Consider the following 72,089-nt stretch of genomic DNA (forward strand, 5'->3'; position numbering starts at 1 on the left):
CCTTATTGAATCTCCAAGTGCTCTTACACACAGTTGTTATAGGACTACCTGTTGTTGCCTTTGACCAAAGATTTACCCTCCCTTGGCCCCCCTGTCCTAGGTCTGCGACGACCCCATGAGCCAGACATGGAGCTATCATCTGCATAATTTCTATGCACACTCATGTTTATCTTCAAAAATTCACCACTCCAGGATGCCACATACCCCTAGTTCCGAAATATCACACACTCCCAACTCTAGAATACCGGTGACCCACAACTCCAATATACCACCGACCTCCAACTCCAAAGTGCCCACGAGGTTCTACTCCAGAACCTCCTACCAGATTAGCAAACGATCAACCCTTAGACTAGCAACCTTCAGACTGGTAGTCACACTCAGACAAGCATCCCTTTGTAATTCGACAATCAAGTTCTCTATGTTACAGTTAACTCCTCCAGATGCCCCCCTGAAGTTCAATGTTATGACCCAAAACCATCAACTGATACTCAAAGACCCCATCTTTAGTTGCCAGGCCTTCACAAAGGCCACCTAAGAAAAGATAAACCTTAAACCATAGAAACATATCAAACTATTATTCCCAAAATAGAAGGTGCAGGTCTATGTGATGATGCAATACTGGGGAATGGTACTAATGGAGCTGTGATGCCAATGATCCTCCTTAATTTCCCAACTATCAACCATTATTTCCCAGCTCTTCTCCTGGTCCTTCATCCTCACCCAATCCTTCCTCCCATGAGTGACAAGAGAAATTATGAGCAGCGGAAATAAATTATTCTTTGAATTTCCCATTAACATGCCTTCGCCTATGATGGAGCGCCGACATTTGCAATAGAATCTAAGTTGTGGGGGCTAGATACTCACACTTTGCGATCCACTAGCACAAGTGTAGTACCAATATGACAAACGCAGACACGTCGTTGCAACAGACAAAGAAATCCTTTGCCACGAGGCACAAGGATAGGCCAGGTCAAGCATGGGATGATGCGACATGGACCAAGGAGCAGGAGGTTGAAGAAACGGGGGAGGGGACCATAATGAAGAGGAGAAGAGGAGGGTGGAGACAAATGAGAGGTGAAAAATTATTACATGAAGAAGGATGGCTGAGGATAGGGAGGGGAGGGATTAAGAGAGAAGAGGGGAGGGGGAGGAAGGGGGGGGGGGGAAGAAAAAAGAGAGGGAATGAAGCGAGAGGGTGGGGGAGAAAAAAGATAGGGAATGAAGTGAGGGGGGGGAGAGGATAACTTAAAGGAGGCTAGCCTTGTATAATCCAGGTTGATAGTACTTTCTAACCTCTTGGCGAGGCCAATAATTCCATCCTCAAACCAATAATTGAAGCCCATGGATAAGATTAGGGAATGCATATCATTTCCTCAACCTCGTTCACTATACATTTTTCTTCACTCATATGGCAAGCCTAATATGTTGGCTTATTGGCCTCCTGATTATTCCCTCTTAGGATATGAAAAAAGGACACGAAGTCAAAGGAGGGGATCAACCCTTGAGATCTCTTTATAATTTTATTTAGGTTCATGTTTTTTGTTGATGAAATATAGTTCATATGCCTTATGATCAACACTGAGTCACCTAAGACCTAGATCTTTCTAATTCCATTTTCTTGAGCCAAAGTTAGATCGAGAAACAAACCATAAGATTCATATTGATTGTTTGTCTTCCTTCCAAGTCCCCAAGCATATCTATCTTCGATGATTCCTTCGGGATTAATGGGAATCCCTGCCCCTTCTACCACTCTAGTCAGTGGTGTGCTTTTTAAATGCACCAAAATAATCATTATAACGTGAACATGAAACTGAAGAATCACTTACATTGTTTACCTCAGTTTTCAATTCTGGAGCGGGTGATGATGGCTTCACTAAGCCTTCTTTTCTCTTCAAATTTTCTAAGGACTCTTCTATGGCTTGTAACTGAAGTTACAATCCTTGTTACTCCTCCTTTTCTTCTTATAGAAGTCTTCTCAGTTCAACATTCTCTACTTGAATTCTCTAGTGATGAGAAGAAGATGAAGAAGAACATTCACTTGAATATGAAGATGGAGGTTCTCCTTCATTTAACAAAGCATTTTCCTTTTCTTTCTCTTCCTTCTCATTTTCCTTATTTGCCAATTTCTTATCATAGTCTACAAACAATATATCTACCATGTTTGTCATCAGGTAGAAATCCTTGTAGAGATATTTGTCTTTCTCCATTTTCCTTCCTCGTGTTGTACATCCAATCTCTGGTTATCATTCACACTCGAAATTGACATTAGTAAGAAGACTGCTCTAATAAAAAACCTAATCCGAAATATCTGATTTACCAGCCTTGTCCAAGATCTTTTCTTTAGTTGATTTTAGTATAATTGCATGAAAGAGAATGTAAAAACCATATGTGCAAATACTTAAAAAACAAGAAACTTAAAGGAGACCATAAAGACAATGCACACAAAAGTTTGATAATGGAATTCGTCCAGTGTGGACTACATCTTCAGACCCTAAAGGGCAAGTACATAGAAAAATGCATCATTATACCTCCAATTCTAGGAGTGACTCAAAACTCAACTGCCCAAAACATAACAATCACAACACCAGAAGGTATGTCTCGTCCTCTTGAGACTTCTAACTGTAAACATGACCTACTTCTGAAAGGTGCATTGCTATCTCGAACTTCATTTCCAATAATTAATGAAGAAACAATTTTATGCCATGGCCCCTGAAAATCCACTACTCAGATGAAAAAATTGACTACACCATTGTGATCTTTGCGAAATTTTGGTTAAAATGAGTATAAATTTGGCCACATTCCGACCATGTCAATTCTAGCCCCTAAGGGAATCTTTTAGATTCCTCACAGCATCAAAATGGAATATTCCCCCAGAATATTCTACCTCTGGAACCCCACCGTCAAGGTTTTGCATATAGAGTTCCCTTGGCTTTGGGTTTTGTTATACTATTAACATTCCACAACCTTCCACATTCTGCGCTCCTCCCCATCCATTGCAAGTGACATGTTTTATATAAAAAACCTTTAGCGGAATAAACAAAGCCCCGCCCCGTGGGTGGTTGGCTAGCGGAAGAAGTTTAGTTCATGGGCGGTTCGGCTAATCGGGGGTTCAAAACCCATCGACCCCATCCAACACATGTTTTAATGCATAAAAAAAAAATGGTTCGTTGACGTAATCATTACAACCGATATATAACATGTTGTTAACAATACATTACAATTTGTTTTATATATAACCATATATATTACCCATCGTTATAACATGTCATTGTTAATATATAAAGAACCTCTGATCATATCCATGACCATATTTTTATGGTTCATTATAATTTTGTGCATGGGCGGTTAGGCTAATCAGGGGTTCAAAACCCATCGACCCCATCCAACACATGTTTTAATGAATAATAAAAAATTGGTTCGTTGACATAATCATTACAACCAATATATAACATATGTTGTTAACAATTCATTACAATTTGTTTTATATATAAGCATATATATTACCCATCGTTATAACATGTCATTGTTAATATATAAAGAACCTCCGATCATATCCATGACCATATTTGTATGGTTCATTATAATTTTGTTTTATATGCCTCACGTAGGTAATACATTAACTCTATATATATATATATATTTCAATATTGTTTGTTTGTCTTTTGTAGGACCAAAGGAGTCAATGATTGGTCACCATATGTCAATGACTAATAGGACAATAGTTGGCTTCCATGTGGCATGTTGTAGCTCCCCCCCCCTTACTTGCTTTCCCTGTCAACTTCAAACTACGATAAGTTGGTCATACAGACACGGATTTGAGTGTCATTTATGCCACTGGAATCATAGCGACGAACACTTCAATTTGTTTTCAATGTTGTTGATATTCAAGGACTTTTAAATTTGAACCGTTAGAGATCCACTTGGATCATTCCTCCCCATTGAAGGACTTTTGGTCCTCTAAAAGTATAAACAATACTGCGATCTCGATCTGCATAACAAATGTCTCTGGAAGGCCACACCTTAGTCTCCTTCACCTGTGTACTTCAGAGGCAAAAGTGATGAAACCGACTCCTATATCCATATGAAAACATGTAGTTTCTAATACATGTACAACTTGCAAGATTCCAAACATGACCATACTTGCCAAGAGTTTATAACACACTTACGGTCAAGTCTATATTAAAAAAACAATACCCTTTGCTATCCAACTAAAAGGCCAAAATATCACTATGTTTCACTCATGAGTGATGTTATACGCTTCGTCACTTTTACAAACATTAAAAACAAATATTTGATTTACAATGGTGGTCATGCCAAACTACTTAGAAAAGATACCCCTTTCTTACCTAACTAGGTGAATAGGCTTTCTTCCCGTAGTTGGCTTCCTTGTTGAACTGCTTCATTGGTTAGTTCCTTCACAGGTGCTTTCTTAAGCTCCATGTCCTTCTTTGGTGTAGCTCTACATGGAGCTTCTAACGTGTGACTCTTTGATGTCCACCCTTGTTGTAATCGTTGTAATGCTTCTTCTTCCTTCAAACTTTATTTACCTTCTTTTTCCCTAATTTGGAGAGGGATCCCTATGTCATGTCTCCTTCCAGGTCGACATAACTTTCCCCGAATGATTGTCTCTGGTGCAATTCTGGTGAGGAGAGCTTGCTTTAGCTGTTCCTTTGGAATTCTCACTATCAATGAAATGTTGTTATGTGCCTGTAGCATCTTGCACTGACCCAAACATGTCACTTGAAGACTCTCCTATTTCTTCCTTTCTAACATAGCCCAATTGTTGGGGCCTTCGTTTTGATTTTGCAAGGGTTTTGATTATTTTGGCGGGTTAAAGAATGAGGAGGAAATGGGTGACAACAACGGTTAGATTGCGGGAAGAATAGTTGGACCGCAAAGCAAGAACAGGGAGTTGCGGAGGGGTTGCGGCAAGGTGGCAGTGGAAGACAAAGGCAGTCGAGCAGATAGGAAGGAGGAAGGGTAGTTGAGGGGAAGAACGGTCAAGCGGGAACTAGCATTCTAAGCTGTAGGGAATAATATAAAAGGATAAGGCCCGTAAGGAAGAGGGGTTTGTCAGTTAGTATGTTGCGGTTGGTATTGTGGAGAAGATAGTCGGTTGCGGCAGACTGGTACCAGAATGCATAGGCTTAGCTGAGCAGGATCTTCGAGCTAGAGAATGAGCCCGTGAGTCTGTAAATGGGTATTCCTTGTAATTATCTACGACAAATTCTGAGATAACTTGTAATGTTTTATTGTTGAATTAATATAAAGGAAAGGTAAAATTGGTTGTGTATCATAATGTGTATGAGTGCATATGATGTGGTAACCCTTTTAAAATTTTGAAATGTCCCATAAGATTCATGTGTGTAGTAGTTTCTGTATATTTGATGGTATATTGTTATCTTGACTATGTATGAAATGTTGTATATTTCCTATCAGTTGGTGCTTCCTTGACTCCATGATGAACCCTTCTTATTTCTAGTCGCGACACGCCTCAATTGAGACTCCTTACCCCTTGGGTAAGGTAAAAATGGCGTCATTTTCCTAGACTACAACGAACCACTGTTGGCTCTCCACACTTGAACCTAGGGTCTTTTCCCCTGATGACTCTTTCATTCCAACAAATAGTTCCGCTGTCGAGACCTGAAGTTACAAGAACTGGTTTGGAACATGGTGTCGAGGATATTTAAGAAATATATTAGGGATTGGTGGAATCACAAAATAGATCAATTTATAGCAGAGACAAGATATACATGGGAATCAACCGATCGGCAAGGTGAGTGAAAGGATTTTATATGCTAACGGTATCAATGACCAATATGAGATATTCTGGTGCAAGTTCCCAGAAGACTTGTACAATTGGTTAAGAAGGTTGAAAGGGCAGAATCGGTCAGGGGGGTTGACATGAGTTCGCCACAATTGGACTTCCTCAGATATCATATTAATTCAACAGTAAAACATTACAAGATATCTTGGCATTCGCCACAGGTAATTACAAGGAGTACCAATTTACAGACTCACGGGCTCATTCTATAGCTCAAAGATCTTGCTCAGCTAAGCCTCTGCACTCTGGTACCAATCTATTGCAACCAGCTATCTTCTCCACAACACCAACCTCAACATACTAACTGACCATCCCCTCTTCCTTATGGGCCTTCTCCTTTTATATTCTTCCCTACCACTTGGACTGCTAGTTCTCACTCGACTGTTCTTCCCCTCGGCTACCCCTCCTCCTTCTTGTCCACTTGGCTACCTTTGCCTTCCACTGCCACTTTGCCGCAACTCCTCCGCAACTGCATGTTCCTGCTTTTCAGTCCAATTGTCCTTCCCACAAGCTAACGTTGTAGTCGCCCATTTCCTCCCTGTTCATTGGCCCGCCAAAATAATCAAAACCTTTGCAAAATCAAAACAAAGGTCCCAACACCAATCCTGCATATTGGGGTAGTTCCGCCACTTGGATGTGATTCACAATGCCTTGGCCATTAACTCTTAAGCCCTTGCCTTAATATCTAATCTTTTTTGTTAGCTTCAAACCAATTCCTGTAGTATGTTTTTCAAATCCACCAAAATCATCAACATAATGTGAAAATTAAATTGAAGAATCACTAACATTGTTTACCTCAGTTTCCAATTCCGAAGCGAATGATGATGGATTTACTAAGCCTTCTCTTCTCTTCAAATTTTCCAAGGCCTCTTTTGGGTCTCGTAGTTGAAGTTGCAATCCTTGCTTCTCCTCTTCTGCTTCTTTTAGAAGTCTTCTCAGCCCAACATACTCTTATTGAATGCTCTAGTGATGAGAACAAGATGAAGATGAAGAACATTCACTTGAATATTGAGATGGAGGTTCTCCTTTATTTACTGAAGCATTTTCCTCAGTTTTCTCTTCCTTCTTCTTTTCAATTTATTCTCATGATCTGTAAACAATATATCTACCACGTCTTCCATCTGGTAGAAATGCTTTTAGATATCTTTGCCTTTCTCCATTTTCCATCCTCATGTTGCGCATCCAATATTTGGTTATCATTCACAGTTGTAATTCACATCAACAAGAAGACTGCTCTAATACCAAACCTGATCCAAAATATCTAATTTACTGACCTTACCCAAGATATTTTATTCGGTTGATGTTAAAAAAATTGCATGAAAGAGCATGTAAAAACCATATTTTAAAATACCTAAAGAAGAAGCAACATAAAGGAGACCATGAATACATTGCACACAAAATTTTGATAACATATTTAATCTAGTGTGGACTACCTCTCCAGATCCTTATTCAATAGTGGCGGGGGGGTGGGTTCGCTTCATTCATCTCAACAGAAATAAAGGAAAGTACATAGAAAAATACATCATTATACCTCAAATCCTTGGAGTGGCTCGAACTTTGACTACCCAAAACACAACAATCACAACACCAAAAGGTTTGTCTTGTCCTCCTAAGACTTTCAACTATAAACATGACCTACTTCTGAAAGCTGAATTGTTGTCTTGATCTTTGTGCACAACAGTTAATGAAGAAAGTGAGTTTCTGCCATGACCCCTGAAATCCACTACTTAGATGCAAAAATTGACTGCACCATTGTGATCATTGCAAATTCTAGTTAAAATGAGTTTAAAGTGGTCACATTCCGACAATGTCAATTTTGGTCCCTTAAGGAATCTTTTAGATTCCTCACAACATCAAAATGGAATATTCCCACAAAATATTCCGCCTTTGGAACCTCATCATCAAGGATTCACACACAAGTTTCCCTTAGCTCTAATTTTTGTTGTTCTGTCAACATTCCAGATCTTTCACATTTTGTGTTCCTCCTTGTCCATTGCAAATGACATGGCTTATATAACAAACATTTGGCGGAATAAACAAAGCCCCACCCATTGGGTGGTTGGTTGGAAGACTAAGTTTATGTCATGGGTGGTTGGGTTGATTGGGGATTCAAAACTCGCCTACCCCATCCAACACATGTTTTAATACATAAACAATTTGGTTTGTTCACATAAGTTTTGTGACCGAGATATAACGTCCATCATTAACAATACATTACAATTTTATATATATGGTATTAAATAACACAATTTGGTTTGTTCACATAAGTTTTGTGACCGAGATATAACGTCCATCATTAACAATACATTACAATTTTATATATATGGTATTAAATAACCATATATATTACCCACAATTATAACATGTCATTGTTAATATATAACGAACCTCCAATCGGACTCATGACCATATTTACATGGTTCATTATAATTTTGTTTTATACGCATATATATATGGTTTTTGTTATATATATTGGGGGTTTTAATATATATATACACACACACACACACATTATTGGCCTACCAGTCACTGACATATGTCAACCACTCATTGGCTCCTTTGGTCCTACAAAAGACAAAGAATATATATATATATATATATATATATATATATATATAGTCTTTTGTAGGACCAAAGAAGCCAATGAATGGTTTCCATATGTCAATGATTGGTATGCCAATATTTGGTTCCCATGTAAGTTGTGGGTTCCATGTGCAATGTCGTAGGCCCCCCTTTTCATGCTTGTCTTGTTAACTTCAAACTACGATAAGCTGGTCATACAAACTCAGACTTGAGTGTCGTTTGCATCATTGGAATCGAAAAGCTGAACACTTCAACTCGGTGTCAATGTTATTGAGATTCGAGGAATTCGAAATTCGAGCCTTTAGGGATTTACTTGGATCATATGTATCTTGGTATCTTGGGTATAAAATACACTTGACCTTTTTTATTTTACATACCCACTTATCACTCACACATCTCTCTCTTACACACATTGTGATATATACTTTATTTTCATGGTTATTAGTCTTGAATTTCTATGTGATTTGATGAAGATAAAATAACTATAATATATATTCACAAGTGATTACCATAGTTCAAAAAGAAAGTACTTGTATCAATTGTTCTGAAAAATCAACACTAAGCAACAACATTGCATATTACGCTTGTTTATTTTATTATGTAGAGTAAATGATTACCTAAAATTAATAACAATGCAAGTAAAATTAACTTGAATGATAATTTCAAAGAAGACAAAGTTGAGAGTGAGCACATAAATTATGAAGTAATTTTATTTTTAGAAAAAAAATTAGATATGGTACAATTTATAGAGTTGTAATAATAAAATCAAACCAAAATGGAATGCAATCATCAATTTTCTGAATGTTAGAAAATCCAAAGAATGGATTCTTGGACATGTAACAATGACACCCTATTTGGGATGTTTATGAAACCATATGCAAACAAGGCCTTAGACTCAACTTGGGCATTTCAAACACTACATGCAAGCTCTAGTATAGCAATCCAGGTGGATAACCTTATGCCTCAAGTTGGGCAAAAGGAATCTTTAGTAATCAGTCCCACTAGAAAAATCGATGAGTAATATGTATAACTATGACTAATTAGTTTCTAAACCTTTATAGTAAAGGAAATCATTAATATGGAATATCGATACCTTGAATCAAGAGATTATCTCATCCAATAAGGCACTTCAAGAGAAAGCTACATGTTGTCGCAAACAACAACATTAAGATTTGTTGAATATAGAGTTAGATTGAATGAATTAATTTCTTGAAAGTTTTTAGCAAATCTTTGTGCTTTACTAAGTCACCACTTTTGCAATGAGAAACATCAACATAAGTATCATACATATTATATCAATCCAACCAATTGAAAACTAACATGGAATCAGGGAGAAAGTAGAAGATCCTCACCCATTCAAGGATTTGAATGTGACCCTTCTTATATATGCTATATTAGAAAGAATGTTTTTCCAATTATGAAAAGCATCAGAGTTATATTGACATTTCCCTTCACTAGTTTCTTTTCTTGAATCCCTATCTAAAGCTCCAACATATTCTACATCTTTAATAATATGGTGGGCTATAGAAGGCTATACAATATAGGAAGAATTGTGGCCCTTAATTTTTCCATGAAGATGAGTCCATCAAGGCACTAACTAAATTGTGCACAATTCATAGAAAAATGGCAATGTGGATGGAGGTTGCTTGAATAACGCCCTCTCAAATTGTGTATAGAGGCTACATGAATAGTGTTTTCTATTTAAGAAGAAATGTTATGTCCCTCCAGATTTGGCTTGTCAAGAAAGACTCTCAATCCATGGGCAAGAAGGCATTTGCACAAATCACTAGTGAAGTTATTTTTAACATAATGATTTATGAATAAAATATAGTGGGAATAAAGTGGAGGAGGCATTGTTGTTAAACATGACCATGGTATTCGTATAATTGAATAATGAGACAATTTTATAAATAGAAATAAAAGAATAATAAAAATTAAATTAGTGAGTATTCTAATGAAGCATACACCTTTTTAAGATGAATTTGAAACATTTATTTTAACACATGATTTAAGAGGTTTAGGAATAAGAATTCAAGATTTAATGATACAAACATGTTTTAGTCACATAGAGAACAAATCCACCCACCACTTATTAGAAACTTACTCAATGACTAATGTAAAGGAAACTTACTCAATAGTACATTTACCGATAACAAACATGTTTTCCCTAACATAAGTAATAAATTCACCCACCACTTTTTAGAATATTGCTTAATGGCTAAGGCAGAGAAAACCTATGTTGTGGTACCATGTAATAAAATATTCTAAAATTACTTAATAAATAAGGGAGAGAAAACTTATGTTATGATACTATGTGATAAGATATTCCAAATTACTACGTGCAATTAATTCTTTAAAATTATTTATGTAATATGGTTGTGTTTGTATAAAAATTAATTTTTTAATAATTTATTGTAAAATTAATATAATTATGTCATTCAAGTTTTGAATTTATTTTTTATTTAAAAAATAAAAAATGTAATTTATTATTAAATTAAAAAATTAATAATTAAAAATGCAGCTTTGCTCTTTTCATCTTCAAATTCAAAGAGTGGGTGCTCTTTTCATCTTCAAATTTAAAGGGTCGGGAAAATTTATTAATGATTAAAATTTAAATGGATTAAAAAAATAAAGTTACCGTGTCTATGTTTTTTTCCACATTTTTTTCATTGAATTACCTTAAAATAAATTAAAATTTTAAAATATATAAAAATAAAATAAAACTCTTAAATATATAAAAATAAAATTCCATGTCAAAATTACTTTCGGTTAGAAATTATAATTTTTTAACCATTTTTTTAAATTTAAAATAAAATTTAATAAAATTCAAAATATAATAAAATTAAACAATAGTTTTCTAATGATATGTTACTTTTTTTGTAAATCAATATTCTATTCATATGGAGTAAAAGATGTACAACCAACAGAGCAAAAAGCACGTGGTCTCACCTAGATCGGGTTTGTTGACCAATGTTTGCAACAAGTGACAAAAATACAGCAAGGAGGCTAAGGACAACGTGCACAAACGAGAGGGCCAAAGGCACCAAAAAACAAACAATACATAAAAAACACATAAAAACATACTAGTCATCCCACGTAATGGAAGTTGGGTTGTCCAGGGTTGTTCTTGGAGGAGGTGGGGGACGGAAGTTGCACTGGACGTGCCCTTCGAAGTGCGTCAGCCAAGTCTCCAGCTTTTCCACTTTTTTGGCAAGGTGGTTTTGGCATTGCTAGACCAACGCCACTTGCTCCCTAACCTGGCACTGAAAGTAGTGCATCCTATCCAGCATGGCCATCAACTCAACATGCTCCTCTCAACCAACCTGTTCTGCTGCGTCCACCCGATCCATTAAAGTTTGAATGATTTCTCGACAATTTTCCAAACAACGATGTTGAAGTTCCTGTGGGCCGGGAGCTGCACGCTACCCAGATCCCCGGTTAGTTGTTCCTCTTCCTCGTCTGCCACCCTGACGCTAAGTTTGTTGTGCCCACACACCACTACCACCATTGGAGCCCCGCTTACCTCCACCACGACCACTGCACGGTCCCACATCAGCACGCCGGGAGCGACCCACTGTCTTGCGACTGCAGCGTGCACCAACCGACATTATTGCCAATTCATCCGAGCCCACAGAGCCTAGCACGACCGAAAGGGAGGAGCGCCCACGTCATGCAGATTATTTCATGTGGCTCAAGTCACGAGGGCCAACAACAAAAAATTTCAAATTCCAGCCCGTTAGACTTTGCCTCGGCCACCACCCCGAGAGCTAGGACTCCCAATGCTCTTAAAATTCCTTAGAAGGCCACCCACTGCACCCCAGCCATTGCCTTGCCACCTGATGGGAACCCCGACACAAGGTTGAGTGGTAGGAGAAGGAAAAGTCGGGGAGAACACGCCCCAGGCCGATGCTACCCAAGAAGCTCCGCACAACCCACACCAAGATGTCGACGACCTTGTGTATTCCACGAGGATGACTCTAGTGTCACCACCGCCCACCAAACCACCAGTCCCACCAAATTCCAGGCCAGGCTTCAGAAATGGGGAATTCCACCCAGAGACACTGCCACTCTCAACTATACCTCATGCGATACCACCTTCGGGCTCCGCTCTCAACCCAGCCAACATCTTAAAAACCATAGAAAACTAAAATAACAATTTCCCTCGTTTACCAACGTCCACACAATGCAGGCACCATAAAGCCTGAGATATCTTGGGAAAAAAATTGTACTGAATTCACCATACCAAGAGGAATACTGAATACCACCCTCTGGCGTTGGAGATCCTCCATCGTCGCTTACGCTTACGCGCATGATACCACCCAAGATCCCAACACCAGACCAAGACACAAATGCAAATGCCAACCTTCCTCGCCATCCCGCTCCTTAAACTTACACCACCCCCATTCTCTAAGACGAAAAGAAATCTCGCACGATTGCAATACTCTGTGAGTACACCTCTCATTGTGTTGGTTGAAATGAGGGGAGTGGGAGGCCAATTGTAAGGCCTACGCGACTCGGGCAGGCGTGCACGACGAGCGGGCGGTTAACGCGACGAGCGAGCGGTTAACGCGACGAGCGGGCGCTCCGTGCACGATGAGCGGGCGAACGATATGCGACAGTGTGCGGTCTCCTTGTGACGAAAGACACTTAGGCCGAAATATGGCTAAGTATTGGACCCAAGTATTAATGCACATAAACATATATTATATGACAAGATTAAAAAAACCATATAATATGAAGACCGACATAATAATAATACATATGGACATGCGATGGCACATATGTATGTGAGGAGCCATGGATAATATAAAATAATGGAGCACATACATTAAAACCATACGAAGTTTATACATAAAATATAATATTATGTGAAGGACATACATTATATTATGTAAAGGGCTTCACATGTCGGCTTTGATTTATAACCAAAGTGTAAAGCCTATATATGATGGAGGATGGAGCTCATAAGATCCATCGAACTCCACTTGGATACCTTCACATAAGGACAAGGAAAAAGTGCGAAGTCTTGAGGATATGCGCATACCTCATGCACATAAGAGTTAAGAAGATCTCGCATGTTTTAGGTTGATTTATGTGAAGGGTTGTCACGGTTGAGGAGGTTTTTGTACTCGGTTTTATGCAAGTTTTTGTAAAGAGGTTGAGTGGCTCGGGTGAGCACACTCTCTTGGACAAGGATGCATGAAACGTTGTAAAAGGCAGGTGGCCTGTCTTTTGTAAGAATATTGGTTAAGTGTGAAGCTTGGCACACTTGTTGTAAAATCTAGTATTCTTGATATAAATAACATTGTTGGGCAGACTATTCGGGGAGTTGCCCCTCCCTTCATATTGTGTATTGTTCTCGGTTTATTGTTGATGATTGATGAATGAGAATGTTCTTTGATGAAGTATAAAAGATAACATTTATTCGGTTATAAGAACACAAGTTAACTAAGTTTATGTTGAAGTAGGCGTAGTCCATAAACGTGAGTATTGTTAAAAAGAAAGCGTTCGGTGGTGCCGCACCTCGCCGGCATGGTTGAAAGACTACCGTAGGCTTGGGGGCGTGACAGTTGGTATCAGAGCTCGGTCGGCGCTGGTGAAGCAAGTGTGAGAACACTTGGAAGATTAATAGTAAGGCATGGCAAGCTTGGAAGAAGGAAGAAGGAAGCTCTTGGTTACCTTGGACGAGTTGAAGAAGTTGAAGGAAGAGAGGCCCCGAATCCGTGAAGAGCTTAAATCCTTGAGAAAGAATATCGAAGGACTTCTCCAACTTAGTTGGGCAATGAAGCAAGTTGTATTTGATGCCAACAAGGAAGAGGAAGTCCGACATGGTGATCTTGGTCTTCAAGAGCTCTTTGATAAAAGAGCCCGGTTGAGGAAGGAAAGTGACCAAGTGGAAGCCGAAATCAAGGGGAAACTTCTCAGTAAAGAGGTTGTTGTAATTGAACAAGAAGAGATTGACTACATTGACAGGTTGGGAACTCACTACCGAGAACATCCAGAGGACTTTCGGAAGTTTAGTTCTATGAACTTGGTCAATGGACACTTGGTTGGTGCACTTGAACTGAACATAGAGGAAGATGTTGCAGACATGACTACGATAGAGGATGAACTTGAAAGTGATCAAGTTGAACCAGGATCATGCAGTTTGCCAACATGGTTGAATGAGGAGGAGCCTCATGATGATGAACAAGGATTGTCAACTATTGCAGGGCTTGTTGGGGCTACTTGTGACCTTATGGTTGAAGGTGCAAAGGCCCTTGACAAGGGTGGAACTTGATGATCGTTGTGGAGGATTGGGTCATGCTTTAGCCTCTTTGGCTAAGTGCCCGGCATGACTCATGGACAGATTGGAGGGCACACACTTGTGATGTTTTGGGTGGACTTCTCATGGCCGAGACCAAGAGCAAGTCTTGGTGGACACTTTGGTGGAGGAGCTATGGTGAAGGGACTCATGACATGAGGATGAGATGGTTGGGTGACCGAGTTCACTAAACCGAAGATAGCAGCTTGAGTGAGGATGACCGATTGTTGTGGTAGGTCTACTTGGTTGGACTACCTGGACAACATAGTCATGGACATCAGGTTGGAGACTTGAAAGACATGGAGACTTGAGGATGGCACATTGCAGATGATGAAGAGGGCTTCATGAACCTGAATGGGGCACATCGAGAGTTGATTACTTGGATGGAGTTGTGAGCAGCTATGGAGCATTCCTACTACATGAGGAGCTGAGGCATATTGTATGCTTGCTGTGGGGAGCTAAGGCATATTGTATGCTTGTTGAGGTGTGGTTGGGGGATGGCTTATGGAGCTCATGATGACATGAGATTGTTGTGACTTTTAGGGACTTCATGGACGGTGGACTTAGAAGATCTGATGCATTGAGGAACTGAAGTCAGATGACTTTGATGCAGTATGGAATGCATACTTTCAAAGTACCTGTATGAGCATGGCTTGGAGGAGTGACTTGATGTGGAGGATCGATAAGGCACTTTGGAGTGATGGAGTTACAATGATTATGCTTTGGCATGGATGGTGAGCTTGGTGGCAGTGGTCACTAGGCCGAGACATAGTGGAGAAAGAGTCTCTACATATGTTGCAAGGATGTCTGCCTTGTGTAGAAAGGTCGACATCCTGAATGATGATGATCTTGGTGGAGAGCTACCGAGATGGTGTGTTGTCGAGGACGACAATGATTTCAGGTGGAGGAGAATGTAAGGTCTACGTGACTCGGGCAGGCGTGCACGACGAGCGGGCGGTTAACGCGACGAGCGGGCGCTCCGTGCACGACGAGCGGGCGAACGATATGCGACGGTGTGCGGTCTCCTTGTGACGAAAGAATGTGACGAAAGACACTTAGGCCGAAATATGGCTAAGTATTGGACGCAAGTATTAATGCACATAAACATATATTATATGACAAGATTAAAAAAACCATATAATATGAAGACCGACATAATAATAATACATATGGACATGCGATGGCACATATGTATGTGAGGAGCCATGGATAATATAAAATAATGGAGCACATACATTAAAACCATACGAAGTTTATACATAAAATATAATATTATGTGAAGGACATACATTATATTATGTAAAGGGCTTCACATGTCGGCTTTGATTTATAACCAAAGTGTAAAGCGTATATATGATGGAGGATGGAGCTCATAAGATCCATCGAACTCCACTTGGATACCTTCGCATAAGGACAAGGAAAAAGTGCGAAGTCTTGAGGATATGCGCATACCTCATGCGCATAAGAGTTAAGAAGATCTCGCATGTTTTAGGTTGGATTATGTGAAGGGTTGTCACGGTTGAGGAGGTTTTTGTACTCGGTTTTATGCAGGTTTTTGTAAAGAGGTTGAGTGGCTCGGGTGAGCACTCTCTCTTGGACAAGGGTGCATGAAATGTTGTAAAAGGCAGGTGGCCTGTCTTTTGTAAGAATATTGGTTAAGTGTGAAGCTTGGCACACTTGTTGTAAAATCTAGTATTCTTGATATAAATAACATTGTTGGGCAGACTGTTCGGGGAGTTGCCCCTCCCTTCATATTGTGTATTGTTCTCGGTTTATTGTTGATGATTGATGAATGAGAATGTTCTTTGATGAAGTATAAAAGATAACATTTATTCGGTTATAAGAACACAAGTTAACTAAGTTTATGTTGAAGTAGGCGTAGTCCATAAACGTGAGTATTGTTAAAAAGAAAGCGTTCGGTGGTGCCGCACCTCGCCGGCACGGTTGAAAGACTACCGTAGGCTTGGGGGCGTGACACCAATCCTCCATTGGCAAGCCATCTGTTGTCATTCATGGGACTCGATTGCCATGTACTTCGAGGTTCTCACCCCATCAGAGAACTAGTCATATGTTAGAATAGAAATGTTTTTTTTTAATTATTATATTAATATAAATTGTCCAAAAATTTAAGTGAACTCTCCATAATCTAAAACATTTTAAGATTTAAATTTATATACCAAAAAAACTCATTTTAAATAACAAAAAATTATAATTTAACCAAAAATGATTTTACTACATTTTAATTAAACCATTCAAAATCCTCTAATTAATAAATAACCACAAAAATTAATACCTAAATATCTCCGACTATTTAACATAACACCAACCTTCAAAGTGATATGAAACCACATTTTCTTTAGCACGTGACCAGTCTACACTGTCATAACAGATACAGAGGATACGAATCTCTTTTTTGTCAAACCTCCACTTATTTAACATTATGCGACATCTGTGATGTGATCGTGAACCCCATTTCCTTTCACACATGACCAATCTACACTGTCGTAAAGTCCCGTGGCCGTGGAAATTTTCGTCGGCGTCTTCTGGTGCTCCATTTTAGTGATAATGTTAATTTCGTTTTTTGTTTTCTGAATACCTGAAGAGGTACGACAGCCCACAGAATTTTTTTCCAAAGTGTAAAGATTTAAATTGCGAATTAGTCAATAGACTAATGAGTCTGTTTTGAAATTCTAACTTTATTAGAACCCAAAATCAATAGAATGGTCTTTAGTAAGATTTACCCTTTTGCAGTGCGGCCCAGAGTATACTTTTTGTCTGTTTTGGAATTGCCCAACCATTTTTGCAGTGCATTGAATATGGAATCAGAGTGTAACCTTCCATCTCTGCCATTGGCCATTCTGACTATAAATTCAACCTGCTTCTTAAAAGGATTAAAATATAATGTTGTATTGATATTAAGGAAAATATAAACCATCCAAATACTATTTCACATTCAGAAATAAGTGTTTCTAACTATTTTATGTTTTGGTTCCTTTTTACACATTCAAATAAGATTTGAGTGATAATACAAAGGCCAACAATCTCTTCTTTTGTACAAAATTGAACACTCATATACAGATGAATCGAATTATTTAAAGGAATAAATTAATTATTACTGTTCATATAAACTGGCCGGTTTACTCTTCAGTAATTCCTCATCTCTTAAGAGTCTAGCGGTCCTTTCTTAATGCACTGTCCTGCAAATAAAGAAATAATCGGGTCAATTCATACTGACAGAGGTCTGCAGAAATATCAAATGATTATAGAATGTTATACTCAACTTACTTACAATCTGTTTTCAAGATTTTAATGATATTATATACTGTTTTTTATAATCAAAGAGATTGTCCAAAGTGAAACTACCTTTCTGTAATAATTACATATCATAACAACATTTCCCAGACCCTATAAGTAAAAATATCTTTCAATACAATTAATTATATTTATAAGTATAATTAATAAAGATATTTGATAAATTATAACAAATTATATAAAAATAATATTACAATACAATCCATAACAATCTGCATGAAATATAATCAGTATTGGACTTGGCAATTAAAAGTTGCTTCTTTCAGATGGATTCCATGTAAAAATGTTTCAGGGAAATCCCCTACCAATAAATCATTGTTAAATTAGTTATCTTTGCCATCTTTGTTTTCAACATTAAATCCTTGCTTGAGTCGTATCTGCAACTGCTCCAACACTCCATTAACCCACTTTAATTTGGGACACCCTGCAATATACAGCTTCTTCAATGACATTATGTCTTCCACACCAAAAAGCTCTTGTATCTCATGACATTTACGAACACGTAGTTCTCTGAGCTTTGTGAGCTTCCCCAGGCCTTCTATGCTCTTTATCTCGTCACAGCCTACAACCCACAACTGCTTTAAAGATACCAAGGGTTCAAACTCGGCAGGTCTTTCACTTTATCACATTGGATCATTTCCAGAAACTCAAGCTTTCCCAAACCAGTAAAACAGCTTATTTGCCTCAATTCTGAACAAGACTGCAAAGTCAGAGTTTGAAGATTAGGGCAAATGCCCACCGGAAAGCCTGCCTCCAATATTTTTGTCCCTGACATCCATAGCTCCCGAAGGCCAAACATGCAATTGTCATCGGTGGATGACAATTTATCCAACTGTCTTTCCCCTGTTCCTCCTTCGACCCTTCTGAATGGAAGTTCCAGCAACGGACATTTATCTACACTTCAAATCTTCAGAGACTTCATCATAGCAAAATCTTGTGGCAAGTATTCTATCCCACATTTCCATAATTTCAACTTTTTCAACGGACTCGACGGTCCAAATGATTCTGGCAGGCGTGTCAGTTTCCGTGAACCGGTGACTGACAAATCATTCAAGCTCTTAAGATAACCGAGGCAAGGTGGCAGCTCTTCCAACAAATTCTCTGTGAACAAATCTCCTCCTATTGTCATAACTCTCAAGTTGCAGAGTTCGCCCATACCTCCGGGCAATTCTTTTAAGTCTGTTCCCTCCAGTAATAATTCTCCCAAGTGTCGTTGTCGTGCAACTTGGGATGGCAATTCTTTCACCTTCTTACATGATGAAAGATCCAAGAATTCCAGAGTGGTAATGTTTCCAAGTGCTCTATTGGAAATGGTCAAATTGGAGCAATTGCAGAACGATAGATGTTTGAGTCGACTTAAATGCCCAAAACTATCCGGAAGCTTTTGCAAGCTGGAAGCACTTGTCAAATCGATGTGCTCGAGAGTTGTAAGCTTTCCGAAGGAATCAGGCAGCGACATCATTTTCTCACACCCTTTTAACTCCAGGTATTTCAAGGAGCGAAGGTAACAAAATTCTTCAGGCAAACTTTCCAGTGGGATGCCGTGGAAATGTGGACGACAGATGATAATCTTTTCCAGATGCTTCAGCTGCCCTATGGACTTGGGAAAGGCTGAAAGAGGAGCGATGATATTTAACTCACGCAACTTCAGAGGCGCCTGCAATGTTCAGATTTGAGCGATCAAAAAGATGTAATTGACAATTTTCGCTTACAGATGGAATTTGTAATGAAATTAAGAAAGATCAATAAACATACCTGAGATTGACGTTTCCACAATATCTCCAATTGCCCCCCGGCTATTTCTAAAACTTTCAAATTCTCCATCGGGATCCAGGAAGGCAGACAAGAATATGGACACTTATACCATCGGAGCCATATGAGATTTGGTGACCGTGCCCTCCTCATTATGTTTTCTAAATAACCAGCTTCAGTTGTAACAAGCTGCAAATTCAGAATACCACCACGACCAAAATTATTGAATAGATGCCTCAAACAGTTCCCCAATACCTCATCACTCCATCTTCTATACCATGACATTTCTGAACTCCTCGTGATGAGCGAATCGGAAAAACGATGTGCTCGATTAATCGTCTTGATTCCGTGAACTTCAGTTGTTACCTGTTAATTGATCAAAAGTAAAAATCACACAGATCTATCTTTATCTTCAATTTCAAGAAAACTAAAAGTTCGTTTTAAAGCCAAAGACAAAAGTCTTAACAGATTGAAGTTCGTTTTAAAGCCAAAGACAAAGGTTTTAACTGATTCAAGCACTTACAGATGATGATTGCTCCAACCAGTCATCAATGCTGTTTGTCGTGTAAGACCATAGACGGAGGGGCATGGATAAGTCCTGCCCAATATTTCTTCCTAGATCTCTTATGTAATCATGCATTTTTATTATTTTTATTTTATTTCCATGATCCACCTCCCGTAGACACTTGTCTTCTAGATTTTGAAGTCCCACCACACCCCATAATTTTAAAGCCAAATCTCTGTCTTATCCTATGAAATAACAAGCAATATCCAAGAATAATCGTTGTTCCTCCTCATGGAGTTTGTCATAACTTATTCTAAGCCTTTGCTGTATTTCCACAGGTAATGTCTTGTGAAGTTGATCCAATAGCTCCTCCCAGTACCTTCTGTCATTTCTTCCGCAAACAAGCGCTCCGAATACCTTCAATGATAATGGCAAGCCATCACACGCCTTTACAAACAGATCTACCAGATCTTCAAATTCTGGTGGTGGGAGTGAGTGATAAAAGGCATATGAGCAGAAGAGTTCTTTGGAGTGTCGTGTATTCAGCCCCCCTAAATTATAAATTGACGAACCCTAACATTCCTGAGCTTTTGAGGACATGCTTGTCCCTGGAGGTAACCAAAATCAAGCTTTGGGGACTAAGGATATGCTTAATTGGCAATAGCACATCCAGCTGATCGGTACTATCTACATCGTCTAGGACGATAAGAGCGTGACAAGATGAGAGATGCCTTTTAAGTATCCCTATACCCTGGGCAGTACTGTCAATTTTGATATCCATACCTTTTAAGTCTTTAATAAGCTGGCTCTGCGCAGAGTTTAGAGACATTCTAGCTGCCTTTTCTCTAACATCAAATATAAAGGAGGATTTATTGTAACAAGATCCCATGCAGTTGAAAATTTCTTTGGCCAGTGTCGTTTTGCCTACCCCGCCCACACCAACTATTCCAACAATTTTTGTTTTCACCCACTCCTCCTCTTGCTGCGATAGCACTGCTTTTTCAAACTCCTGCAACTTTTCGCCCAGACCAGTTGGATATTTAGCAACATCCAATGGTGTTCTTGGAACCGTTTTCAAAACTTTGTGCAACACTTTATCCAAGAGTTGGCCCTCGTCCCTGAATAATTGTAATTGAGAGAAAAATAAGCAGTGAGAAACGTCTGAGTATCATGCATCTAATATCATTCCGACATAATTGAAAACTAACGCGGACAAGTAAAAAACAAGGAGATGAGGAGAATCCGGCAACTGGTAAGCTCTTTTTATCACATCAGAGTCAGAATCAGAATCGCAAAGGATCTCAAAAAGAGGAACAGCTTATGAACAGGGTGTATTGACCGATGCTCCGAGTCAGATGCTTATGAACGGGGTGTATTGACCGATGCTGGATACTTCAACCATTGGTCTTTTGGGCGAACTCTGCTATAGTATTTTTTTGTTGTTGTTTGTCAAATGTTTTTTTTGTAAAGATATAATGATACTGGTTCTATAAGTGATAAAAGAAATGATTATAGGAATAATTTAGACATTTATGTAAAAGATAACAGATATAGGAAAATTGATAAAAATCTACAAATCATCTCATAAATTAGGTACACTCTTTTGTTTTTACCCTTCTGTTTTTATTAATAAAAGGATACTTCTGAAAAAAGAAAGAAAAGATGCTCACCCATTAAAAGCTTTCAGATCAAAGCCGCTTCTATCCGCCACATCAGAAAGAGCGTTTCTCCATTTTTTGATAGTATCCGAATCGTAACGTCTTTTCCTTTCCCAGGTTCGAGGGTCGAATGTTGTTTTCTCTCGGTGCTTTTGCAGTGCTTCAGCGAACTCTCCGTCCTCACGAGTGTGCCGGACCACACAAGGTTTCACGTTGAGAAAAACGGGAAGGATGGTAGCCCCTGACTCTTTCATGAGGACGAGTTCATCGAGGCACCAACTGGATTGTGCATAATTCTTGGAAAATATAGCAATGTGGACAGAGGCTACTCGAATAGCATGGTCTATTTGAGAAAAAATACTCTGACCCTCCTCCAATTCGGGCTTGTCCAGAAACACTCTTAATCCAGGGTCACGAAGGCGTCTGTAGAGATGACTGGCAAAAGTGTTCTTAACATCCGGCCCACGATGGTTTATGAACACATCGTAGTCGGAATAAGAAGTCGAGGCACACCATGAGGCAGTGGAGGAGGAAGAAGCAGCCAAATCGGAAAGGGGACCTGTTGTTAGAGATGTCATTGTTATTGGTATAATATAGATAATGGATGGACTGATAAGAAGAATAATAACAACGATGCAACTTAGCGCAGGAAACTGCAAGCAAGAATACGCCTTATACAAAGGGTAATTTTCATTCAAAGCCAACCACAATTTTCATTCAAAGGGGTGATTTTCTCAATGCGTCCAAGGGGTAATTTTCATTCAAAGCCAACCACAATTTTTCAATACTTCACAGGGTACCATTCCATTGGACACTAAACACATTGTGTCAATGCTACATGAATCAATCCTTCTCAACAATGCTACATGAATCAATCCTTCTCAATGGGCAATTTGGTAATAACTAACCACCACATAAATCAAAATCTTGTAAAATCTATGCTTAAAAGTAATGACGAAAATGCGAGAAATTGATTTCCAAATTCGAGCTTCATAGAATTCAACACTAAAATGTCAAATATATCCAATAGGTCAAATGTCAACATTAATTGGCAAGTGATTGTCAAAGGTAGATGCCTTGAAATGAAATGGGTGGCAAGTGATTTTCAAAGGTAGATGCCTTGAAATGAAATGGGTGGGGTCGCATAAATAACCATTCCACTTCGTTCACACATTATATTATAATGACAAACCTACCTCACAACTAAAAGTGAACGAAATTACTATGTAAGGCAATAAGAGGCAATGAAATTTTAATCACGAATTAACTTTACATCTAAATTGACCACCCCATTTGTATATGAAGTCATGATCACCTCCATTTGTCTATGAAGTCATGAAGTCACTATGTTACGATAAAATAATATACGATTAGATATTATTTTGCCGAGAATGTGATAGCAATGAAATTTAAATTATAAATTTGGGAAAATTTAAACTTTAAATCGGTGGTTATTTCATTCCATATAAAGTTGTAATGTTATAATCCAAAGTTATTTTTATAAAGTTGCAATGTTATAATTAAAAGTTATTTTATGGAGAATATGATTATATGTTGTAATTTACCATTGACGACTTCATCCTATATAAAATTCTGATGTTAAGATAAAAATTATACAATTTTAATATTTTAATAATTTTTTTTTTATAGAAAATGTGATTATATGTTGTTTACATTTTTTTTTGTTACCAATCAACATGGAGGGGGTTATGAATATTAAATCATTAGAGGTCTTAGAATTTAGATCATCCAAAGTCTTGAAGTATTTAAATTGACCACAACACCCTTACATAAAGTTGCAATGTTATTATTCACAAACTATTTCATAGAAAATGTGATTATACATTGTCATTCAGATTTTCATTCCAATTAGCATGAATAGAAGGAATGGACAAAAATATTTCATTCCAATTAGCATGAAAAGAGAGAATGAATTTTAAAGTATGATTTCTAGAAGACTTGAGATTTACATCATTCAAGATCATGAAACATCTAGAGAAGGGTGGTAATACCAATTTACATATAAGCTTAACTCCTAAAAATGTTTGCATTTTGGCAAGTTTATCTAGTAATTAAGGTTTTCCCTTAAAATTATTCACCTCCACTCAATACCAAAAATTACTCCTCTTTAAGCTATTATCCAATCTAACTCTATATCTCAACAAACAAACAAAAGTTGACACAAAGTTTCAACATTATTGGGACATCTTTATATTAACCCCAATTTAGAGAAGGATTAAAAATCTACCAATTGTAAGTTGTTATAGGTGTGCACATTATACAAGTTATTTATCTTAATTAATTTGTTTTTTTCACAATATAATTATCTTAAAATAAATTAAAACATTTAAAATATATAAAAATAAAATTCCATATCAATAATTGGAAATTATAATTTTCAACATTCTCTTTAATTTAAAATAAAATTCAAAATATAATAAAATTAAGCAATAGTTTACTAGTCATATGTTAATTTAGAGCTAGAGTTTTTTTCTTCCACGTATAATTTGTCCAGAATTTGATAAGAATTTGAGTGAGCTCTCCATAACCCATAACTTTTTAAGATTTAGATTTGAATTTATATATACAATGGAAAACTCATTTTAAATAACAAAAAGTCATAATTTAACCAAAATTGTTTTACCAAATTTTCACTAAATATTTCTAAACCATATAATTAGTAAATAACTCCAAAAATTATTACATAATTAAATATCTTCGACTATGTAACATAACACCCACCTTGAAAGTGATATGAAACCACATTTGCTTTAGCACGTGACCAATCTACACTGTCATAAAAGATACAAAGGATATGGAAGAAAAAAAATTGTCAAACCTCTACTTATTTAACATTATGCAATGTCTGTGATGTGATATGGAACCACATTTTCTTTCACACATGACTAATCTACACTATCGTAAAGGTCTCGTGGATGTGGAAAATTTTGTCGACATCTTCTAATGCTCCATAGTCGTGCGTGTCAGCAGTGATACCATCTGAGGTGACAATTTTTAATTTAATTATCAATAATTATTAGGTGAATGATAGAGATTTAACCTCCACATAATATTCCAGAATATTCAGAGTAGTATACACAAATCAATCTTGAATCTCAGTGTCAATCGAGGCCTATCCACCTATCGATGCCTAGAGTAATTAGCTACTCCACCTGGCATCCCTCTTATCTACATTACCTCCCATGTCATCACCCTTCCATAAATCATGTCCTCTCCCTTGTCTCCACATGTTCAGAACCATTGGGCTCCTCCTACATGTTTTAATGCATGTCATGTATGTTAAATGCTGCATCCCTTCCCTCTTTTTGGTAGTCCCACAACAAGTCTCTTCCTACATTTTCCCTTGTCTGGTTCTTGCAAGCTTTATGACCCTTACCAATCTCCAAGACCTCCATTTGCCTATAATGCTTCGTGAATGCAACCACATGCAACATGGTGGTTGTGTATAGGGACGAGGACGGGCTCCTACTATACTAGAGGAAAATGTTGAATTGGATTTCTTTCAAAGCCATGTCCCTGATAACATTCAACACCAGGTGGTCGAGATGGAAGCAAAGGTGGTAAGTCGTGGGGGGCAGCGCTACGTCCAGTCTTTGGCTCTTCGTAATCCTCCTTACCCTAAAACGTGAACATGCCTCTGCTACAAGATGCAATGTTGATGTTAGCACTCACTCTAATCATCTCTATTCCTCCCTTTTTGTCTCTCCTGCGACCTTGGAGTTTCCTTCCCCCTCCACATCCCATCCTTTTCCTCTCCTGACCAATTTGCCTCAGTTTTAGTTCCACCGAGCTCTTCTTCACCCTCCACTGTCTATGTTGTTGGGCACAACTCTCCTGCTCGAGACTCGAAGGAAACCCTCCTTCGTCAAATGGACATCCAGTATTCTGGAGAGAAGACCACTCACCCCCACCAAGGTATTTTTTAAGGATTTACTATTTTTCCTATATATAGTATTGTAGGCGACTGTTCTGGTTTGAAATTCATGTGTATAGAATGTTGGCATATATATAGTAAAAAAAAATGTAATTTAATATTAAAATTGACAATTTTTTGGTAAATATCATCCATTTAATCATATATATGTAAAAAATAGGCGATTTTTTAATGGAAAACTAACTCATAGGTCCTTGCCTTCATATCCCATCTTCTTCATTAGCTTCAAACCATTGTCAACAGTGTGCTTTTCAAATGCACCAAAATAATCATTATAATGTGAACATGAGATTGAAGAATCACTAACATTGTTTAACGCAGTTGTCAATTCTAGAGTGGGTCATGATGGCTTCACTAAGCATTCTTTTTTCTTCAACTTTTCCAAGGCCTCTTCTGCGGCTTGTATTTGACGCTACAACCATTGTTTCTCCTCTTCTAATTCTTTAAGAAGTATTCTCAGTTCAACATTCTATGCTTGAATGCTCTAATGATGAGAAGAAGATGGTGAAGAAAATTCACTTGAATATGGAGATGGAGGTTCTCCTTCATTTAACAAAGCATTGTCCTCTTCTTTCTCTTCCTTCTTCTTTTCCTTCTTTACCAATTTCTTCTCATAATCTACAAACAATATATTTACCATGTCTGCCATTAGGTAGAATGCATTGTAGAGATCTTTGTCTTTCTCCATTTTCCTTCCTTGTGTTGTACATCCAATCCTTGGTTATCATTCACATAAGAAAGAAGACCACTCTGATACCAAACCTAATCCAATTTTTTTGATTTATCGACCTTAGCCAAGATAGTTTCTTCAGTTGATGTTAGTAGAATTGCATGAAAGAGCATGTAAAAACCATATGTGCAAATACCTAAAGAAGAAGCAACATAAAGGGGATCTTAAATACAATGCACACAAAAGTTTGATATTGGAGTTCATCTAGTGTGAACTATGTCTCTCGGGCCTGCTTCAATAGTGGGGAAGCCACTTCATTCATCTCAACAAAAATAAAGGCAAGTATATGGAAAAATACATCATTATACATCCAATCCCGGGAGTGACTCAAAATTCAATTTCCCAAAACACAACAATCAAAACACTAGAAGGTTTGTCTCATCCTCTTAATACTTTTAATTGTAAACATGGCTTACTTCTAAAAGGTGCATAGTTGTCTCGAACTTCATGCCCAATAATTAATGAATAAATCAAGTTTCTCCCATGACTCCTGAATCCACTACTTAGATGAAAAAACTGACTGCACCATTGTCATCCTTGAGAAATTTTGATTAAAATGAGTATAAAGTTGGTCACATTCTGACAATGTTACTTATGGCCCGTAAGGGAATCTTTTAGATTCCTCACAACATCAAAATGGAATATTCCGCTAGAATATTTTACCTCTGGAACCCCATCGTCAAGGTTCTTCATGCATATTTCCTTCGACTCTAGGTTATGTTATTTTGTCAATGTTCCATGACCTTCCACATTTCACACTCCTCCCCATCCATTGCAAATGACATGGTTTATATAACAAACTTTTAGCGGAATAAACAAAGCCCCACCCATTAGGTGGTCGGTTGGAAAACTAATTTTAGGTCATGGGAAATTAGGTCAGTTGGGGGTTCAAAACCCGTCAACCCCATCCAACACATGTTTTAATACATAAAACAATTTGGTTAGTTGACATAACCATTGCGACCGATATATAACATCTGTTGTTAACAATACATTACAATTTGTTTTATTTATATTGTATTAAATAACCATATACATTACCCATGGTTATAACATTCCATTGTTAATATATAATGAACCTCCAATCAGATCCATGACCAAATTTATATGGTTCGTTATAATTTTGTTTTATATGCCTCACGAGGGTAATATATATATATATATATATATATATATATATATATATATATATATATATATATATATATATATATATATATATATATATTTATTTATTTAAATTTTGTAGGCTTGGCAGGACTACACCTTCATCATGTCCAATATATCACCCCGACTGGGACGGGGAATTGAACCGGTGACTTCACATCAAGAAGTGTCTTAACAAAGCACCCGATCACTGTTTATCCAAGACCCCGTGTATATTGTTTCATTGTCTTTTGTAGGACCAAAGGAGTCAATGATTGGTTGCCATATGTCAGTGACTAGTAGGACAATAGATGGTTGTCATTTAAGCCTTGGATCCCATGTGGCACATTGTAGGCCCCCCTTTTCCTGCTTGCCTTGTCAACTTCAAACTGTGATAAGTTGGTCATACAGACTCATATTTGAGTGTCATTTGTGCTAAATGAATCATAGCAGTGAACACTTCAATTTGGTGCCAATGTTGTTGATATTCAAGGACTTTGAAACTTGAGCCTTTAGGGCTTCACTTGGATCATTCCTCCCCACTTAAGGACTTTTGGTCCACTAAAAGTATAAATAGTACTGCGATCTCAATCTGCATAACAAATGTCTCTGGAAGGTCACACTCTTTTCTCCTTCACATGTGTACTTCAAAGCCAGAAGTGATGAAACTGAATCTTCTAACCATATGCAAACTTGTAGCTACCAATACATGTCCAAATTTCAAGATTCCAAACATGACCATACTTGTCAAGAGTTTATAACACACTAATGGTCAATTTTACATCAAAAACCATACCCTTTGTTATCCAATTAAAAAGCCAAAATATCACTATGTTTCACTCATAAGTGATGTTATACACTTCATCACTTTTACAAAAATTAAAAATGAACATGTGATTTACAATGGTGGCCATGCGATACTACCTATAAAATCTACCCCTTCCTTACTTAACTAGGTTAATGGGTTTTCTTCCTGTAGTTGGCTTCCTTATTGAAATTCTTCATTGGTTGGATCATACACAAGTGCTTTCTTATGCTCCATGTCCTTCTTTGGGCATAGCTCTAGATGTAGCTTCCAACATGTGACTCTTTGATGTCCACCCTTGTTGCAATGGCTACAATGGTTCTTCTTCCTCCGGACTTGCTTGACCTTCTTTTTCCCCTGATGTGGAGATGGATGCTTATGTCGTGTCTCCTTCCAGGTCGAAGTAACCTTCCCATAATGACTGTCTCCGGTTCAAGTCAAGCGAGGAGAGCTTTCTTTAGCTCTTCCTTTGGAATTTTCACTACCATTGAAATGTTGTGATGTGCTCTCAGCATCCCGCACTAACCCAAACTTGTCGCTTGGAGACTCCCTTGTTTCTTTTTTTCTAACATAGCCCAATCCTGCATATCAAGGTAGTTCCACCACTTGGATGGGATTCACAATGCCTTGGCCACTAAATCTTAATCCCTTGCCTTAATATATCATCTTCTTCATTAGATTCAAACGAATCCCTGTAGTGTTCTTTTCAAATGCACCAAAATCATTATTATAATGTGAAAAAGAAACAGAAGAATCAATGACATTGTTTACCTCAGTTTCCAATTTTAGAGTGGGTGATGATGGCTTCACTAAGCCTTCTCTGCACTTCAACTTTTCCAAGGCCTCTTTTGTGGCTCGTAGTTGAAGTTGCAATCCTTGCTTCTCCTCTTTTTCTTCTTGTAGAAGTCTTCTCGGTCCAACATTCCATGCTTGAATACTCTAATGATGAGAAGAAGATGAAGAAGAAGAACATTCACTTGAAGATGGAGATGGAGGTTCTGTTAGAAATAATACTGAGAGGGGGGGTGAACCAATATTATCAAATCAATTATTTTTCATTTCACAATTAGATTTGCATACGCTACTTCAGCTATGAGAAACTACGTATATACGCTACTGTGTCTAAAGAAACCAGCGTATATCAAAAAACTTAAGATTCATTAATTGTTGATCTTTAATCAGTGCATCGGGACTTCATTAATCATAAGAACAGTAAACAGGAGAAGTAAACATAACAGATCATCACACACATGTACTGTACACAAAGATATAAGGTGGAAACCCAATGTGGATGAAAACCACCTGCTGCAATTCGTCTCTATCTTCTTTTAATTAGAAACTTATTTTTACAATGATTTCGTACTGGTGTAGTCTTATACGAGTACACACGCTGCTACCTACAGAAGACTACAACCTTCTCTCATTCTCCAGCTTCTCCTGGAAGGGAGCCACAACCCCCTTAGCTCTTGTACTAGCTGAGGTACTAGTATGTAGGTGCTAACCTACAGAAGGCTACAACCTTCTCTTTTCTTCCTGGGACCATGTTTCATAAATTTTTAGACTGGATCCATGAATAACATCAATCAAACATCAAGTATATCTGTATCAACCAATCTCCTTTGCACCAAACAAAACTGAATCAAATAGTCACTTCTTTGAATGTTGTACCAGAAAACAATAACAGTAACCAGACACCAATTCTGAACCCAGACCACTGCAGTAATAACAGGAGTAGCTAAAACATATATCAAGAGACGTACGCTACTTCAATGTGTACAACCTGCATGCATACGCTTCTGAATTAAGGCCAACCTTCGTATACGCTATTTTGAATTACAAAACCAGCATGTATACGCGCGTTTGCTTCGCTGAACTTGTGTACAGATTACTATTCAAGCCTTAAGATCTTGACCCATCAATAGTACTTATCCTTCTTCTTGCGCTCAGGTTCCTCCTAGATTCAGATCCAGCTATGCATCATAACCCAATGACCAGTATTTCAGATTTATCTCTTCATCAGATATTCAATACTTAAGTCAATGTCCATGCCTAATGATCTCCTTCCCCTTTTATATTATTATGCCTTACACAATACCATGGTCCAAAACCATAACGAATCAATACCTTGGACCAAATACCTGGGTTCAACACTTCAAACGAGATACTATGGTCCAAAACCATAGGTCAAAATACCAAAGACTAAATACCATGGACCAAAAATAAGTTTCCCCACACGTACGCACTTTTTCGTGCATGAAAGTGCGTGCATATGCATACACGACTTTTGATCGGCAATCCCGCGTGTATACGCGACTTCGTCAAAGGAAAATTGCGTATATCTCTTTTTCTTTCATTCTGAGAGCTTGAACAGTGATCTTCCATCTGAGTGAGTTGCCATCAAGGACAACACTTGTGTCATAGTGCCAAACCTGTGTCATAATGCCAACAATCTCCCCCTTTGGACTTGATGGCAACCCCAAGTCACTCAAAGTCATTCTTCCCCTTTGACATCAAGGGCAAAGGGTTATGCTCCCCCTGAGTTCATGCTGAAATCTCTGTTGTGTTGTGATGTCCATGCTCCCCCTAATTGTAGGCAAGGTCTGCAAGAATATGTTCTACAAGAAGATTCATAACTTTATACATCATAAATGGCCTTCCTCTCACCAAAGACTCATACATACATCCATCTCCCAACCAAGTGGGGATACACCAAAAGTTTACACAAGATAAAACAAGAACATTACATTATCCATCCTAGGCATAGTGGGGAAACCAAAGTAGGCCGTTACATGACCTTGATAAGAAAAGAAATACATGACATAGAGATGAAATATCTACAACTAGACTATGATAGTTATCAACAACTATCATCAGCAGCATCTGTCAATCATCATTCAGACCAGCAACCATGTTCTTCTTCTGCACTTGTTCCCCCTGAAACCAAAACACTATGATCTTGAACCAAGATCTTCTAGGATAATGCCAACAATGCATTATTAGAAGAATATATATGCTCCCCCTAAACCTGTGCCAGATGGTCTCTGTCAGACCCATATTAGACTCCTTTCATCCTGAGCTTGGCCCACTGTTTGTCTTCAAACCAACATATACGCGACTGTATCCACATAAACCGACGTATGTACACAGATTCTCCTCATTAAACTCGCGTACAACCACTTTTCTCTGAAACAAACAAGTTTCAACAGTAAGATGATGCATCAACTACTCCCAGCTTCTGTCTGAGGTATTCAAATGTCTCCCTGGGTAGTGGTTTGGTGAGTATATCAGCAACCTGTTCCTTGGAGGGAACATACTCCAATTTGACCTTTTGTTCAAGCACTTGTTCTCGGAGAAAATGATATTTGATAGGTATATGCTTGGTTTTTGAATGCATGACTGGATTTTTTGAAATGCTGATCACACTTGTATTATCACATAAAATAGAGATAGGTGGAGTACAAGTGATTTGAAAATCTTGCAGAATTTGCATCATCCAAAGGAGTTGTGTGCAACAAGATGCAGCAGCCACATATTCCACTTCAGCTGTAGATAAAGAAATTGAACTTTGCTTCTTGCTGAACCAAGAGACTAATCTGAAACCCATAAAGAATGCACCACCACTAGTGCTTTTTCTATCATTCACGCTTCCTACCCAATCTGCATCTGTATATGCACGAAGTGTGAGATCTGTATCTCTAGGATACCATAAGCCATAGTTTTGTGTCCCTTGAAGATATTTGAAAATTCTTTTAACTGCCTGAAGGTGTGCTTCTTTCAGATTTGCCTAGAATCTTCCAACTATTCCCACTGCATGCATGATGTCTGGTCTGGTACCTGTTAGATAGAGCAGACTACCAATCATGGATCTATAGGTTGGTTGATGTACTGCTGCTGAATCATCATTGGCACTGAGGCTGCATCCTGTTACCATAGGGGTACATACTGGTTTTGAATCTTCCATGCCATGTTTCTTCAAGATCTCGTTGAGGTAATTGGTTTGTGACAAAAAGATACCGTCTTTATTTTGTTGGACTTGTAAACCAAGAAAATATGTCAGCTCACCAAGCAAGGACATTTCAAACTCTTTCTACATCAGAAAAGCAAAATTTTGACTCATGTCTTCTTCATTGCTACCAAAGATGATATCATCAACATACACAGAAAGTATTAGCAATTTATCATTCTCAATTTTTACATATAGATTGCTATCTGGTGATCCTTTTGAAAAACCTTGTTGATGGAGGTATTTGTCCAGAAAATAATACCAAGCCCTTGGAGCTTGTTTAAGACCATAGAGTGCCTTCTTAAGTTTGCATACAAGTTTTAGATCATTTCCAAGGATGAATCCATCTGGTTGCTCAATATACACTTCTTCTTCCAAGTCTCCATTTAAAATGGCAGATTTCACATCCATTTGAAGAACTTTGAACTTCTGAAAGCTAGAAAGAGCAAGGAACATTCTTATGGCTTCAAGTCTAGCAACCGGTGCAAAAGTTTCTTCAAAGTCTACACCATCTTGTTGAGCATACCCTTTACAAACAAGTCTGACCTTGTTGCTAATAACATCTCCATTTTCTTTCAGCTTGTTTTTGAATATCCATTTTGTCCCTATGACATTCTTATTGTTTGGTCTATGAACCAACTCCCAAGTGTTATTCTTTTCAATCTGCTCAAGTTCTTCATTCATGGCCTTGACCCAACATTCATCTTTGCATGCTTATCTTACATTTTGTGGTTCAGTGGAGGAGAGCAATGCTAGATAGCTTGAAGCTTCTGAAATAGTTCTTCTTGTTTGTACACCCGCCTCTTTTTGCCCCAAAATTTGAGTTTCTGGATGATTCTTCTGAACGTACCTGGATGGAGTCTTTTCTTCTATCCTTATCTGTTCTTCTGGTGCCTCATGGGTATCTTCTTCATAATAAGTTTGATTTGATGTTGAAGGATAGTCCTCATCATCTTCGAAATCTTTGGGTTTTACCTACCTAGGAATGTTTCCTTCTTCATCAACCACTACATCAATACTTTCAACAGTTTTTCCAAGTCTTTTATTGTAACACTTGTATCCTTTGCTGTGGGGAGAACAACCAAGGAGAATGCCTTCATCTGCTCTAGGTTCAAACTTGCCAAGGTTTTCATCAGTCCTTTTGATGTAACATTTGCTTCCAAAATCTTGAAGAATTTAATGGTGGGAGTCTTACCATACCAAAGTTCATGAGGAGTTTGAGTGTTGTTCACCCGGACGATTGTCTTGTTGAGAATAGTAACCGCAGTAAATGCAGCTTCACCCCATAAGGTTGTGGGAGTTCCAGACTCATCAAGAATAGCATGAGCCATTTGTTGAACTATTCTGTTCATCCTTTCCACTACTTCATTTTGCTGAGGAGTCCTTGCAGTAGAGAATTCCCTTCTTATTCCATGTTATTCACAAAAATCGAAAAATTCATCCGAGGTAAATTCCCCTCCTCGATCAGATCTGAGGCATTTGATTTTGCGATCTGATTCGTTTTCAACCAGGGCTTTGAATGCTCTGAAATTTTTGAAAGCTTCATCTTTATGCTTCAAGAGTCCTATCCAACACATCCTTGAAAAGTCGTCAATGAACAATATGAAGTATTCTTCTCCTCGAGGTGACCTCTTCCTAGTTGGACCACATACATCAGTATGGACAAGTTCAAGTGGCCTACTAGTTGATCCTTCCTTCTCAGGGAAATTAGTTCTGGTTTGCTTCCCAAACTGACTTTGCATATTGTATTGTCTGGAATTCTGATGTCAGGGAGAGCATGAACCGCATGATATTTGCATGCTTTCCTTAATATCTGAGAGAAGCTTAGATGCCCCAATCTTCTGTGCCATAGCCAGTGTTCATCATTCTTGCTTAGATAGCATTGTTGTTGTCCTCCCTTGAGTATGTATAAATTATTTGGTGTTCTTATGCCTTTGATCATTGTTTCTCCTATATCAAGCTCATGAACAATACATCCATTTGATCGAAATATTACCTCATTTCCTTGATCACACATTTGACTGACACTCAATAGATTATGCTTTAAGCCATCAACATACATGACATTTCTAGCTTTGACCTTTTCTTTCAAAAGAACAAAACCTTTACCTTTTATGAATGCAGGGGTGTCATTTCCAAATGAGACCTTCTTTTCATTTTCTAAGGCAGTATATGATTGAAGTTTTTCTTTATCACCTGTCATATGTTTCAAGCATCCATTGTCAATGTACCACTGATTTTCCTGCCCTTTCTCATATAAGGCTATACCACATCTTTCTTGTTGTGGTTCTTTCTTCCTCCATGTTTTGGGACTCAATGAAGCTTGCTCCTTCTGGGTTGTTTGCTGAAACCTACTCCTGCATTTAGAATCTTCATGACCAAAGTTGTTACAAATAGAACATTCTATTTAATTTTCAAGAGTAGAAAAGTTATTGTAGGTTCTTTTCATGATTCCAGTCACACTCCTTTGATTTCGTGCTTCTCTGGTCATGATGGTCTTGTAGGCAATACATTGAGCTGCTTTGTGTCCAAAGTTATGACAAGAGAAACATTGGCCATTGAATAAATTCCTGCGATTATCAAGCCTTCTGTCCAGGTGATTGTAATTTCCATAGCCATTCGTTCTTGAGTTAAATTGAGAATGAGTTACCTGCGGTTGGTTGTAGATTTTGTTCATCCTTGAAGTAGATTGCTCTCGATTTACTTGGTGATCTCTGTTCATTCTTGAATTAATTGAAATTTATTTTGAAGGAATTCAAAGGGGCATAGTAGAGCATTATTATCAGTAACTGATGCCCTGAGGAAAAAAAATGCAAACACCTAGTAAGGAACCTAAAAGTTGTAGCATGACTCATGAAGAAGAGGAAGAAATGTAGCATGATATATCAAAATTACAAGACCAAGTGCAATAACTATCCCTTGCACAAAAAGGAACAGAATCTAAGATGGATGGTTTAAAGAAAGATGTAGAAGCTAAGATGGATGGTTCAAAGAAAGGTGTAGAAGCTAAGATGGACTGTTTAAAGAAAGGCGTAGAAGCTAAGATGATTGACGTGGAAGCTAAGATGGATGATTTGAAGACAAACATGGAATATTTGAAAACATGCATGGAAGATTTGAAGACATATTTAACAAAGTTTCTATAAGAAATGCTTACTAATGGTGAAAGGGTAGTAAAGGAAACTCATGATGAGAACAAAAGAAATGTTAATCATGATTTCATAGACTCTAATGTTGGATCGAAGACCCACCATATTCCAAAAATCGATATGAGGAAGTTTGATGGCAAGGATCCCGCAACATGGATATTACAAATGGAGCAAATTTTCGATCTCAATAATGTGCAAAACACACAAAAGCTACGTATTGCAACTTTATATTTGGAACCAAATCAGTTTGTATGGTATCAATGGCTTTGCTCTCGTAAAAAATTTATCACTTGGGCAATTTTTACTGAAGAATTGATAGCACATTATGAGGATACAAAAAGCAACACTTTCTTTAGCCAATTGATAAGTCTCAAACAAAAGGGTTCAATAATGGAGCACATTGAGGAGTTCCAAAAATTGAACATAGGGGTAAAAAATATTCCAGAGGAGCATAGGATTGATGTGTTCATAGGGTCTTTAAAGGATAATATCCAACATGATGTTCGCCTTTGGGAACCTGATTCATTAGAGAAGGCATTCAGGTTAGCAAGAAAAATGGAAAGCAAAATTATGGCAACCAGGAAGCATGTTGGGTCCCTATAATACTAGTGATTACCCCATTACTATTGTATTTATACCCCTTATTTATATTGTTGTGCCCCCATTGCCCCCATATTGTTATTAATGTGCCCATAGAATCCCTCTATTGTTATTTTTGTGGCTTTATATTATTATTGTTAGGTCGGCTGGATTATATTGTGACTCCTTAGACTCCTATATATAGAAAGGAGGTTTTGTCATTTGAATCATCCAAGAATTGTTCATTTATGTAATGTAAAGGAGGTTTCCCCCTCGAAGAGGCTGAATTCTAAGGCGTTGATCTATCTTTTCTATCTTTTCTTGAGCTGGTTTCATAACATTTGGTATCAGAGCTTTGGATTCTAGGGTTTCGCTGCTCCAAACAGGTCATCGTGGCATTTTCGCTATAACGTTTTTTCTGTGACGTTTCAGAAGTCGCAAAAAAAACCCATTTGAGAAGAAATCGTGCTGAACCTTGGGTCCGAATTTCAGAGCTTTTCGCGTGAAATTTTCGGAGATATGATCTGAGGAAGTTGGTCTTTTTGCAGACTCCTGAATTACATTCAAAACAGGTGACCTGGGAAAATCGTCATAACTTTCTTTCTGAGCATCGGATTGAAATTTCGTAAGAAGGTACAGAAAGAGGATGGACTTTAGTTTTCTTTTATATATTTTTTAGAGTCAAAGGTTGAAACAGTGACATGTGGCACTTCATACAAGTTCGCTCTACTGAACTAGTCTATAATCAGGTCACTGTGGGAGATTGTGCATAACTCTTTCTTGGAGAATCCAATTTGGATCAGACTAGTGGCATTGGAAAGAGGACATAGAAGGCTACTACAGGTCACAATTTCAGAACTGGATGATTCGAAATTACAGAGATACATCAGATTCAATATCAGGCTTCTACAAAGTAAAAAAGGTGTGTAGTTTTTTTTTTTATTTTTGCATAAGCTTGGTTTGAAGGAATTCAAAGGGCATAGTAAAGCATTATTATCGGTAACTGATGCCCCGAGGAAAGAAAATGCAAACACCTAGTAAGGAACCTGAAAGCTCTAGCATGACTCATGAAGAAGAGGAAGAAATGCTACATGATATATCAAAATTACAAGAACAAGTGCAACAAATGTCACGCTCACAAAAGCTAACAGATGCTAAGATAAATGGCGTGGAATCTAAGATAAAGGGCATGGAAGCTAAGATGGATAATCTGAGGACAGTTTTGAAGATAGACATGGCAGATTTGAAGACAGATTTGACAAATTTTCTACAAGAAATACTTACTAATGGTGAAAAGGTGGTAAAGGAAACTCATGATGTGAACAAAAGAAATGTTAATCATGATTCCATAGACTCTAATGTTGGATCGAAGACCCACCATATTCCAAAAATCGATATGAGGAAGTTTGATGGCAAGGATCCCGCCACATAGATATTACAGATGGAGCAGTTCTTCGATCTCAATAATGTGCAAAACACACAAAAGGTACGTATGGCAACTTTATATTTGGAACCAAATCAGTTTGTATGGTATCAATGGCTTTGCTCTCGTAAACAATTTATCACTTGGGCAATTTTTACGGAAGAATTGATAGCACATTATGAGGATACAAAAAGCAACACTTTTTTTAGCCAATTGATAAGTCTCAAACAAAAGGGTTCAATAATGGAGCACATTGAGGAGTTCCAAAAATTGAACATAAGGGTAAAAGATATTCCAGAGGAGCATAGGATTGATGTGTTCATAGGGTCTTTAAAGGATAATATCCAACATGATGTTCGCCTTTGGGAACCTGATTCATTAGAGAAGGCATTCAGGTTAGCAAGAAAAATGGAAAGCAAAATTATGGCAACTAGGAAGCATACCACTCACAACTATAAAGACGGAAGTGTTGTTGCCCCTAGTCTTCCACAACCTATAAGGTTGACACCACAACAATTGGAAGAAAAAAGAGCAAAAGGGCTTTGTTACAGTTGTGATAGCAAATACACTAAAGGTCATAAGTGTGCTGAGAAGAAATTATTCTACATAGATTGTGAAGAGGAAGAAGAAAAGGAGCAAGAAAGGTCAAAAGAAGAGGATATACTCCAGGAACAAAGCCTAGATGAAGAACAAATAAATCCGACCATATCTTGTAATGCATTGGCGGGAATTACCACTCCTCAAACCATCAAGATAGAAGGACAAATCAAGAAGAAAAAGGTAATAGTGTTGATTGATTCAGGAAGCACCCACAATTTTATTCATTGTAGGGTAGCAAAAGAATTGAATTGCTTCCTATATCCAGCACCAGAGTGTCAAGTGATGATTGCAAATGGAGGAACAATAAATTTCTCTGGAAAGTGCCATAATATCAAGCTATCCATGGGAGAATATGTATTGACTAGCCCAATGCTTTCCATTCCAATGGGAGGTGCTGATGTTGTACTAGGAGTCCAATGGCTACAATCCTTGGGTACAATAGCTTTTAATTTTCAAGAACTTTTCATCAAATTTTCTGTGGAAGGAAAGGAAGTTGAATTAAGGGGTATTGCAGGGAAACCAGGAAAGATAATCAGCTCTAATGGTATGACAAAGCTTCTAAAAAAGGAGCAAAGAGGTGTAATTGCACAATTATGTTCGCTAGATGTTTCCACATTGGAATCATCTATTTCTCCAGATCTCCAAAAAGTCTTGGACAATCATTCCAAGGTATTTGAGACTCCCAAAGGTCTCCCACCTATGCGTGATCATGATCATGCTATTCATCTGATTCCAGGAAGTGTTCCTCCAAACATCAGGCCGTACAGATATCCCTATGTCCAAAAAAGTGAAATTGAACGTATGGTTGCAGAAATGCTAGAGGCTGGTATAATTCAACCGAGTCAAAGTTCTTTCTCTGCTCCAGTAGTATTGGTGCACAAGAAGGATGGATCATGGCGCATGTGTCCGGATTATAGGGAGCTCAACAAGCTCACTATTAAAGATAAGTTCCCCATTCCTGTCATTGATGAATTACTGGATGAATTGCATGGATCAATTTACTTCACCAAGTTGGATCTTCGTTCAGGATATCATCAAATCAGAATGAAGATTGAAGACATTCCGAAAACGGCATTTAGAACTCATGAGGGTCATTATGAATTTTTGGTCATGCCTTTTGGCCTTACCAATGCACCTTCAACATTTCAAGGTTTGATGAATTCAATTTTCAAACCATTCCTTAGAAAATTTGTGTTAGTATTTTTTGATGATATACTAATCTACAGCAAGTCTTGGAAGGATCATGTTGAACATGTTGACAGGGTGCTACAACTATTGGAGGAGAAACAATTATATGCAAAAAGATCCAAATGTTTCTTTGGAGTCCAGGAGGTGGAATATTTGGGTCATATTGTATCTCATGAAGGAGTTAAGGTAGACCCTAGCAAAATTAAAGCCATTAAGGAATGGAAAATCCCCACATCCATAAAGCATTGCGAGGATTTCTTGGGTTGACAGGGTATTATCGCAAGTTTGTTAAGAATTATGGGAGAATAGCAGCACCTCTAACAACATTATTGAAGAAAGATGCATTTTCATGGACTCCGGAAGCAACAAAGGCCTTTGAACATCTTAAAGAGGCAATGTGCCAAGCACCGGTCTTAGCTACACCGGACTTCACAAAAACCTTTATTGTGGAATGTGATGCTTCAGGAAATGGAATTGGTGCTGTTCTAATGCAAGATGAAAGACCCATTGCTTTTGAAAGTCGTCCAATCAAGGGAAAGTTTTTAAGCAAAGCTATTTATGAGAAGGAAATGTTGGCAATACTCCATGCACTTAAGAAATGGCGACCCTACCTAATGGGAAGACACTTCAAGGTAAAAACGGATCATGATAGCCTTAAATACTTTTTAGAACAAAGATTATCCTCTGAAGAGCAACAAAAGTGGGTCACAAAGATGTTGGGTTATGACTTTGAAATCATCTACAAAAAAGGGAAGCAAAATGTGGTGGCAGATGCACTCTCAAGAAAGGATGAGGATGTGGAAGCATTGTTGTGCGCCATTTCTATTATCCAACCAGATTGGATAAATGAAGCAAGGGAGGAATGGAAGAATGACGAAGAAGTGTGGGCACTTATTCGAAAGCTACAACAAGATTCCAGTACGTCTGATACATTTAGCTGGAAAAATGATTCGTTATGGTACAAAGATCGCTTATACCTCTGTAAGAATTCCCAGCTAAAACAAAAGATTCTTATGGAATTGCACACTTCTCCCTTAGGAGGGCACTCAGGATTTTTAAAAACTTACCACAGGGTTAAGAAGGAATTTTTTTGGGATGGCCTTAAATCAGATATTCAAAAGTTTGTGGCAGAATGTTTGGTTTGCCAACAAAATAAAGTTGAAACAATTAAGACACCGGGTCTATTACAACCTTTATCCATTCCAAGCCAACGTTGGGAGGAGGTTTCAATGGATTTTATCACAGGTTTACCCAAGTCTGAGGGAAAGAGTGTCATCATGGTGGTAGTTGACAGACTTACCAAGTATGCACACTTTTGTGCATTATCACATCCATTTAAAGCCAGTACAGTTTCTACTGCATTTATGGAAACAATTCAAAAGCTACATGGAAACCCAAAGATTATTGTAAGTGACAGAGATCCCATTTTCACTGGAAATTTTTGGACACAATTATTTTCTTGTCTTGGTACTCAGTTAGCTCATAGCTCATCTTATCATCCTCAATCTGATGGGCAAACTGAGATAGTAAACAAATGTTTGGAAGGATATCTTCGTTGCTTTGTATCTGATAAACAGACACAATGGGTCAAATGGTTGCCTCTGGCTGAATGGTGGTATAACACTTCCTTTCATACAACAACAAAAATGACCCCATTTATGGCACTTTATGGGTATCAACCACCATCCATCACATCATATTTAAGAGAAAATTCTAAGGTTCAGGCAGTGGAACATCACATCGAACATCAACAACAAGTCCTCCAACTCTTAAAGGATAACCTCGTGTTGGCACAGAATAGAATGAAACAACAGGCAGATCAACATCGCAGTGAAAGAAGTTTTGATGTAGGTGATTGGGTATTCCTACGGCTACAACCATATAAGCAAATGTCCCTCAAGCAAGCTAAGAAGGATAATAAATTATCACCAAAGTATTATGGTCCGTACAAGGTGTTGCAAAAGATTGGTACTATGGCATACAAATTGGAGCTTCCTGCAGCTTCTCGATTGCACCCAGTTTTCCATGTTTCATGTTTAAAGAAGGTTATAGGCGACAAGCTCCCAGTTCAAACAATATTGCCAGAACTTGACGAGGAAGGAAAAATTATATTGGAATCGGAAGCAGTTATAGAAACAAGAACTCGACAGCTACGAAATCGATCAATTTCAGAGTATCTTATCAAGTGGAAGAACTTATCCGCTGAAGATTCCACATGGGAGGATGAGAATTTTATGCAGAAGTATCCAGAACTACTCAAGCGTTGAGGACAACACTTTTTTGAAGGAGAGGGGCATGTTGGGTCCCTATAATACTAGTGATTACCCCATTACTATTGTAGTTATACCCCTTATTTATATTGTTGTGCCCCTATTGCCCCATATTGTTGTTAATGTGCCCATAGAATCCCTCTATTGTTATTTTTGTGGCTTTATATTATTATTGTTAGGTCGGCTGGATTATATTGTGACTCCATAGACTCCTATATATAGAAAGGAGGTTTTGTCATTTGAATCATCCAAGAATTGTTCATTTATGTAATGTAAAGGAGGTTGCCCCCTCGAAGAGGCTGAATTCTAAGGCGTTGATCTATCTTTTCTATCTTTTCTTGAGTTGGTTTCATAACAAAGCATACCACTCACAACTATAAAGACGGAAGTGTTGTTGCCCCTAGTCTTCCACAACCTATAAGGTTGACACCACAACAGTTGGAAGAAAAAAGAGCAAAAGGGCTTTGTTACAGTTGTGATAGAAAATACACTAAAGGTCATAAGTGTGCTGAGAAGAAATTATTCTACATAGATTGTGAAGAGGAAGAAGAAAAGGAGCAAGAAGGGTCAAAAGAAGAGGATATACTCCAAGAACAAAGCCTAGATAAAGAATAAATGAATCCGACCATATCTTGTAATGCATTGGCGGGAATTACCACTCCTCAAACCATCAAGATAGAAGGACAAATCAAGAAGAAAAATGCAATAGTGTTGATTGATTCAGGAATTACCCACAATTTTATTCATTGTAAGGTAGCAAAAGAATTGAATTGCTTCTTATATCCAGCACCAGAGTGTCAAGTGATGGTTGCAAATGGAGGAACAATAAATGTTCCTGGAAAGTGCCATAATATCAAGCTATCCATGGGAGAATATGTATTGACTAGCCCAATGCTTTCCATTCCAATGGGAGGTGCTGATGTTGTACTAGGAGTCCAATGGCTACAATCCTTGGGTACAATAGCTTTTAATTTTCAAGAACTTTTCATCAAATTTTCTATGGAAGGAAAGGAAGTTGAATTAATGGGTAATGCAGGGAAACCAGGAAATATAATCAGCTCTAATGGTATGACAAAGCTTCTAAAAAAGGAAAAAGGAGGTGTAATTGCACAATTATGTTCACTAGATGTTTCCACATCGGAATCATCTATTTCTCCAGATCTCAAAAAAGTCCTAGACAATCATTCCAAGGTATTTGAGACTCCCAAAGGTCTCCCACCTATGCGTGATCATGATCATGCTATTCATCTAATTCCAGGAAGTGTTCCTCCAAACATCAGGTCATACAAATATCCCTATGCCCAAAAGAGTGAAATTGAACGTATGGTTGTAGAAATGCTAGAGGCTGGTATAATTCAACCGAGTCAAAGTTCTTTCTCTGCTCCAGTAGTATTGGTGCACAATAAGGATGGATCATGGCACATGTGTCCAGATTATAGGGAGCTCAACAAGCTCACTATTAAAGATAAGTTTCCCATTCCTGTCATTGATGAATTACTGGATGAATTGCATGGATCAATTTACTTCACCAAGTTGGATATTCGTTCAGGATATCATCAAATCAGAATGAAGATTGAAGACATTCCAAGAACAACATTTAGAACTCATGAGGGTCATTATGAATTTTTGGTCATGCCTTTTGGCCTTACCAATGCACCTTCAACATTTCAAGGTTTGATGAATTCAATTTTCAAACCATTCCTTAGAAAATTTGTGTTAGTATTTTTTGATGATATACTAATCTATAGCAAGTCTTGGAAGGATCATGTTGAACATGTTGACAGGGTGCTACAACTATTGGAGGAAAAACAATTATATGCAAAAAGATCCAAATGTTTCTTTGGAGTCCAAGAGGTGGAATATCTGGGTCATATTGTATCTCATGAAGGGGTTAAGGTAGGCCCTAGCAAAATTAAAGCCATTAAGGAATGGAAAATCCCCACATCCATAAAGCATCTGCGAGGATTTCTCGGGTTGACAGGGTATTATCGCAAGTTTGTTAAGAATTATGGGAGAATAGCAGCACCTCTAACAACATTATTGAAGAAAGATGCATTTTCACGGACTCTGGAAGCAACAAAGGCCTTCAAACTGTTAGCACCTAAATTTGCTTTAGGCTGAAGGAAGGCAAAATTCAGGGTAACCACAAACCACGCTCAGTCTGGTAGCTAGCCCTACCAGAACAGGAGAGGGCTCTCTCCAGGTCACACTCAGGAAAATAAACAATAGGGTCTGAGATGACTCAAAAATGAATATTGATTTTAGGCTAGGTAAATAACTAAGATGGAGGTGTTTTGATAAATGACTGAGTTTTCTGGGATGTGTGGGGCCAAGGAACAGCATGAGCAGAGAATTTAACTCAAAGATGCAGGTTATTTCATGAGGCAAGACAGGTGGAAAGTCTAGCAATTAGATTTGAAATAATATGAAGTGGAGAGATTGTTTGAGAGTGTGAAAAGGGCATAAATACATGAATCCTTTTCAACATAAGAAAACATAGAACATGAAAACTATCCCAAGGCAGAGCAGTACATTGAATTCTATCTATCTTACTTAGAAAGCTTTCGCTGGAAATGAATATGAATGAAAATATGAAACATAAAGAAGATACATTTGCTAAACTCACGCCACAGGAATCTCATGAACCAGAGCTGCAATCTTTGATTAATTCTCTGTCAAAATGTACAGTGAGTGACTGCGTTTCTCTTCCACAGTTTCCAAGAAATTCCAACCCTTTACAAAATGACTCTCAATACAATAAATAATCTTTGCCATGAGAAGGTCGATCAACCCAGGAAATGAAGAGAAAACCATTAGCAGTTACATTCAATTTTCTATGAGGACCAATTAGAAAAAAGAAAATATGGGCGCGAATTTTGTGGGTGGCTGTTCACCTTCATTTGGCCACTTGGATAGAAGCCAAAATTGCTTTTTAAACTTTGCCTTTGATGCCGGGAAAAATGTACTGTAAATGAGTGGGCCCACTTGGAGAAAATTGCGAATCGAAATTTCGCGAAGCGGGAGTGATTTTGGCCTTTGGGTCTCTGTGCACCGCGCCAAAAACCGTATGCGTCACGCCACTTTGGAGCTGGTTTTGAAGCACTTTCTGAAGTCCAAATTTAGCCCACGTGTGCTTGTTGGAAAAACTTGCCTGTCTAATTTCCAACACAAGTAAAATTTCTGAATTTGGTGCCCATTTGCCCCTCCAAAACTTCAATCTCCCAAGACTGCTTCCTGTGTGTCAAAATAGGGGCAGAGAGGTCTTTTTTAGGTGTTTTTGACCTCCTGAGGACTCAAAATTGGCCCAAACTTCTTGGCTATGCACCAACAGTCGTGATTTTCCATGGAAAATCTAAAAATGTAAACCTTTTGTCATTTGGAGCTTCCTATTGTAAGCGCGCGCCACGTGGCGCGACGCACAGGGAGAAAAACCCTTTTTTTTGCACAAAAATTTCCAAAAACACCAAAAATGCCCCAAATTTCTTGAAATTTTGGTTGGAGTTTCCTTATCAAGTGTTATGATGGGCCAAAGAGGCTTCGTCCAATATCTAAAGTCGATCGAGCTCCCTTTGCCTCTTTTGCTTCTTGATTGCCTTCCTCAATTTCGCCTTCAAATTCCTGATTCGGGCCTTGCACACTTTGTTTCGCGCCATGTAGTGGAAAGACATGTGTCTTAGCAATGCATGGTCCTTGTCAGCCTTGTCCAACATCCTCTCTAGGTGCATGTTAACTCTCTCGAGATTGGCCTCCCGATCCTCATTAATCTCTTGCTCCAATGACGTGAGCTCAACTCTTCTCCTTTGTGCGGCTTGGCGATTCTCGTGAATGTTTTGTAGCTCCATGATCGCTTGTTGATCCTCAAGCTATTTTTTCCTATGCTCTAGGTATTTCATGGTCCACTTATCCCTCTCCAAGTCAAGGGATAAGGCTTCAATCTCTGATTGTTGCTCCTGGATGATCTCTCTAAGTTTGGCGCTTTGTGGACTCGTATCTGTATCATCATCGTGAAGGAGAATGAAGTTGATCTCTCATTCACCTGATGGCTCACCTGAAGGCCCCTCATCCTACATTGGCTCCTTACCTCTGTCCTGTACCTGTAGTGCTGATGTCGGAAGTGAGGCCCCTTCCACCCCAGGTGGAGATAACACTCGATTTGCTGCTGCAAACAAATGTCTATCACCCCTCTGATATGTGATGAAAACCGGCACACTAGCAGTCTCATGGCGCTCATACCGATGAGAAGGTCCACCCTCATGCTTAACTTGTGATACTCCCTATGAAGCTCTGAAGAAATCACGCGAGATGAAATCATCCCAAGTGATGTCCTACAATCCAAGCTGATGAACCACCAAAATCTTAATAAGAGAAAAATGATAGACAATGTTAAGTTGCTGCTAAGGTGTTTTGCATTGTATAAAGGTGGTCATCCTCTCTATGTTCCGGCAAATGAAATACGGAATGTTCATCATCCGTACCCTGGTGAAATGCATGAGCAACCTGATGTGGTAAGCATAAAGACGAGAAAACCGTCCCTCACAGCTGAAATATTTCATGATCAATCTCATTAGTGGAGCATATTCATCCTTCAGATATCGGAACGGGAACACTCTCTTGAGATTCCCTAAGAAACTAGTTTTGATGTATGGCTCATAATGCTGCCGGTCAATATTTTGTTTCTTGTGCCATGGTTCACCAATGTTCGGTATATCGGTTGCTAATGAGACAGATTCTGGTGTAAGTGTGAAGGTGACACCAGCCAAGATAGTTTGATATTCGTGCAAGTGCAGCACAAAAAGACGAGCCAACTCATGATGAAATTGGACACTAGCCACCTTTTGACAAAACTCATAGCATGACTGATGCTGAAAACATGACATAGCAAGAGGGCAGGCCTGCAATTTTGTAAGGGTGGTCGGTTCCTCTCTAACATGTCTGCCACTTTTATGAGGCCTGCGGGTGCTTGTTCTTCCAAGGGAGAGTTACTTTGGGTTTCCACCTCATAGTCTGATGAATGCTCAGATGACATGACTGCTATACAAAATACCCTGAAGACAAGATGACTGTTGTGTATGAACTGTGCTTGAACTGCTCTTTTTGATGTGTTGAAATCTGGCAAATTCAAGGGATTGAATGCGATTGGTTGCAAATTTTGAGCAAAATCGGGCTTCTGTGTATATGCCCCGTGCAACATACCCAGTGTGTCGCGCCATTTGAGTGCGTCATGCCCATGTTGTTTAACACTGTGTGGTCGCGCCCAGTGCTCCACGCTCCCTATGTGTGCCGCGCTACTCCACCTGTGCGCCGCGCTCCAACTCTTAACACAGTCACAACCTTTTCAAATTGCAGTTTGTTCTTCAACCTCCAAATTCGACTTTGCTATAAGATTTCTTGAGTGTAACTTGACACAAATGATTTATATAACTTGGAGAAATATGTTGCAAGAATTGGATTTGATTTTTTCTTCCTCCAAAACCCATTTTGTAATGTTTTCACTTTGACACTTTTTCACAATTAATACAACTCTGCTTTTCAAACTTCCTTTTGATTTCTTTGACTAAAATGATGAAATTTTTGGCAATTTTTTGCAGGGGTATCCGACATGGAATTTGGCTAAGGAGACCAGGGCTGCGCTTGGAGAAATTCACTGAGAAACTTTTAAAAATTATTACAAATGATAAACTGTTGACTTTTCTTCAAAACAGTGTTTTGAAGAACAGTTGTAATCTATCGATATGATGATGAAAATCTTTAAATCACAACTTTATAAGAGCCTCCCTCTAGCCTTGCTGGCTTTATTGGACATTTTTTGAAGACCAAATGACTAATCCCTAGACTTAATGACCGAAATGACTCTTGTCTATTAAACGATCAACATTGACTGTCATGGACTTTAATACACATTGATGAAGAGACCTGAGCCAGCAGGTACAAGACATGAGGGGAATGAATGATAAGGCCCTTCCGTTAGGTTATGGCATGCCCCTAGCGAAATGCAGCAGAGTGACCGGACCGAGACACCTAAAAATGAAATGCAGAAAGAGTTTTGATCTCTGATGGAGGACTGACAAGATCGACTCTAACACGAACATCTTAAAGAGGCAATGTGCCAAGAACCGGTCTTAGCTACACCAGACTTCACAAAAACCTTTATTGTGGAATGTGATGCTTCAGGAAATGGAATTGGTGCTATTCTAATGCAAGATGAAAGACCCATTGCTTTTGAAAGTTGTCCAATCAAGGGAAAGTTTTTACACAAAGCCATTTATGAAAAGGAAATGTTGGCAATACTCCATGCACTTAAGAAATGGCGACCCTACCTAATGGGAAGACACTTCAAGATAAAAACGGATCATTATAGCCTTAAATATTTTTTAGAACAAAGATTATCCTCTGAAGAGCAACAAAAGTGGGTCACAAAGATGTTGGGTTATGACTTTGAAATCATCTACAAAAAAGGGAAGCAAAATGTGGTGGCAGAGGCACTCTCAAGAAAGGATGAAGATGTGGAAGCATTGTTGTGCGCCATTTCTATTATCCAACCAGATTGGATAAACGAAGCAAGGGAGGAATGGAAGAATGATGAAGAAGTGTGGGCACTTATTCGAAAGTTACAACAATATTCTAGTACGTCTGATACATTTAGCTTGCAAAATGATTCGTTATGGTACAAAGATCACTTATACCTCTATAAGAATTCCCAGCTAAAACAAAAGATTCTTATGGAATTTCACACTTCTCCCTTAGGAGGGCACTCAGGATGTTTAAAAACTTACCACAGGGTTAAGAAGGAATTTTTTTGGGATGGCCTTAAATTAGATATTCAAAAGTTTGTGGCGGAATGTTTGATTTGCCAACAAAATAAAGTTGAAACAATTAAGACACCGGGTCTATTAACCTTTATCCATTCCAAGCCAACGTTGGAAGGAGGTTTCAATGGATTTTATCATAGGTTTACCCAAGTCTGAGGGAAAGAGTGTCATCATGGTGGTAGTTGACAGACTTACCAAGTATGCAAACTTTTGTGCATTATCACATCCATTTAAAGCCAATACAGTTTCTACTGCATTTATGGAAACAATTCAAAAGTTACATGGAAACCCAAAGATTATTGTAAGTGACAGAGATCCCATTTTCACAGGAAATTTTTGGACAGAATTATTTTCTTGTCTTGGTACTCAGTTAGCTCATAGCTCATCTTATCATCCTCAATCTGACGGGTAAACTGATATAGTAAACAAATGTTTGGAAGGATATCTTCGTTGCTTTGTATCTGATAAACAGACACAATGGGTCAAATGGTTGCCTCTCGCTGAATGGTGGTATAACACTTCCTTCCATACAACAACAAAAATGACCCCATTTATGGAACTTTATGGGTATCAGCCACCATCCATCACATCATATTTAAGAGAAAATTCTATGGTTCAGGCAGTGGAACATCACATCGAACATCAACAACAAGTCCTCCAACTCTTAAAGGATAACCTCATGTTGGCACAGAATAGAATGAAACAACAGGCAGATCAACATCGCAACGAAAGAAGTTTTGATGTAGGTGATTGGTATTCCTACGGCTACAACCATATAAGCAAATGTCCCTCAAGAAAGCTAAGAAGGATAATAAATTATCACCAAAGTATTATGGTCCATACAAGGTGTTGCAAAAGATTGGTACTATGGCATACAAATTAGAGCTTCCTGCAACTTCTTGATGGCACCCAGTTTTCCATGTTTCATGTTTAAAGAAGGTTATAGGCGACAAGCTCCCAGTTCAAACAATATTGCCAGAACTTGACGAGGAAGGAAAAATTATATTGGAACCGGAAGCAGTCACAGAAACAAGAACTCGACAGCTACGAAATCGATCAATTTCGGAGTATCTTATCAAGTGGAAGAACTTATCCGCTGAAGATTCCACATGGGAGGATGAGAATTTTATACAGAAGTATCCAGAACTACTCAAGCATTGAGGACAACACTTTTTTGAAGGAGAGGGGCATGTTGGGTCCCTATAATACTAGTGATTACCCCATTACTATTGTAATTGTACCCCTTATTAATATTGTTGTGCCCCTATTATCCCCATATTGTTATTACTGTGCCCCATAGAATCCCTATATTGTTATTTTTGTGGCTTTATATTATTGTTAGGTCGACTGGGTTATATTGTGACTCCCTAGACTCCTATATATAGAAAGGAGGTTTTTTCATTTGTATCATCCAAGAATTGTTCATTTATGTAATGTAAAGGAGTTTGCCTCCTCGAAGAGGCTGAATTTTAAGGCGTTGATCTATCGTTTCTATCTTTTTCTTGAGCTGGTTTCATAACACAACATGGCATCAAAGGGATCTCAATGCAAACATACATGGCGACACATGAGTATCCCATCAACATGACGAAAAAGGGATCTCAGATAAAACATGATGAATCATGACAACAAGTACATCCCACAGATGATTCCACGTCACGTCAAGCAGGAATCTTGAAACAACTAAGAAAACAAGATCCCACATCAAACATCAAGCATGGGTCTATGCAGCACAATGCATCTCATAACAAAAGAAGTACATGAACACACTGCATATACCTCACATCCTGGGGCCATATAAAGAGGAGGATGTCAAACTATTGAAGCTAGTTGTACCATCAATCTTGCGGCGTCAAATCTCATGGAAATGGCTGCTCGCACATGAACGCTGACACCTGCACTCCACTTTGAAATGTGGCTGAAAAATGAAATGGTCAAATGGAAAATTTGAATGCACCATCAGATTTGTGGCATAGAATAGGGCAAAATTGACTGTCAAATTTCTGAATTCTGATAAAGTGAGAATCTGGGGCTTAAGGAATATTTTAGATTCCCTCCAGATTCCTCAAAGATTCCATCATCCGGGTCGTGTCATTGAGAGGTGTAGGATAGACATAAAGTTTTTCCAATTTGGAAAATGGCAAAATTTTTCCCTCCTGAAAATTTAGCTCAATCATGGTTCCGCTTGTGTTTTTCCAGGATCATGGTTCCACCTGCAAAATCAATTAAAAAATACACCTCGAACTCCATGTCGCACTCTCCTTGGCCTCCACACACTGAGAAAATGAGTTTATATAAAATTTCCCAGGCAGACTTACCAACCCCGAGCTATTGGCGTGTTGGTAAAGTCGAGAAAGTGGTTGAGGAGGGGTCGGGGGATCAAATCCCGCCCCTCCTATTTTCATTATAAAATTGTTGCATGTTATTTAAGGGGAGGTGGTTCTGTTGGTCCGGTGGCTCGCTTTCCACACTACACACGTCGTTTAAACATTAAATGGGTGCATGTATTAATTTGACAATGGTTTATTTTTTACAGTTCGTGTGGTGGTATTAATGGTGTGTTGTTTGGTTGGAATGGGGCCGCCGCATGGTGGCAGGCCAACCCACGTGACTGGCACGAGTTCGATACCCGCCGGCCTCCGTTTATACGGTAAGTGGTATGGTGGAGCGTGGGCCGGGTCCACCGGAGGTGGCCCGCCCACGACCCAATTATATAATTGTTTATATGTGGTGTGCGGTGGAGTTGGGGTCGGCGGGGTTCATAGCCCGTCGGCCATTTTTTATTTAAAATTTTGTTATATGTTGGCTGTTGGGGGGTGGCGGGATTGGTGGCCCGCTACCCCATAATATATATATATATATATATATATATATGATTTTTATAAAACAAGCACATTTTTTTGAATTGTCTAGTATAGGGGGATATTAGACAAATTAACGATCCAAAAAATTTGCTTGCTTTCAGGACCTAGGTTTCATGCCCTGGGGTCGGTCAAATTGTAGGACAATTAAACCTAGCCCATAGCCCAACTTTGACCAAAACTTTAACTGACTCGTTCTCCCTCATATGAGCTTGGATTGACAAATCGTTCGCACCGTTGCGATTAGGACGACAAGATCTACGATGGGTCCTAGTTCGAAAGCATTCTGATCACTTTGATTTTTGAGCTTCCATAAGCCCTCTTTGTCCTGTGTGTGTCTCTGGAGCCACATGGATCATTCAAGGACACATGTAGATCATGAGGCATGGTTGATTGACTGAGGTGCATCCTTTCACTTCACTTCTCACAGGGAGTGGTTTTGCGAGTATCAGAAAGATGATGGTGGTGATGTCTTCTTATGGGATGATAAGAAGGTTAGAATCATCAGTCGCATAAAAGTCAAGCTGAAGTTACAAGGTGGAAGGATTAGAACACTTCTGGGTGTTCTGTGTATTCCTGCATTGGCCAAAAATCTGATTTTTGTAAGAAAGATGGATGATGTAGGTGTAAAACCAATGTTCGAGAAATATACCTGCAAGATGGTTTAGGGAGGATTGGTATTGATTTGGGGAGTTCATATTGGAACTCTGTACATGCTTATGGGAAGCATTGTTATTGATGGGTGCAATAGTTCTATAGTTCGTGAAAGTGGAACAGAAAATATAGCGGTCTCTGGAGAAAAGACCATGCTATGACATCAAAGGCTTGGACATATTAGAGAGAAGGGCCTTCAAATACTTCATGGTAATGGTATGGTAGAAGGTATGTATAATTATTCTCTGGATTTCAATTTCTCTAAACATTTTGTATGTGGGAAGCAAAATCAAGTGTGTTTCCCCTCGGGTGCTAAGAGGGTGAAACGTATATTAGAGCTTGTGCATAGTGATGTGTTTGGACCTGTGTCGGTTCCATCACTGGGTAAGTCCGTGTACTATGTATCATTTATAGATCACTTCTCAAGGAATACATGGATATATTTCCTCAAGAAGAAATCTGAATTCTTTGACATGTTTAATGAATTTAAGGCTTTGGTGGGAAACCAGACAAAGAAGAAGATAAAGGTGTTGAGGACAGATAATAGTGGAGAGTTCTGCAAGAAGTAATTTGAAGATTTTTGTAAGAAGTGTGGTACAACACGGTATAAGACTACTCCATACACACCTCAGAAAAATGAAGTTGTAGAAAGAATGAACATGGACTTCATGCTTAGTGGTGTCAGGTTAAGACATAAATTCTAGGCAAAGGCGGTGGAGAGTGCATGTTACCTGGTTAATAGATCACCTTCATCAGTGTTGGAGGAGAAGTCTCCAGAAGAAGTATGGACTGGTAAGAGGCTCTCTCTTTCATTTCTAAGTGTATTTAACTATGATGTATATGTACATGTTCCAAAGGAGAAAAAAACCAAGTTCGATAGTAAATCTGAAAGGTGCATCTTTATTGGGTATAAGGATGGTTTAAAAGGTTATAAGCTTTGGAACCCAGAAACAAGGAAGGTTGTGTACAACTGAGATGTGGTATTTAGAGAGGTGAAAGATGTTATTAAACATGAAGTCCTGTTAGCTCTGCTTCAAATTCAATGTTTAAGGGCCAAATTCAGGTCTGATGATGGGTTCATGCCGAAATAAGGAGCTTGCAGCAGTATCTTTTTCCTTCCCCTTTCAGTTTCCTCACACCCTCTTAAGCTTTCGCTATTTCTATTTTCCTCCAAAATCCTTCGTAAACCTATATTCTCCTCCGCTCCCACTTTCCGCTGTCTCTGTTTCTTCTATGAAAATCTGCATTCCCTGCTTTCCTCCATTCTTTTACAGAACTCTTCGAAGCCCCGTGCCTTCATTCGATCCTCGAATTAACTGTCTCCCGCGCGCCATAACCCGTGCCTACCCCGCTATCCCTCCGCTTTGATCTCCACCGTCGATCACATCCTAATCTGACGGTCTCCACCATTTCTACTATGCGTTAAACATCGTTCACCTCCCTGCCATTGATCGTGTCCATCGCCAGATCTAACAGTAGTCGCAAGCCCCGATCGCTCGACCTGTGCGCGTGTTAACCCGCAGGGCGGCGGTTTTCATCCGCCATGCGTCGTAATATTACGGGATCGCGCCTTCACATACGGAAACCCCTGAACCCCCATAGGCGATGCGGGGAATACCGCCCGCCTCTCAAAACCGTTCTCCTGCGCATTAATCTCTGTGCGTCTTCCACTTCTATCAATCGTCGGATCTGGCGCGTCCAAATCCGACAGCCCTTGTTGTTCCATCCATGTCACCTCCCGATAGCTTGCATAAAGTAATCTACACCGTCCATTTTCACGATCCGACGGCCCACATTCACCCATCCGCTAACTCTCGATACTCCTCATCTAGCGATCTCCACCATCAATCTGTGCGATCTGATCGCTGAGATTGGTTCTTTTGTTTAGCTTGCTCCCGCCATACTATCTGTATCACTCCCGACTGCTCTCTGTTTGCCAAAGAAGGAAGAAGGCCAGCTACCTGTACCCTACGTAATAAAGCTTCAACAACTGCAATTAACCAACAGAATGGCCGAAGGACAAAAAGGACAATCTCGTGCAGTGACAAGCATTTATCAGGCATGGAATTTCATCCTTTGTTCACTCCATCTTCTCAGAGAAGGACTGCAGAACACTAGAGAAAGGTCAATTTGTCCATTAAAGCAGCAGATCATGTCAGAGGCCCATTCCAGAGAATTAATATGGTTGTTGGTCATTATGATCCTTCCTCATATAACACAGCAGAGTGTTTTTGTAATCAACCTCTATATATACCCAGAAAAGAGGGGTTGATGGTTGATGAATGTTATTTTGATGTAAAGTTCAACTTTTGGAGACTGTAACTACTGTGATACCTGTAGTGTCTGGTCTTCATTTTCAGCTAATGCAAGCTTCTTTTGCTGTTAATTGCTCACTTTCCACTTATTCTTATTTGTTCCAGGCTGTGCCTATTATGCATTTATTCATGTGCTGTAGATGTTTAGCATTAGAGGGGTTGTCATCCCACCTCTATGTTAAAATCTAGTTAGTATTATTGAATGTGTATGCTGGTTTCTGTTGTTTTAATGCTAGAGAGTTGTCATCCTGTCTGTGTATTAGGAAACAGATTTACAGACCTTTTAACTGGTTGTAGCTGGCCATCACAGGGTCCTGTGCATCTGCTGGTGTGATCAGTATTCTCCATTTTCACCTACTCCTCAAACTGTGAGTAATTGGTGGTTTAAAGCCTTGTAGTCTGGGGATGTCCACCCATGTTTGGGGTTAAGCATATTAGAAGTGGTTATCTGGCTTGAATATGCTTCATTCCTTCCATTCATCCACCATTTTCCAACATTTTTGTTTAGTTTGTAATGTTCCCGAGCATCTCTGATATACAACCTAGGAGAGTTTCTTGGGGTGATAACATTAATTGGCGTCGTTGCTGGGGACCTGAATATTGAAGCTCAGCTTCCCTGGGAGAACGACACAGTTCCAAGCTTTGATGATAGACAAGGTTTGGACAAATATTCTGGTTGTAATCATCTATCTGGTGACTCCACTGGAGGAAGACCAACCTTTGGCGACTCCACATTGAAGTTCTCGCTTGGTTTGTGAGGCATGTTCGGAAAAATCTTCAAAAATCACCAGATGAACCAGTGCCTGATCCTGAGAAGATCATTTAAGCAGAAGAAAATCTCGTAGAAAGGAGCATCAGGACCAAGTAAGCCTTAGAAATTCCATGTATCTCTGTTAGTAAAAGTCACCTTCAGAGATTCATAAAGCTCCTTAGTCACTCATTTCCCTTTCGGACCTCAGTTCAAACAAAGAAGCATCCATGCTATCCATTGTATTCCTCTATTTATGTCATTCTTTTCATTGATTCATTCCACTCAGTCCACCAGTATCCTTTCATATACCCTAGTCATGGCAGGTCAGCAAGCCCTTACAAAGATAGAAAGAATAGTTGCTGCTAAGTATGGACCCTTGGTCTTGCCTATCCCTTTGAATGCCATGCCTGCAAGAGATTATCAAGAATTTATGCCTAAGTTTACTAGTGCAGAAGGAGTAACTGCTGAAGAACATTTATAATCCTTTTATAGCTATGCTGATAACCTGGACATCAATGAAGAGGATGTCTGGATGATGGTTTTTGTCCAAAGCCTAGATGGGGAAGCTAGAAAATGGTTTAGAGAATTACCTCCTAGGTCTATTACAGACATTGAGGCCCTAGATGATGTGTTCCTAAAGCATTGGGGGAATAATAAGGATCTGCTCTATTATCATACTGAATTTGGGAACTTGCAGAGAGAAGATGGTGAGCTGTTGTCTGATTTCAATATCAGATTCAATCATATGTACAACAGAATGCCAGTTGAAGTAAGACCCACCCCTGCTTCTGCCATGCTTACTTATGCTAATGCTTTCAATTCTCAGTTCTGCCTGTTGTTAAGAGAAAGAATATGTGCTTCTTTGGCTGATATGCAAGATGCAGCCTTGAAGTAGAAGCAAACATCATTGTTGCAGAAGACTCGAAGGTGATGCTGAAAGGAGAAGACAGGGAGGAGAGTCCTCATCATCCTCAGAGCCTAAGATCGATGAATTAGCTAGGATGATTGAGTATTTTGCCTCTGAAGTTTCCAAACTAAAAGCTGAGTATAATTCTGAGGAGGCAGAAGCTCATTGTTCCTTTTCTCTTCCAACTCCAAATCCATATAGAGGATCACATGAGCATTTGTAGATTTTGCAGAGAAACAGAGATGCAAACGAAGATCAAAGGGTGAAGACCCTTTGTCAAAATTTAGTCATGAAAGAAGAGTTGTTTGAATAAGAGGAGGAGGTCCATGGTTTGGAAGGCGCTCCTTTCCTAACCAGAGCTGCCTATGAAGAAGCATTATCCAGAGGTACTGCTTGTGAGTTTGTTGTAGCTGCAGAACAACAAGTTGATCAGCAGAAGCAGTCAACAGCAGGTCCTACCATCCTCCAAGAATTTGTGCTCAAAGCCAGCTCATCTTCACATGGCTATGCAGATCTGCAAATTTTCCAGCCTGCTCTAGTCCCTAGTCTAGTGATTAAAAAGGGAGAGGAATGCTCCCCATCATCTTTTGTCCCTCTGCCTTCTCAAAAAACAATCCCTCAAAGTTGCCCCTTAAACACTGAGGCAGAACAAAATTCAATGCTCAAGGCTGAAACTGATCATCTCAGTCTTGATATTCTGATTCCTACTCAGATGGCCTTGATACAGATTGAAAAGGCAGCTTGTCAGGTGACAGAGGAAGAGGATGCACAATCTTGGAATTCCTCCTTGGATGAGGATTATTCAAACAAAGATTCAGGAGCAGATAATGTTTTTGTGTCCCCTACACATGAACATATTGGTACACCATTCATATTTATTGTGCAGGCCATAGGTGACAAAGATAAGTACACAGCAGCAGTGGTTATTCAGCAGGTGTACAGAGGCTCCCATGAAGAACATCCAAGGAGGAAAATACACAGAAGGGAGATGAAATTTGATCCATATTTACCTATTAAGCTCAAATGTCCTAAACTTTTTGAGGTAAAGGATCAAATCAATCCTGTTTTGCAACTCTATGATGAAGGGGCCGAGAGTAGGAGGAACAATTTTGGTAGCCCAACAGATGGGCAGTTTTTAAAGTTCTAAGTTTTCAAGACTTTTTTTTTTTCCGGGGAAAAAAGCAACTTTTTATTAGTAGAATAAAAGTTTGGATCCATTTGTTCTTAAGCCATGCAGGGCTTAATGAAGCATTCACAGCTCAACCCGCAGGGAGCTTTTTTGTTGTTTGTAGCCTGAGAGAGTCTTCCTCCCAAGAGGAGGATGAAAAACCATTATAAACGATAGAACTAAAGTTATCTGGAGTCTCCTTAATGGAAAACAACTCCATAACAGACAAAAAAATAGTGTCCACCTGCACTGTGTATGATCAAAAAATTTGAGAAGTCTGAAGGCCGTGATCGAACAGCCGAAAAGAAGAGAACAGCTAAGGAGAAATATATACAAAATATAAAAACAGCATATAAAGAGAAAGCTGATAAAGAGCCAACAAAAAAGGGGCGGATCATAAAATTTGTTGTTAATGCTACTGATCATAAGGAGGCTGGTCTGATCTGAAAGACTGCCCCTGGTATATCTCTTCTATCGCCCAGCTGTCCGGATCCTGTTGTAAACCTGCCTTAGATAACTGATCGGCTTCTTCGTTCCTTTCCCTGTAGATATGACATAATGAAAACCTGTTAAAGAGAGTCTTCAGATATAAAATCTCTTCAACAATTGTCATTAAAATTTGATTTTGGCAAGCAGCTAAACCATTGATCCAATTTATAACATTAAGAGAGTCCCCAAATAACTGGATTGAGTTGATGTTTTTGTGTTGAAGCCAGCAAAGTAAGAGACGCAAAGAAGAGAGTTCTGCAAAATTGTTTGTTCCTGGTCCCAGCCCAACTGAGGCTTTTATAATGTGATCTGAATTGATGTGCATGCTCATGCCTGCGCCGACCCGATTATTTTGAGAGGCTCCGTCAAAGAAGCCACATGGGATATCCTCCTGAATTATGAAATTGTTTTGTTTTGTTCTGGTTTTTTTTTCTTCAGGGGGAGGCAGAGCATAATAGATGGCTGCGATATTAGAGGCAATGACAGAGGGCGGTGTAATTTGATCTTGGAACAGACTCTTATTTCTCGCGAGCCACACACCCCAGCAGAAGATAATAGGCAGGTTCCTCATATTCCCTTCCGAGTAAGTATGCCACCACTTCCTCCAGGTTTCGTCCAGCGGCTCATTTCCCCATTGTGCAATTACCTTGAGAAACCTTTTCAAGACTTAATATTGTAATTGTGTTCTTTTTAGTATAGACTTAATTTGACTCTATGCCTAATGGATACTAGGCAATTTTTTTTTTTTTTAAAGTTGGGTTTTGTATGAAGGCATTGGTTTGCAGTTCTTGAGACCTCACAGGGAGGATCTCATCCCCAAAAGGAGCCAGTGTTAGCTCTGCTTCAACTTCAATGTTTAAGGGCCAAATTTAGGTCTGATGGTGGGTTCATGCCGAAATAAGTAGCTCACAGCAGTCTCTTTTTCCTTCCCCTTTCAGTTTCCTCACACCCTCTTAACCTCTCGCTGTTTCTATTTTCCTCCAAAATCTTTCGTAAACCTATATTCTCCTCTGCTCTCGCTTTCCGCTGTCTCTGTTTCTTCTATGAAAATCTGCATTCCCCGCTTTCACCCATTCTTTTACAAAACTCTTCAAAGCCCCGTGCCTTCATTCGATCCTCGAATTAACCGTCTCCTGCGTGCCATAACCCGTGCCTTCATTCGATCCTCGAATTAACCGTCTCCTGCGTGCCATAACCCGCGCCTACCCCGCTATCCCTCTGCTTTGATCTCCACCGTCGATCGCATCCTGATCCGACGGTCTCCGCCGTTTCTACCATGTGTTAAACATCGTTCACCTCCCCACCATTGATTGCATCCATCACCAGATCTAACAGTAGTCGCAAGCCCCAATCGCGCGACCTGCGCGCGCGTTAACCCGTGGGGCGGCGGTTTTCGTCCACCACGCATTGTAATATTACGGGATCGCGCCTTCACAAACGGAAACCAGTTAACCCCTGTAGGCAGTGCAGGGAATACCGCCTGCCTCTCAAAACTGTTCTCCCGCACGTTAATCTTCATGCATCTTCTGCTTCCGTCAACCGTCGGATCTGCCGCATCCAGATCCGATGGCCCTTGTTGTTCCATCCACGTCACCTCTCGATAGCTTGCATAAAGTAATCTCCACCGTTCATTTTCACTATCCGATGGCCCACATTCACCCGTCCGCTAACTCCCGATACTCCTCATCTAGCGATCTCCACCATTAATCTGTGCGATCTGACGGCTGAGATTGGTTCTTCTGTTCGACCTGCTCCTGCCATACTGTCTATATCACTCCCGACTGCTCTCTGCTACCGGAGAAGGAAGGAGGCCAGCTACCTGTACCCTGTGTAATAAAGCTTCAACAACTGCAATTAACCAACAGAATGGCCGAAGGACAAAAAGGACAATCTCATGCAGTGACGAGCATTTATTAGGCATGGAATTTCATCCTTTGTTCACTCCATCTGCTCAGAGAAGGACTGCAGAACACCAGAGAAAGGTTGATTTGTCCATTAAAGCAGCAGATCATGTCAAAGGCCCATTCCAGAGAATTAATATGGTTGTTGGTCATTATGATCCTTCCTCGTATAACATAGCAGAGTGTTTTTGTAATCAACCTCTATATATACCTAGAAAAGAGGGGTTGATGGTTGATGAATGTTATTTTTATGTAAAGTTAAACTTCTGGAGACTGTAACTACTATGATACCTGCAACATCTGGTCTTCATTTTCAGCTAATGCAAGCTTCTTTTGCTGTTAATTGTTCACTTTCCACTTCTTCTTCTTTGTTCCAGGCTGTGCCTATTATGCATTTATTCATGTGTTGTAGATGTTTAGCATTAGAGGGACTTTCATCCCACCTCTGTGTTAAAATCCAGTTAGTATTATTGAATGTGTATGTAGGTTTCTGTTGTTTTAATGCCAGAGAGTTGTCATCCTGTCTGTGTATTAGGAAACAGATTTAAAAACCTTTTAATTGGTTGCAGCTGGCCATCACAGGGTCCTGTGCATCTGCTGGTGTGATCAGTATTCTCCATTTTCACCTATTCCTCAAACTGTGAGTAATTGGTGGTTTAAAGCCTTGTAGTCTGGGGGTGTTCACCCATGTCTTGGGTTAAGCATAATAGAAGTGGTTATCTGGCTTGAATATGCATCATTCGTTCCATTCATCCACCATTTTCCAACATTTTTGCTTAGTTTGTAATGTTCCTGAGAATCTCTGATATACAACCTAGGAGAGTTTCTTGGGGTGATAACAAGTCCTACCAAAGGAACCTGAGAAGATAGAGTTTGAGTTAGAGGAGGAAGAAGCAGACCCTACAATAGAAGAGAAATCAGAATATGAAGATCCACAAACTTCAGTTGTGAGAAGGTTAATTCGAGAAAGAAGGAAGCCAGAAATGTATAGTCCATCTTATTTATGTTCATATCTATTACTGATGATGATCCCATAACTGTCAGGGAGGTAGTAGATTCAGAGGATGGAAAGCTCTGGAAAGAGGCCATGGTTGATGAAATGGCATATTTGGACAAAAATGAGGCTTTGGATTTGGTGGAGTTTCCAGTTGGAAGGAAACCCATTGGAAACAAATGGGTGTTTAAGAAGAAGATGAATGCAGAAGGCAAGGTGGAGAAATACAAATCTCGGTTAGTAGTAAAAGGTTATTCCTAGGTGTCGGGAATTTATTTTGGTGATATGTTTTCTTCTATTTCCAATGTAGCTTCTATTAGATTACTTTTATCTGTTGCTACTACTTTTGATTTTGAGGTAGAAAAAATGGATGTGAAGACACCATTTCTTCACAGGGAAAGAAGAGATCTACACGAAGCAACCTGAAGGCTTTGCAATGAAGGGTAAGAAAGAACTGGTGTGCAGGTTAAAAAATCCTTTGTATGGGTTAAAACAATCACCAAGGATGTGGTTTCAGAAATTTGATACATATATACGGGGGCTTGGCTTCACTAGAAGCAAAGTAGATCACTGTGTGTATTTTAAATTAATTGGTGACCGTGTTATTATTTGGTCTTGTATGTGGATGATATGTTTCTTATTGGAAATAACAAAGAAATTATCGATGAATTGAAGACCCAATTTTCCTCCAACTTCGACATTAAAGATCTTGGTGCTGCAAAATATATTTTAGGCATGGAAATTAAACGAGATCGGGCAAAGATGAAGCTCTGGTTAAACTAGAGGAAGTATGTTGAGACAATATTGCAGAGGTTTAATATGCAAGATAGTAAACCAGTGAAGGTTCCTATTCTTGTAGGTGTAAAGTTATCTGTTGAATAGTGTCCTAAGACACAAGAAGAGGAAGAGGACATGTCCCGTGTTCCATATGTAAGTGCAGTTGGTAGCCTGATGTATGCAATGGTCTGTACTAGACTAGACATTTCACATGCAATGAAAGTATTGAGCAGGTTTATGTCAAAACCAAGGAAGGAGCATTGGACAACAATGAATCGTGATTTTAGGTATTTGCATGGCACTAGTGATTATGGTATGTGCTACCAAGGAAGACCATGATTGGACATACGTTGCTTTTTTGATGAAGACTGGGATGGATATCTAGATCAAAGAAGATCTACAAGTGGGTATGTGTTTAACCTATTTGGAGGTGCAGTAAGTTGGATGAGTAAGAGAAAACCTATAGTGGAACTTTCAGCTACAGAGGCAGAATACATGGCAATCACTCACGCAAGCAAGGAAGAAGTTTGGTTGCAGAGATTGTGTTCAAGTATGGGGTTAGTACAACAAGTTATAAGGATAGACTGTGATAGCCAAAGTGCAATTTTCTTGGCAAATAACCCTGCTTATCATTCAAAGACAAAGCACATTGATCTTCAGTATGACTTTGTGAGGGATATGGTTGAGGAAAAAAAAGATATTGTTGGTAAAGGTAGACACTTTGAAGAATACTACAGATGCATTGATGAATTCTATGAGCACTGAGGAGTTTCCTTGGTGTAGAGAAACAATGGGCGTTATAGGGGTGGACCAATGTCTGAGCTCTATTGTGCCCCCCTGTGGAAATAAAACAACAAGTGGGAGAATATTGGGTGTGTGTTATATTATTTCCATGACTAGCCCCAAGCGTGAAGTCAGGGGTTTAGAGGGGGGCATCTATCTATCCCTTCGTTGCACCGGGCAATAGCCCCCCTACATGGGGTTTAGGGCAGCACCCTCGAAAATTATTTTTGGACCCTATATTAGGTAGGTGGACCTACCTATGGTTTTATGCATGAGTTTCGCACATGGTTTTGGGCATCATGGTTTCTTGCCAATGGTATTTTGTAGATTCGGTAAAGGGAACTATAGTTATGTTCTAATCCAGGGTTAATGTATTGGGGTTTATGAATGCGTCGACATCTATATATATGTATTGTAACATTAAAAGAAATATAATGAAAAATCAATCTGGTAGTCCCAGTTTTGGGATCCAGGGGAAATTTTTGTATATCTATTTTATGTTTTATGCTCTCACAATTGTTTATTTTTTGTTATTTTTAGAATTCGTATGCAGGTAAATTTTGTATAGGGTTAAAACCTACAAATTACAAAACTTCTTGTTAGTGTAGACTTTCTTCTTCGATTTAAGGTTTTGACACTTCTTTATAGATCTTGATTCCAAGATGATCTTCAATATTTTATTTGATGCCTTTCTCGAGATTTGATCCTTGAGTGTCCCTTGATAATATGCCCTTCCTTGACTTTATCACCTTAGCTCTAAAACATAGTTTATTTTCAACTAGTTCATTCCTGTAGTAGCATTCTCTTTATTTTTTTACTTATCTTTTATTTCTACAAATTAGTTTAAGGACACATACAAATCATAAAATCAAAAAAATATTCAAGTTAATTAGTCAAGTGGAAATCAACAAAATATTCAAGTTAATTAGTCAAGTGGAAATCAACATTCAAAAAGTAGTATATCAACAATATATTTGATATCATGGGAAACAAAGAGGGATATATAAGGGTTGGTAGCATGCGTATAGGAAAGAACATTTCATGGGAATTATTGAGGAAATATAGAGGCATTAGGTCATTTATTGTTCGAGGGTAGATTATAGGATAATATCAAAATGGGGGAAAGGGCCTGCATGTGTATGAGGTTGAAAATATTTCCACTAATCTCTAATCTCATGAACAAGTTCATGAACATAAGATATCTACTCTTGTAGTGGGTTGGGAATCTAAAAAACACCAAGATCAAGAGATATAAAATGGAAATAAGTTAAGTCCATTTATACCACTTATGATGAGATGTAGAGAGGGTGGTAGTGTTATATAGTTAATGTCAGTCAATTATTCAAAGAACATGGAATATAATTAATGGATAGAGGCAGGTTAGGGGAAGTAGTGGCATCAAAATTAATATATCCTGTGCCCTATAGGGAGAAGTGAAAATAAATTCTACAATAAATAAAATGGTGATTGGAATTGGTCATTTCACTACGTAGGGGAAGTTAATAAGAATGAGCACAATATTACTAGTATTGATATCGAACATACCCATAACATACACAATGGAACCCCAACTTGGTGTAGGTATATATAAGGGCCAAATTGGTATTATGTGCTTTGCTAATGAGAATGAAACCATACACAAGTAGAGGGACAAAGTAATCTCCAAAATTAAATCCAAACTATATTTATAGGCATGACAAAAGAGAATGTCAAATTTGTTATATCTGATAAATATGCATAAACACATAACAAATATCTATATGGTATAATCTCTTACGAAAGCATCGAAAAATGTAGTAAATCAAATAAGCAAGAAAAGAGAGGGATAAAGGAATTCATGTGGTAACACCTCATTGTAGGGAAACATCCACAAAAGCATATCCTTTATGCTCTAGTTAAAGTACTCAATCATATAAGGCTACATCCCCACATAAGCATTAGAGCTCATTGCATTACACTCTTGCACACTCAATAAAATCTCCTTCACCTCTATTATATATTACAAAGTGAAAGAAAACAAAATCTGGTGATACCTGTGGGACAAACCTTTTAAAAATATCGTGAGTTGTTGAAGAATAAATTGGTCAAAAGACCACAAAACAATTATTAGTACATTCTAACAAAATCACATCTCTCTAATCACATGTAACTCCTTTATAGATATTGTGCCACATAGATCTAAGTCAACACAATTAAATTGTAAGTGAATAAGCAATTGTGTAAGTGTTATTGCAAAGGAAAGGCATGCTCTAGATTAAGATTCAATAGATGGTACTATATTGAGAATGTTTAGTTTGGAAGACCTTTATACGAGCTTTAGAGATTCTAAGAAATCATTGCAATAAAGGAAATTTATATCCAGTCTCATGAGAAAATTCTCAAGTAACATGCCTAAAAGTGACAACCTCATGCCATGAAATGAAAAAATGATATTCAGGCATAGTTTCAAAAGGTGATTCTAATTGGAGAATCCCTAGATTTTTAAACTCAACTTTTATATCTTCAAAACTCAGTTTAGTCCTAGTTTTTTTTTACACCTTCTAAATTAGGAAACTTGGGTCATGGTTGAGGTATATATTTATTTTGAGAATAAATTCATGGCATAGAATTTTTTCCACTGTAGGTTTTAATCCCATACAGAAATTACGTGCATACGAATTCTAAGAACATAAAATAAAAAATGCGAGAGCATAACACATAAAACACATATACACAGAGATTTTCCCCTAGATCCCAAAACCGAGACTACCAACTTGATTTTTCATTATGTTCCTTTCAATGTTACAATACATATATATACATGATGAAGCATCCAATACCATGAACCGAAAACCATCACACCCAAAACCATGTGCGAAAACCATGCACAAAACCATAGGTAGGTCCGCCCACCTAATATAGGGTCCAAAACAATTTTCCCTGGGGTGCTACCCCGGACCCCATAGAGGGGGGCTAACCACCCCCCTCAAACCCCCTGTGACCCCCTGTTGCACAGTCGGTGCAACGAAGGAGGCACTCTGTGCCCCCCTAAACCCCCCTGTTAACTAAGATAGCTAGTCGTGGAAAGAATATGACACAACCCAACAACCACATTCATCCATACAAAGGAGTTCCCTCCTTCCAACATCAAAATGTTGATGTGGACTAATGTTTAGTGTCAAACTAAGAGAGGTTTCTCAAATCTAAAAACTAATTAGCTTTTACTTGATTCGAGATAAAAATATTCTCTAGTATGTTTGCTTAGTGGCCACTAGATAAATGAGCTTTATGTTCCAAATGTCTAAATTCTAAATGCAGTTTGAAAAGATAACAATATAATGTAGCCATATACTATGTTTCGGGATAAGATTCAAGAGAAAGAGAAGAATATGTGAAGTTAGTAATTATTTTCAACCACTAAAACATGAAATGGTTCACACAATATTAATTGTGAAATCTTGTAAATACAAATATCAAAATTGGGAGATCCTAAATTACAATAAAAGTTATAACTTCACATCTACAAGTTAACAATCATTTGAAACTACAACATCAAGAAATAATTTCCATTGCATGGGAATAATATTTAGGAAAGTAAAATATTCTTACACTCAATCCAACATAAGCAAGTGAAGAATAGTTTCACACCAAAACATAATCTAGAGTAAGTCTCCAACAATAGCCAACTTGGCCTCTTAATTAAAATTGAAATTAGTTTTTCCAATTAAAAACCCTTTTCTGTGGTATCCATGTTTTTTTTTACAAAATGAGAAGAGAAAACTAGTTAGTTTGATTCCCCTTCTTACATATTTGGATCTCCTCCTTGGTTTTTCATTTCATTAACTTGGGAGGTAGATGCTTCTCTTTTTCCTTTTATATAATTCTCAAAAAAAAAAATCCATGCTTCAAAAAAATTATAATGGCATGAATTTGGGTAAAATTATGGTACTTGAAACAAGCCTTGTATGTTGAAACTCTATGGGCCATTCTTCTTTAAACTTCTCAAGCTTGGGTAACAAAGTTATAATTAATGTATTATCTTTGGTGGGGCCCTCAATAAGCCTAAAACGGCTAGCTTCATCAACATCAAGGAGAGAATGGATGTTTCTTTTCTTCCATATATGATCTTCCAACTCTTTCAATACTTTATCTTGTAGAAATAAATTGTATTTAGGACCTTTATTGATTTACATTCTTGCATATTAAACCTATACAATATTCTCTCAACATATTTCCTCTTATTTAACCAAAGTTTCGTGTTTTCCTAATCTCTTTTAATTTCCATCCCGAAAATGAAATTTCTAACATTGAGATCCTTCAAGTCAAATCTGAGAGGACAACTAAATTTTCACTTCCTTGATGATTTCCACATTGTTTCCAATCAAGAACATATCATCCACATATAAGGCCACATAAATAAAGTGATCACCTACTAATTTGAAATACACATAGTCATAAGATTTACTCCTTGTAAAACTAAGTCCCAATTTATAAATATCAATTTTTTTATGCCACATCCTTGGAGAACGCTTTAACCCATACATGGATTTTTTTCATCTTGCAAATTGACCCTTTCTTACCTTCCACTATGAAACACTCTGGGTATTTCATGTCGATTTCTTCATTTATATCCCCATGTAGGAATGTTGTAAATTCACATCAATCTATTCTACTTCAAGATCAAAAGCAACAACACCAGATAAAAGAAATCTAATAAAAGTTAACTTAGCAATAAGAGAAAAAATTTCACCAAAGTAAATTCCTTCTCCCTAGGAATGAATTTTTTTTACTAATCGAGCTTTGTATTTCTCCACTTTACCTTCTACATTCAACTTAATATTAAACACCCATTTGCTTCCAATGGAATTTCTTCCATATGGAAAATCAATAAATTGATACAAATATCTTCATTAAAAATCTTAAAATTAAAAGAAATCAACTGGATTACCACAATATTGAAGGCATCTAGATACTCCATCACCAAATCTCCAATATCCATCCTTAAGTTATACAAATTCTTCCATAGGAACAATTTTTTACTAGATACTTAAATGGATACAAAGCCCCAAATTGTTCCATAATGCCTTCACTGTAGCTTCTCCTGAAATTTTAGTAATATTAATATGAGAGACACAATTGTATTATGATCTTTTCCTTTTGATCCAAATTGGATCAATCTTTTGTCAACATCGTCGTTAATGCAATACATGGATCCAAAACAATCCACTAATATTTTTCGACCAAAATATCTTCCATTTTGAGATTCCACAACTCAAAATATTTTCCATTAAATTTCTCAATCTCTATTCTCAATTTGTTGACCATTCTTTTCCAACACAAGAATCACCATATCAAATATCCCAATACAATGATATTTATCATAGAGCCAAGATAATTGAACCCCTTAGCCATAAAGGCATCCCTTTGAAGCCAATGACTTGGATGTGATACAAAATGTAAGTTTTAAACATTATACAATACTAGAATGCATACACATATTCTTAATTACCATAAAATTAAAATAATGTCAATCACATTTTACACAAAGATTTCCATAGGAATCCCAAATGGAAAAACAAACAAATTGTTTAGAGTTGCACCTCTAGTTTTCATCATTCATCAATTTCATCATTTACAATACAATATATATAATCTCTTTCAATCCAAAACACCTAATCCATTAACATGAATTAAATTAAAACCATAATTCCTTAACCAAAGTTATAAAAGCATGGCCTAAACCACATGGTTCCAAAAACCACTAAAAGAAAAAACCATGTGCCAAAAACAAATACAAAAGACTACCCATTTTTTTTCGAGAGATTCACCCCCTGTGACACAACCCTCCTCCCCCTCTATTGTGCTTGATGTATGCAAATCACTCTTTAGGCTAGTTGTATAAAGACTATAAATCATACCCAAAATAATGAAGGGCATATACCTTTTTGAGTTACCAATGTGCTTCATATACCTTTGCTTGATTTCAAGAATTGGCTTCCTAAACATTGAACTAAATTAATAATTCTATGTATGTTGAAATTTTCCAATCTTTGTGGTTTTTGCCTCTGTGATATATTCATTGGGGTGATGATTTGAAAATATACATATTGATTTATATAATGGCATGACTATTCTAACTTTTATCATTTTTCTTTTGTTTATAGGTGACAATTTAAATTTTATGATAAATACATTATGCAAGTGGTGCTCGTTGTTCCCTTGAACTTTTTCTCTTTGGATTTGGGGATCTCCAATATGACTCTTTCCTTCAAATATTTTGACCTTAATTTTTTTTCATTTTCCTACTGTCTCACAATAGAATCCTAATCACAAACCCCACAATATATGAATCATGTCTATTGGTTTGGCATGTATTCAAGAAACACTATTGGGGTTGCTCCCCCCTTGAGATGTCATTTCTCTAACATAGATATTAACAAGATTCTTCTTTGATTTCATGAGCAGCTCCCCCTAAGGCTAAGCTAACTTCAACTATTTATTGAAGTCACTGGTTGTTCTTTCTTCTTTTTCCAGAATTTAGTAGTTTTCATTTCCTTCTGACTTATTATATGGTATGCTTTGAGTGGCCTCCTTTTGTCTAGACTTCTTTAAGGTACAAGGAATCTTGCAGTCTTTGGCCATGTTGCCAAGGTTTCTACATAAATAGCATTTTGTTTGACCAAGAACTGGAGGAAAGTTCTTGTGTCTTCTTGTACCATTCCTGTTCTTATTTACATAGTATTTATAGTCAATAACTTTATGTCCAAAACCATTGCACAAATAATAGTAGCCATATAAATTATTTATGTACCTGGTTGTTGATGATCTCTTTGTAGGGAATCTTCTTTGATTCTGTGCTTGTGGTAGATTCATTTTTCGTTGCATCTTCTATTCATAATCCTTGGTTTTATTTCTCCTACAGTGGAATACTATATGCCAAATTTTATCACAGTGAAAGCACATGACATTATTCCTCCTTTGAATTCTTGCAGGCTTCTTAACATCATCTCTAGGAGTAGATTGTATTTTCTTCAACTCATTATTTTGCTAATGATTTTGATTGAATTTATTTATTCCCTTACTAATCATGTTGTTGGTACCTTCTTCTACAGGCCTTTTTGGAGTTGCTTTATTTTCTTCCATGATTGTATTTACTTCTCTTTTCAAACTTATTCTTCATGGTGACAACCTCCTCCTCTATCTTTTCATATAACTCACCTCTAGCTTAAACAATCTCAACATCTGTTCTTTCACATTTATGGTGTCTCTCCTTAAGTCAATTGCTAATCACCTCTTCAATTTTTCTAGTTTCTTCCAACTTTTTCCTCAGGCTATTAATTTCTTCCTTGTACTCATGCTCTCTTTCATCACAAACCTGCAACAATTTCTTTTGGATTATGTTTTCATTTGCAATTCTTTCAAGTTGCAACCACGACTTAGTCAATATTAGCTCGGTTTTCATCTGTCTTTTCCTCATACAAATGAGGTACATTCACACTAGTATAACATGTCTCATTAGACTAAACGCTTTCTCTCTAAGACATCTTTTTCTTTTCCTTTTCAACACTATTGCTACTAGTATCTCCTTCATGCATGAGTTGCAATCTATCCCATATTTATTTTGCAGATTTTAGATCTATCACCGTCTCAAGGTCTAGATTGTGAAGATTGTTATAAATTGCACATTTTTCTTGAGCATTCCATTAGTTATTATTGTGTAAAGGGGGAATCTTTACTATATCCTTCACAAACTAACTTCCATACATCAAGTCCATAAGCTATAATTTCTGCTTTTACCTTCTCTCTCCATTCTTGAAAGTTTGCAGTATTGAGCACATGTACACTTTAATAGTCCATGATTCAACCAGGTTTACCTTCCAGTGGTTAAGCTGATACAAAAGGATCCAACTCTGATACCAATTATTGTAAACTTGACTAAACTGGGGAGGCGGGGGGATGGGTGAATCAGTTTAGTCGAGTTTCCAATAGTCAAAGGGTAGTTGAGTAATCAATAAAAAAATTGATAATCAAATGAGTAGTCAAAGTGATTGATAGTTGAGCATAACACATAGTTGACTAAGGCTAGTGGTTGAAGGGAGAATCAACTACAATTGACAGTTAGTTGGAAAATATTTAGGAACCCTGAGATTCCCTGGATCTTAATAAATTATCTTCAACAACTTGTATTGAATTGAGAACTTTCGAAATAGGGTTTTATGTGCCTATAAAAAGAGCATGATGTAAGATTGATTAGATGATGAGTTATTCATGATCAATAAAGGTGAGGTGATGTATGAGTGCATTGGTCTTAGGTATGTAGCAAGGTGGATGTTCATTGTAAATTGGTTGTAATATTCATTTGACAATATAAGAGTAATGAAGTTCAAATGTTGGCTCATTTTCCTTGTTAAAGGTTTCTAGGGTAAAATCTTTGTGTATTATGTGAATCTTCATGATGTTCCATTATTTATTTTTTGATCTTTAAGTTCTTTCATGTGCATGTAAAGGTTTATGTTAATTTAGTTTCTAGTCTGACTATATGTCTAGTTGATTTCGTATTTGGATTTTTGGTATTTGAAGTGTTTATCAATTGCCTTAAGCCCAACAAATATAAATACCTAGGTTAGCCCTAAGGGTTAACTGAAGTGGTCATGAGCTATGCACGAGACCACTTATTTCTCCCCTAAAGTTTGGGGTGTCACGAGTTCAAGTCTCTTGATTATGTAAGGATTAGGATCCTTAATCAAGACCAAAAATTTACCTTGTTTACCATCCATGGATCATGGGGAAGTAGTCAAAGGGTTTTCTGCAAAATTTTTCTTGGAATTAAAAAAATAAAATTTAAGATAAATAACTTGTATAATGTGCACACCTATAACAACTTACAATTGGTAGAATTTTAATCCTTCTCGAAACCAGGGTTAATATAAAGATGTCCCAATATATGTGAAAACTTTTCCTCGACTTTTGTTTGTTTGTTGAGATATAGAGTTTGATTGGATAGTAACTTAAAGTGGACTAATTTTTGGTATTGAGTGGAGGTGAACAAATTTAAGAGAAAACCTGAAGTACTAGATAAACTTGCCAGGAATGCAAGAATTCTTAGGACTTAATCTTATAGGTAAATTGGTATTACCACCCTTCTCTAGATGCTTCATGAGCTTGAATGATGTAAATCTCAAGTCCTCTGGAAGTCATACTTTAAAGTCAATTCCCTCTTTTCATGCTAATTGGAATGAAATATTTTCATCCATTCCCTCTTTTCATGCTAATTGGAATGAAATATTTTTTCTCATTCCCACTTTTTGTACTAATTGGAATGAAAATCTGAATGACAATGTATAATCACATTCTCTATGAAATAGTTTTTGAATAATAACATTGCGATTTTATGTAAGCATGTTGTGGTGGTCAATTTAGATACTTCAAGACTTTGAATGATGTAAATTCCAATACCTCTAGAGTTCGTGATTTAAAATTTATGACCTCTTCGCATATTAATTGGTAACAAAAACAAAAAAATAAATATAAGCATTAATGTATAATCACATTTTCTATAAAATAGTTTTGATCATAACAATAGAGTTTTATAATTATAATTTTTATCATAACATTAGAATTTTATATTAGATGAGGTGATTAATTGTGAATTGCAACCTATAATCACATTCTCCATAAAAATAACTTTTGATTATAACATTACAACTTTTATATGAGATAAAATAACTTTTGATTATAAAATTACAACTTTATATGGATAGAATAACCAATAATTTAAAGTTAAAATTTTCTAAAATTTGTAATTTAAATTTCATTGCTATCACATTCTCCATAAAATAATATTTAATCGTTTATTATGTTATCGTAACAGTGTGACTTCATGTGAAGGTGATCAAGACTTCATATCTCCATAAA

The 72,089-nt window shown here is 38.0% G+C and overlaps 2 protein-coding genes across 2 annotated transcripts; both read right to left on the reverse strand.

Moving 5' to 3' along the window:
* Positions 1-18,189: 18,189 nt before the first annotated feature.
* On the reverse strand, positions 18,190-20,444 carry LOC149214988 (uncharacterized). The gene is made up of 3 exons (XM_089391025.1): positions 20,299-20,444; positions 19,779-20,141; positions 18,190-19,680 (listed from the first exon to the last, which is right to left on the reverse strand). The coding sequence occupies exons 1-3, from the start codon at positions 20,413-20,415 to the stop codon at positions 18,925-18,927; spliced, it is 1,236 nt and encodes a 411-aa protein (XP_089247151.1). The 5' UTR covers positions 20,416-20,444; the 3' UTR covers positions 18,190-18,924.
* A 381-nt stretch (positions 20,445-20,825) lies between these two features.
* LOC149214989 (disease resistance protein RUN1-like) lies at positions 20,826-22,516 on the reverse strand. Its single transcript, XM_089389579.1, has 2 exons — positions 21,951-22,516; positions 20,826-21,398 (listed from the first exon to the last, which is right to left on the reverse strand). Exons 1-2 carry the CDS (start codon positions 22,514-22,516, stop codon positions 20,837-20,839), a joined length of 1,128 nt encoding a protein of 375 aa, XP_089245705.1. The 3' UTR covers positions 20,826-20,836.
* Between the last annotated feature and the right edge of the window lie 49,573 nt (positions 22,517-72,089).

Source organism: Pinus tabuliformis, chromosome 1_1 (assembly GCF_031772625.1).
Source record: "Pinus tabuliformis cultivar Carrire ecotype Pingquan chromosome 1_1, CPIR1, whole genome shotgun sequence".
NCBI lineage: Eukaryota > Viridiplantae > Streptophyta > Pinopsida > Pinales > Pinaceae > Pinus > Pinus tabuliformis.

Bases quoted from the DNA above. Each gene is read 5' to 3' on its own strand.
- LOC149214989 (XM_089389579.1), bottom strand. From the start codon at position 22,516: ATGACATCTCTAACAACAGGTCCCCTTTCCGATTTGGCTGCTTCTTCC. The intron at 21,399-21,950 runs GTGAGCATCTTT...ACAATTATTCAG, and splicing joins GATCTGAAAGCTTTTAATGG to GGACGAGGGCCAACTCTTGG.
- LOC149214988 (XM_089391025.1), bottom strand. From the start codon at position 20,415: ATGCATGATTACATAAGAGATCTAGGAAGAAATATTGGGCAGGACTTA. The intron at 20,142-20,298 runs GTAAGTGCTTGA...ATCAATTAACAG, and splicing joins GGTTGGAGCAATCATCATCT to GTAACAACTGAAGTTCACGG. The intron at 19,681-19,778 runs GTATGTTTATTG...TGAACATTGCAG, and splicing joins TGTGGAAACGTCAATCTCAG to GCGCCTCTGAAGTTGCGTGA.